The sequence below is a fragment of the Anticarsia gemmatalis genome, chromosome Z, assembly GCF_050436995.1.
Source record: "Anticarsia gemmatalis isolate Benzon Research Colony breed Stoneville strain chromosome Z, ilAntGemm2 primary, whole genome shotgun sequence".
NCBI classification, from domain to species: domain Eukaryota; kingdom Metazoa; phylum Arthropoda; class Insecta; order Lepidoptera; family Erebidae; genus Anticarsia; species Anticarsia gemmatalis.
In genome coordinates this window covers 19962947-20035035 of record NC_134776.1, presented here as the reverse complement: position 1 = coordinate 20035035, position 72089 = coordinate 19962947, and the positions used below count along the sequence as shown (strand labels likewise).

Genomic DNA, 72089 nt, shown 5'->3' with positions numbered 1-72089 from the left:
TCAATTTTGAAAATTAGCAAGATCTTTCTATATCTTTCTGGATTTTTGTATAAAATAGACTTAAAAATGACTGCCTTTGTGGCGCAGTTAGTAGCAGTAGTCCGAGTGCTGTGCTGACCATGAGGTCTCGGATTCGATATTCCCAAATTGGTTTGGGTAATTTTAGCCGGAAAGTTGGTGTATTACATATATTTTTTTAACATTGGGGTATAACAAGCGTATTATTACGTATGTATGTATGAATTCTACCTGACGCCACCTTAATCATCTGCAATAGATGTATTCAGGCAATGATGATGATGTGTGATGTATGAACAATGACGTCATAATAATATGATAGTTCAAGTCCATGATGTAACTAGTAACTTTTATCCGAGGGATAATCCTTATAGTCGTCACTTAGGTAATGAGAAAGGGTCTTCCTCCGTAGCTAGAGTGATGTTAGGCCAAATGCGAGTTAGAGACTGTGATTTTTAACAATTTTAATTATCTCTAACGCATTAAAAGTCTCATCACTGTTTTAGTTCGCAAAGCAAATAAAATATATCTACTATATCGAATTGTGACAAACAAACAATAAAAATGTCTTTGAGCTTTGTCTCACATAGAAAGCATCACTTATACCACGCTATTTCTAAGAATAAATACGATTCAAATATTTTTAGTAATCCTATCAGACGAACAAATATAAAAATAGTCATCACTCCAATTTGATAAAGCAACAATGAGAAACACTCCCGGCGAGACGTCTGGGCGTATTGATTAGATCTATAAATAACTTGAATGAGGGTGAGGTGAGGGCGAAAATTTCCACATCTCCCCTTCGAAAGATGTACTTACTATCTATTCATAACGGGTTATGATTGAACTAGTGACCTAATTTGCAAGAAATTTTTATGGTGTCTATAAAATCTAAAAGGACAGCATTATGTTGCTTAAAACCTCATCCTCTGTACACTTTTTTTTGTATCTAGCCTATTTCTGTGTCCCACTGCTGAGCAAAGGCCTCTCCCCTAGACTTCCAGTCCCCTAGGTCGCTAGCTTCCTCTGTACACTAGTATTTTAAAATGTAGGGCTTGTAAGATTAACAAGAAGATGCTTTATGATGTACGGTCAGAAGTTATTTGGTTACTTTTCTAGTGCCCGGTATTGGCAATGCAATGAGCCTCTATAAGTATATAATTATGGGATAAAAGTACTATGCAAAAACAGGGCTAGTTTTGTTAGACGATGGACTTTCTGATACAATAGGAGTGTTATTATGAACTAGCTGACCCGCGCAACTTCGCTTGCGTCACATAAGAGAGTATGGGTCATAATTTTCCCCGTTTTCGTAACATTTTTTACTGGTACTCTGCTCCTATTGATCGTAGCGTGATGATTTAAAGACTTTCTTGATAAATGGGCTATCTAACACTGAAATAATTTTTCAAATCGGTTTAGTAGTTCCTGAGATTAGCGCGTTCAAACAAACAAACTCTTCAGCTTTATAATATTAGTTGTTTGTTGTTTATCGTATGGTTAGTGGTCAACCTAGTGTCAAAGTTGTTCAAGCCGCCCGAGAGGCCTTTGACGCGGCTTAACGACTGTTATCTTAGTAGACAACAACCGGGACCGACTTTTAACGTGCCCTCCGAAGCACGGAGACGCCGACGATAATATTAGTATAGATTAGAATAAACTTAATGCAAGACAGTTTCCCGCGCGGAGCTAGCATTGCCTTTCTAAAGTGGCGCATGCGTGGTTCGTTCTGTAGTGGACGGCGCTGCAGTCGCGTCGTGCTTGTCGTGGTTTCATATCATCTGCGCATGTCCGCTGGCGGCCTCGCTCCTCGCCGCCTATATAAGTCGCTGCATCTGGCGACAGACTCAGTGGCGAGAGTCACGCGTTCCAGAGCGGTAACGCGTGACTCTAGCTACTAAACAAAACAAATTTATGCATGTGTATGTGAATAAATACACATTTGCATTAATTCACGCCTTTTGCCCATAGTAGCAGCCACAAGCCTTTAGTAAAAGAAATGAGACATTCTTAAAGAAATGGAAACTCTTATTAATAATAATATAGTGCGAATTTTCGCAATTTATTCTTTCAAGTAGACATTGACATATTTAATAACTTGAAAACTGTCCCTCATGATTGTAGTGGCTTATTAGTGGTGTTCTATGTCGGAAGATTGCTAGACGGTGCCTGTTATATTCTACGTATTGTTTCCCTTATTAGCCGCTTCGGAAATGAGGGGTGCGCAATACTCGTCACCCGCGATTATGTATGAGAGGATGTATGAATGGAAATGGAGTAAAACAAGTTAGTAGGGATCCTAGCAAGTGGGGTTCTTTGCTCTCTGCCTTGAGGCAGAGACCGAAGAAGGCCACTTGATACGACCCCTGCTAAATTGTTTTGCTCCATTAACATTCATTCATCTTGTGATATATAACCGCCGGTGACTAGTACTGCGCGCCTGACGTTTTTGAAGCCGCTACTGAAGGAAACAAGACGCGAAATATGACAGGCGGTGGCTTACCATCTGTCGAACTAGTCCACTGTAAGCCAGCCGCTTAAGTTATAAGATGGCAGAAATGAGAATAAAACCTCTCTCTTGCGTGTATATAATGAGTTGATAACTTGCCCTTTTCCATATTTGTACTTCTTATTCCTATTAATATAACTTAATATGCAGGGGAAAATGAATGAATGTAGATGCTTAGTGATATAATAATAGACATACATTAATAGCTTATAGTGTGTGTCTAGCGAGTGCACAGTGATAGTTGATTGTCTCCCTTGAATATAGCTTCGGGTGAATGTAAATACTTATAAATATATTAATATTACAGTGATGTATGAATGAAGATGACGCACGATCGTTTCTTCAAAATCGTCAAGTATGTTGTACTCGTCATCCGTTTATATGTAAGACAAGATATACATATGAATGCGAATAGAGCAATTGATGTTAATAAGTGTTTGTTCTTCTCGATATAATTATAGAGCAAGCTTATTGTTATATATACCAGCCACGTTACCAAATACCGGGCTGCTATTGAGAATATTATTAGGTAAATAAGGAAACCCAATAGCGTTTCGTGCAACCTGTGAGTTATACCGTTCAAGTCCTTGTTTCTATTGCTCTCTGCCTTCACTCTTTGGGACAGCAAGCGTGCTGAACGAGCAGACTAGGGTGATGTAAAGTAGCGCATGCGTGGTTCGTTCTGCGTTGGCCGGCGCTGCAATCGCCTCGTGCTTGTCGTGGTTTCATATCATCTGCGCATGTCCGCTGGCGCCCTCGCTCCTCGCCGCCTATATAAGTCGCTGCATCTGGCGACAGACTCAGTGACTAGAGTCACGCGCTCCGGAGCGGTAGCGCGAGACTCTAGTCATTCCCAAAACACACTAAACATGACTGTGCATGCACACACAGACAACAGTTTATGGTTTGTAGGATAATTATAAGGTAAAGAATTTAACTGTCCTATGAAAGTTGGAGGCTTAGCGCGAGACTAGTCATTCCCAAAAACACACTATACATGACTATGGATTGAAAACTCCATTGACACAGTTTTGGTATGATAACAGGGGCATGATAAAAATAGCTTAGAGTTGTAATATGTTAGAGGAATAACAAAAAACCTGGGACATCTGGGTCTCATGAAAAAACGCCATTGCGATTTCAGAAATTGCTGGAAAGAAATGTGAAAATTTGTTGATATCGGAGAAAAGAAGCGGATTTTTAGTCCGTTATGATTGGAAATATAATATGTCACTTTTTTCATGTGTCCTGAACAATCGGCTGGATTACCTGAAATTGGCCGTCGCAGCTAAATATCGGCTAGGAGAACATTATTATTATTATGTTTGTCAAGACCTATTAATTAATTTCTTCAGTATTTCGGAAAACGCGAGGAATTATTCGATTCGGCTTGTTAATATACTTAGCTCGTCGTTGTAGGCTTAATTATTCGAGCTGAACTTTACTGAAGCATGTTCAGAAAATTCATAATTTTTATAAACATTTCTGGAAATCATACTGAAGTTTAAAATAACAAAATATTTTTGTGTCCGTTCCAATAATCTTACCATTATTATTTGTGTTATAAAATAACAAAATAGGATTTTTATTAGTTCGGGTTTTATTAGTTTTTAACTGAGGGCGTTGGCATCGCGCATGCGCAACTGTAGAGCAATAAATCACCATAAATGGTAATGCATGGGGGGCGGTGAGGAGGGGTTTTTGAGGCACGCCTTTATTTGATACCGCTATTCGCCGCTGGAGGCGCTAGCGTCGCGTAAAAAGTCGCATAATAATCTGTTATTGTTTCACGTTTAAGATCTTATTTAAATCATTGAATTGAATATAGAAACAACATATTAATCATTCATTTAATATTGACAAAAATCATTTACTAGTGACATCATCACATAAGCATTTTTGCATTTAAATTCGCTTTTACGTTTCATAAGTGGCTGATTTGATTGATTTTGATGGCTTGATTTTGATTTGTTTTCGTACCATACCGTTTTCCATATTGCGCATAAGTTCAATTAGTTACTTCATTTTTGTATTATATTAAATTTTCACTTCACTTGATTATATAAAATTGTTCATACAATTCTATCGGGCCAACACCTAAAAGGGGATAGAAAACACTGCAAAAGCAGGACAAAGAACCTCCATGTCAAATAGAGGGTTGAAAACTCGCAACCAAAAATGAGGGTAAGGAAACCCTGCAACATTATTAGGGAGGGGTAATTGCGACCAAGTAGGAGGACGAAGAAACTCCGCGGTTAAAGGAGGGTTGCGACCCGGTGAACCTTTAAAGAAAGGTAAACCCCTCGCTAACAAAAGTTTAGGGAAACGGCCACCCTAAGATAATAGGGGGGGTGAAAGTAAGGAATAGCAATAGGGATAAGAATGTGTAGTTTAGAATAATCATAGATATAGTAGGTTTAACTTTTAGGTAACGAGCTGGAACAGGGCTCCGGTCTAAAGAGAGTGTCCAGTAGTAATTCGATTGAAACTTCGGGCAAACAAATAAGGAATCCTAACCTTTATTTTCAATCGCGTTTGAGACCCGTTGCATGATAATATTAAGCGCAATTCTAGTACAGAGATTCTAGTATCAGGAGTACGACATTTAAAAAGTACTGCCAAAATACTTCTTACGGAGCCCGGTAGAGGCGCTGATCAGATTTTCGTGCAAAATTTCTCGATAGCTAGCTGGTTGTCGGTAGTCGATAGTAGTAGAGAATCGAGCTACAGCAAAAACTTTTAATTTATAGTTGACTAGCTATTGTCCGCGACTTTATCCGTGAAAGCATGTCCCGTAACTTAAAGTCACAAGACATCATAAATACAAACATCAGTACCAATTATTTTCTTCTACGTTTCAAAATGGTGTATCATTTGAATCGAGAGTCGAAATCAAAAGAGAAGAAGATTGGTATGAGGTTTTGAAATAACATAACCTCGTAAAATGAAACTATCTACACTAAGGGCTAAGCCACAAATCTGCGTTCCGTCGACGCTTCGCTAATATTTGCGACGTTCGACAATTAATCTTGTATTTTATCTATGTATTGTATGATTAGTGGTCAACCTAGTGACAAAGTTGGTCAAGCCGCCCTAAAGGCCTTTGACAAGGCTTAACGACTGTTATCTTAATTGACAACAACCGGGACCGACGTTTTACGTACCCTCCGAGACTGCACGGAGACGCCCAATTCAAATACCACTATGCGGTTACCCATCTATAGAATGATCGCGCCAATGGTTACTTCACCCATAGATCGTTTACCGACCGGTGAGCACAACTGGCTATGAGCGCCTCAATGAATATTGTACTGACAAGTGACGTTGTCTTTGCGTTGTGACGTCGCAACGCATTTTTGTCGCTTCGCCCTTACTATCTTATAAAATTAAACCTAATCCTTAAATACGTACAGACTAACCTAGTTAAGTTTTAAAACGCTATTCATTTATTTCTCTACATACACGTTCACCCAATGCAATATATGACACATCTACTTGTCGCATTATTGTCTGACAAGTTAATAGAGATGACAATGTACTGAATAGTGTACATCAATTTGACATACACTAGTTGTACTGTAACTGTGACTGTAACTGAGATACGTGATACGCTTACAGGTTTAGTTTTGCAAAAACGATAAATTTTGGCTTAAAGATAGAATAGGTACCTAATTTAAGTTAAAATTCAATGACATTAAATATTGGGTTGGTTCATGTATATGTTGGACCAATTTATTAACCGACTTCAAAAAAAGGAGGAGGTTCTCAATTCGACCTTTTTTTTATGCTTTAAGTACATAAATTGTGTGATAACAAGGCTCTTTATTCACTTATCAGACAATAACCTTCATTTCCTCCTGTGCTAAATCGGTGGTGTACGTCTGTCGAACACAATGTCGCGTTGATGTATTAATAGTAGAAAATTTGCCGCGAATTTTTTGCTATGCAGTGACTTTTAGAACCGAGCGTACATTCGACCGCCGTGCGCCACCGACTATGATTATTAATTGATTATTTTAAATATTATGTGATTGCCCCAAATATAAAGGAGAGTGCCCAAAATTTATGAGAAAAAATCTGCGATGGTGCAAACAAATTGTCGCAAATAAAAGTTATGAATGAGTACATAAATACTGCGTAAGAAACATTGTAGAAATTGTTTGTCAAATAATTCAATGTGGAACAATTTCAATCGATATAGCTCTTTTTGATCTAGTCCAGACATTAGGCCTACTATGTTTTTTTATCAAAATTTTCAACTCAATTTCGATTAGTTCAATAACTATCATGTGTCTAAATAGAATTTTTGTTATGTATTTGCGAATCATAATAGGTACCTAGATTTAGAATATTCAAATTTCCTTCAAAAGGAGCCTAGAAAATAATGAAATCTTAGTAAGAATCCACAGAAGTTTGTTGCGAAGGTTATTTTTCGTAGAATTATTGCAGGCGTCTCGCTGTTTAAACCAACATCATTAAGCCATTCAAACGATTGTTCTTAGCGGTAAAAATCTACTCATTTATAGTAAACAGTTTGTGTATAATTTTGTTTGCTCCAAGCCTTAATACTTTTGGGCACTCTCCTTTATTTACTTTGTATATAATATATTTTTTTTGTTCCACAGTCGTCTGTACAGTTTTGTTGGGTGGTTACGACACAATGGCGACAGTAGGTGATGAGCCTTCCCAGAGTAAAAGGAGGAGGTTTGGTTCACCCGAAAAGAAGCCAGTGGCTTACATAGACCTGACGGCTTCTGATCAGGAGATGGAGGCAGATTCTGATGTAGAGGCTGTGCCCAACGCTGAAAATAAATCTTCAGTAAGTTACAACATAAGGTTATTTCAGACGTACCACAACCACGCGGCTAATACAACAGCACTACAACGACAACAAGTGGTCGGGTGCATAGTTTCCTATTGAAATTAAAGCAATTACCTACCTAAGCAAGTACCTCATTTTGCCGCCGTTATGGACCACGTATTTCATACTATCAAATAACCACGTCGCAACTATATTTTGTCCCTGCGTCGTGGTGTGGTTGAGGTACGTGTAAAGCAAGCCTTAAAGTAAAAGTAATAATTTATAATTTTGCGGTGGTAACATACCAACAGCTGAGAGGTTTAAACTTGCGCCTCCCACGGAAGTGAACCCGAGGTAACACACGAATGACTTATCGAAGTTATGTATTAACAATAATTTATACAATTATGTGAAGAAAAACATCGTTATGGAAATATTCCTAAAGGTTAAAAAAAACACATTTCATTTCACTTATGAAGTTCCTATTTTTTTTAAATAATTATATATTGCACGGACGACGTGTAATTAAAATTATTTATAATCTTTATCTATACTAATATTATAACCCTGAAGAGTTTGTTTGTTTGTTTGAACGCGCTAATCTCTGGAACTACTGGTTCAAATAGAAAAAATATTTTTGTTTTGAATAGCCCATTTATCGACAAAGGCTGTAAGGCTATATAATATCATTACGCTACGGCCAATAGGAGCAGAGTACCAATAAGAAATGTCGCAAAAACGGGGAACATTTTGACCCATTCTCTCTTATGCGACGGAAGAATTTCGCTACTTATATGTATATAGATGAGCTTAATATTAGCCACACAAAATCGTATATACACTATGCAGATATTTAATAACTTATTTGTTGTAGGACTCAGACGAGGGTCACGGTTCATCGTGTTCTGATTCCTCAACTGGTCCCAAGAGCACAGAGGATTCTTGTAGCGACAGTTCTTCTTCGTCATCAGAAGAATCAAGCGAGGAGCAGGAGGCTGAACCTGAGGAAGAGAGGGAGAGAGAACCTCTCGACCCTGATGTTTGCATCATGATATTTCTGGTGAATGATGAACGAGACCGAGACCGCAATGGTCGAAACGGCAGGCGTCATAATTAGACGTTTGAAAGATTGATGGAGATTGAGAAACGAAGCTTAGAATTATTTAGATAATAAGACATTATATTTACTTGTAGACTGTAAAAGCATAAAATATGTGAACTATTAAATTAAATATATAAGAAGGAAACAATCTCTGTGCAGTATCTTAAAGTAAGCATACGTTTTATTATTATACGTATATTATTAAAAGTATAGGTTTGCTTAAGATATAGAATTTGATAGTTATGCATTTTGTTGTCTCTATATCTTTTAGATACGCTATCAGACACTTATCCGAAAGTCGTGACTGGCTTGAACATATTATTGTAAAAATGATTTACCTTAAATTATATTTGCCTGACATAAGTATTTTAGTAAAAGAAAAAAAAGTATTTACAATCGACAAATCAACTTCCTGTTCGGGACAAGTACAAGTCTTAAGATTTTTTAAAGTATTTCTCTATATTATTCCGGAGTTTAAAGCTTTATGAATGTAAGTAGAAAAATAAATGTTTTAACGTTTTCAGGGAAGAAGGTAGCAAACAAATCACACAGGATGTGAAGCTCGAAGTTAGGAAGGACCTTCCTATGACGTCACACAAGCCCAGTCAACATCAAGAACGACTTATCAACGATAGGTAAAATTTCTATGCACTTGCCATTTGACTGTGCGCAAACAATTCGCTGGCGACTAATTCTGCGCTAATTATCTGCTGCGAGCAAAGCATGCTGTGCGTGCGAGCGCGAGGGGGCATTTATCCTAGTTTAGTAATTTATTTTTGCGTCTGAATATAACAAAAAGTTGTATAGTTTAAAGTGAAACATAACAAGAGACGTAAGAACAGGGGCAAGGGATGAAACGTAAGGACGTCGTAGATGCCCGTACTCATACACGTACAAAGAACGGCTCTTTGAAGCTACATATATTCAAAGTCACATAAATGTGGCTATATAAAGATATATTGTTGCTTGCGATAGAAGTCCTAAAGAATGTTTAACGCGATTTTATTACTATTAGCTAGCATGTTAGTTAAATAGTGTGTATTATAAATATGCATCATAAGTTTAATGTGTTTGTTCTCAGGTTCTGTACCGACGGGTGACGTGAGGCTGTTTCAGTAAAAGCTGGTGCCTTCGAGCTCACATCCGCCTGAAAAATAAGATATTACAGGTAAATATCACTGTGCTGTTCTTACAAACATACATAATATCTCTTGTTCCCATAGGATTGGTCAGAAATAAAATGAATAAGAAGTTAATATCTTTGGAGAACTCACGGATAGTCTGCGATTTTGGTTCAGAATGAACTCTCCGTTTTTAACAGCTTTTTGTACAGGAAGGTGTAGGCAGAGGTGTATAAATTGTAAGCCACCTCATAGGACTATGGGCGGCTTGAACAACTTTGACACTAGGTTGACCACTAACCATACGATAAGAAGGAGAAGAAGAATTGCATCCCTCTTTCACTTTTACCATTGCGTACCTTATTACATAGGACCAACAATAATACGACAATTTACAAATAGTTGGCACGTAACCAGACTTGTAAATATTTTTGGGAACTACGTAACAGAAATTGGAGATCTAAATAATGGAACCCGAGACTTTGTCAGCAGAAGTCATATACACCTACACATACACAACTACACAGATTGTGATAGTATAGCGCCTCGACTTATAAATTTCTAAATGGTTGCTTATTTTTAAACTATTTTACAATACATCATATTAAGATATACATACATATATGTATAATAATAGTTGCAATCTTATAAACATATATTATTATTCTCATTTCAGGACATGCTGCCTCTTCCGGGAATACTGTCGACGAAGCGAAGCTGTCGACTGCTGATCTTCATTTGATAATAAAAAACACACGCTCTTTTAGACCTTGTCCAGAAGGGGCGAATTTGCCGTGAATCGATTAGCGCGATTTCGTGTAACTGAGATATTAGGTGCCCACACATCGCATCCATAGGCTTGCGCGAGTTTAAATTATGCGCGAAGTTCACGCTTCCCGTGGACCGATCGTTTACGTGAAATACGCGCGAAAGAGTCGCGGTGAATTTGCCCTTTCTGGTAAAGTCTTAGTCTTAGACCTTGTTCAGAAGGGGCCAATTCGCTGCGAATCGAATCATGCGGGTTCGTTTGCGCGTTACCAATATACTAGGCGGTCAAAAATCGCGTCCTCACGATCCTTTGTGGACGCAACCTTCGCGTGAAACAATTGCGGCGAATTCGCCTCTTCTGGACAAGTCTAAGTTTATTGCTGTCCCCTTAAGATTTTCTTAATTTATATTGAACTAGCGGACGCAGGCGGCTCCGCTCGCGTTATTTGCAAAGAAACGCTAAAATACTTACTTATTTATTTCCAATCAAAGAATTGAACGGACAGATTTACGATGCTATCTTCAAAAATGACGTTCTAACATAGAAACTTTCATTCCCTATTTTACCCCATAATAGAGAGTATAGAAATAAAATAATAAATTTAACCCATTACTGTCCCACTGCTGGGCAAGGGTCTCCTCCCGTAATGAGGGAGGGGTTAGGCCTTGAGTCCACCACGCTGGCCAAGTGCGGGTTGGGGACTTTGCATAATAGAGAATTAATTTCCAAAAATAATTCCTTAGTGCTTTTAACACTATAAGTGGAAGCACGACGCAAAATTTAAAATTTCTAATACCAGTAGTTTGGGATTAGAAACTTGGAAATATACACCACACTTCCGTTAATAGGCTGGGCGCTGATAATGTCAGTCAGTCATTCAGTATTCATTACCAGTCGGTCAGTCATTTAATCATCAAATCAGTATTCATCGGCATGTCAGTCAGTTAGTCATTAGGTCATTAAATCAGCATTCATAAGTTTGTCAGTCAGTCATTAAGTCATTAAATCAGCATTCATAAGTTTGTCAGTCAGTCATTAAGTCATCAAATCAGTGTACAATGTACATCAATATGTCAGTCAATCAGTCATTGAATCAGCATTCATAAGTTCGTCAGTCAGTCATTAAGTAATCAAATCAGTGTACATCAATATGTCAGTCAGTTAGTCATTCAGTCATTAAATCAGCATTCATAAGTTCGTCAGTTAGTCATTAAGTAATCAAATCAGTGTACATCAATATGTCAGTCAGTTAGTCATTCAGTCATTAAATCAGCATTCATAAGTTTGTCAGTCAGTCATTAAGTCATCAAATCAGTGTACATCAATATGTCAGTCAGTTAGTCATTCAGTCATTAAATCAGCATTCATAAGTTTGTCAGTCAGTCATTAAGTCATCAAATCAGTGTACATCAATATGTCAGTCAGTTAGTCATTCAGTCATTAAATCAGCATTCATAAGTTTGTCAGTCAGTCATTAAGTCATCAAATCAGTGTACATCAATATGTCAGTCAGTTAGTCATTCAGTCATTAAATCAGCATTCATAAGTTTGTCAGTCAGTCATTAAGTAATCAAATCAGTGTACATCAATATGTCAGTCAGTTAGTCATTCAGTCATTAAATCAGCATTCATAAGTTTGTCAGTCAGTCATTAAGTCATCAAATCAGTGTACATCAATATGTCAGTCAGTTAGTCATTCAGTCATTAAATCAGCATTCATAAGTTTGTCAGTCAGTCATTAAGTCATCAAATCAATGTACATCAATATGTCAGTCAGTTAGTCATTCAGTCATTAAATCAGCATTCATAAGTTTGTCAGTCAGTCATTAAGTCATCAAATCAGTGTACATCAATATGTCAGTCAGTTAGTCATTCAGTCATTAAATCAGCATTCATAAGTTTGTCAGTCAGTCATTAAGTCATCAAATCAGTGTTCATTAATATGTCAGTCAGTTAGTCATTCAGTCATTAAATCAGCATTCGTAAGTTTGTCAGTCATTCATTAAGTCATTAAATGAGTATTCATTAATATGTCAGTCAGTTAGTCATTCAGTCATTAAATCAGCATTCATAAGTTTGTCAGTCATTCATTAAGTCATTAAATGAGTATTCATTAATATGTCAGTCAGTTAGTCATTCAGTCATTAAATCAGCATTCATAATTTGTCAGTCAGTCATTAAGGCATCAAATCAGTGTTTAACAATATGTCAGTCAGTTAGACATTCAGTCATTCAGTCATTAAATCAGAAGTCATCAGTATGTCAGTCAATCAATTAGCCTAGCCTTCCTTCCAACTATGTTGGAGTCGGCTTCCAATCTCACCGGATGCAGATAAATACCTATAGAATTTTATAATACCTATCGGACCTCCACAACCCGGCTACCCGAGTTATAACACGATACCCCTCGGTGAGACTGGTATCAGACTTTCTAGCTTCTGACTACTGGTAAAGACTGTCACAGATGTTTGAAAATGAAAGCCGCGACCTACAATTTTATGTGTCTTCCGAAAAACGGAGGAACTCGGCAAGCGTAGCTTAACCTCAGAGATTGATCTGCGCGGCTGTTGTTACTATGCGACGAGCTCAGTATGACAGTCAGTCATTTAGTCATCAACTCAGTATTCTTCAGTATGTCAGTCAATCAATCATTCAGTCATTAAATCAGTATTCAGCAGTACGTTAGTCATTTAGTCATCAGTATTCCCTTTTCTATAAGAGATATAATTATACTCTTTATATTATAAGATCTGCACAGAGATATTTAGTTGGTTAAAAATAGGCTTCAAAAACATATTGTGATATTGAAACTATAAAAATTGTCACCACATTCAAAACCATTAATAAGTACAGTCAATCTTTAATAAATTTCAATACTGCAAATATTCAGTCATTTTCAGTCAGTCGTTGAAGTAAAAACTATTTTTCATACCTACATACATACAAGCATAATAATATCACGCCTATTATTACCCGAAAACAGATATATAAAACATACTAGCTTTTACCCGCAACTTCGTCCGCCACCTGAATTTACCCATGAGAATGCGTCATTTTCCCGGGGTAAAAAGTAGCCTATGTCCTTTCTCGGGTATCAAAATATCTCCATACCAAATTTCATGGAAATTGGTTCAGTACTTTAGGCGTGATTGAGTAGCAGATAGAGTTACTTTCGCATTTATAATATTAGTATGGATTGAATGTCAATATCATGATAATGTTTTTGAATGCTAAGTGTTAAATTGTATTCTTAATGTAGTATAAGCTCATAGTTTCTTAACCTCTTTCAGTCCGCGGACCCGTAAAAACCAAGTTGTTGATGATATAAGGCTTTGATCACCAGGCACGATTTTAATAAAAATACCTAGCAATAAATTGATTAGTTTCAGAACCGAAAAAAATAATCTTCAAAATATTTTGGATACAATCATTTGTTGTTAAATTACAAGATATACTGGCATTAATTTATAATGTATAATAGAATATGGGAATTAACGCATATTCTATTATACATTAAACATGCAATGCGAGAGTTTAAGAGTTATGATTAATCTATAAATTAAAATGTCCACGGTTAAGACGATAGAAACTCCATACTATAAAAAACCTACTTTTCCATCGTCAACCTAGGTTATTACTTAAATTTATTTATTTAGCTTTGTGTCAAATTAATTCAAGCCACCAAAAGGCCTTTGACGACAACCGGGACCGACTTTTAACATACTCTTCGAAGCACGGAGACGTTAAGTTCATATGCCACTTTGTGGTCACCCATCTACGGAATGACCGAGCCAAGAGTTGCTTAACATACTAACAATGACGGTCACATTACTACATAGTAGTCGCGGATTTCTTAGGGCCCACGGACATGGGCTAAGAAACAATGATATCATAATTAAATATTTCATAAAAATAGGATAGAACAATCTCACAGGATGGTCTCTAAAGCAATTTCCGAATTATTTAAATTAATAATATCAGTGTACTTAATAACTTATGTTTTAGCAATAAATAAAGTAATCATTAAATCTATAGCCTAAGAACTTACCAAAGGCTTATTGTAATCAACGAAACAAAATATTTATTGAAATTTAGTTGCTTTCTGATCAAAATTCTATTCGTTATAAAATATCCAGTCAACTTTGGTACAAGAATATAAAGTCTTTCTAGCCGATAACCGGCAACAGCGACCAGTAGCGCAATTCTGTTTAATCTGTACTGTCGAGTATTGAGAGATACATTTAGAATGTACTGCCAAAATAGTTCCTACAACGCCCGTCAGAGGCGCTGATCAGAGTTTCATACAAAATTCCTCGATGACAAGACAACCGCTTGCCGGTAGTCGATAGTAGAAGAGAATCTAGCTACAGTTTAATTGATAAAGCATGTTTATCCAGAATTGCCTAATTTGTGTCAAATTAGAATAAAGAAAGGTCATCAACGAACATCTTCTATTAAACAAAATTCATATTTTACGAATTGTAGGAACCTGTGGTTAGTTCTATCCGACGGATGTTTCGATAAAAACTCGAAACTTAGATTATATTCCAAAACAAATCTTTATGTGCCATATAATACATACTTAGTCTAAGGAATTTAATATATAAGAATATGTGTTTAAACTGGGTGTGTAGTGTCCCAAGTGCTTCCCATTAAAATCTGCACCCAGTCTTACGAAAGTCAATTGTTTTAAACAAAAACTATGATCGTACATTTAGTTACAGGCACGTGACGTCACACGTTTATACTGAGTTCTGACGTCATTAGCTCCTTCGATCTTTAAAGTTATTTTACTGAGCCATCTTTTATTGATTTTAAAAAGTGAGTAAAGTGTAGTTATTGTCTGTATGACGAACGCAAACATTTTTTCTAAAGGACATTTTACAAAAGTTTACATTGTTTTTTGAAACGGTTAGGACTGATTTTTTTATACATTTTTTATCTTTGTAACAACCACAAACATAGTTTTAGGATTCCTACTACTCCTACTACTAGGATTCCTACTATTCCTAGGACTACTTTTATCGTGAGCATAGAATTATGCTTTAAATGTTAGATATAAGATACTACTAACCTAACCTAACCTAACTGTGATGACGTGTATCCTCTAAAATATTCCCTATACACTACAAATCCTCTATTCTTTTGACTTCTACAAATCTCGAGCTTACTCCCAAATATTTCGGACTATAAGGCCTGGTTTAACCTCTTCTAAATAAGTAGCAGATAGCTTAGCAGAAGAAAATTTGACAGTAGTTTCCATACTGTTAAAATTATTTATCGGTTAACTGTTACTTATTTATACAGTATGACTGGTGAGATACCTTCAATATTTGAGGACGTGATAGTATGCGAACATATATCATGAAATAAAATAACATTAAAACTAAATATTAAATAACTTCTTAGTAAACTTCGTACACAGTACACCGAGAGTCCAGTATTTAACTGCGGAATAATTGGACTATCACAGCGCATTGCGCTATCAACACAGAATACATAGGCGAGCCCATTTTTGACAGCTTGTCGCTTAGTAACAAAACTAGTAAAGCGTGTCGTGAGTATAATATCCAAATTTCACTTATTTTTAGAGAAATTTCGATAAAAAATTAAGCTTCTATTTTTTTCATATCAAGTTAACGAGAATCGAGTACCAAGTACTCTCCATAAGTATTGAAGGTATCTCACTAGTCATACTGTATATTGGCCCTAAATACTACACGTTGTCACGTTAAATTTTTGATACGTACTTTATGTACGATTGTTGTATTAAATAATATACTTAATCAATTAATTCGGAAGTATTAGTAAGAAAATTAACTTCCAGTTGAATGTAAGGAATGTGATAATAACATAGTATGCGGGTTGAGGGTTCAAAATCCATTTTTGTTTTCGTACTTGCGAAAGTTTAAATTTTGTTTCGTTATTTTTTTTATTAATTTATTTTGTTATGTTATGATCTGAAAGATTATTTTCATTTTATAAAGTTTTCAATAAATTTATTTATTTAAGCGTAGTTATAATAATTTTGTTATCGATGTGGGTTGTGATTTTTTTTAGTTATGGTTATCAAATAACTTTGACTTTGAAAAAGAAGATTTTTTTTTCATATAATTTAAGCCATTAGTGAGTTTTATTTTCTTAAAAGAAAATTACCTTTAAATATTATTAATATAATTATTTAGCCATCTCGTTTAGATTTGATTGCTATTTTATAAACGAGGTTTGTTTGGTACAGCAGCAGTTATCTACAAAAACGATCGTTTATGTTTTAAATCATTTACACGGTTGCCACTGCGGCTTTGGAGTGTCTGACACCAATATAGTAGAAAGGCAGTTAGGCTCAACCATTAGTGAAAATCCGGTACCCTATATCACAAGTATTTTTATTTCCAAAATCCAGATATTCCAAATTCAAGTTTTTAAATTGTCAATGTCATAAATCATTTACCGTAAAAATAATATTTATTTAATGTGTTTTTATTATTTATCACCCATTTCATAAAAGTGAAAAAAAAACGACAAGGAACTTATGGCTCGCCATTTTTGATTTCCAATATTATAAGAGTTTTAAAACTGCTGGTACCAATCAGCCTCATTGTAAAAGAAAGGGTAATGATAAGCAGAGAGTGGAAGACTGTAGTTAGCAGCTCCTCGGAGCAGGGTCAGGGTACATTCTATTTGTAATCAGTATTACCAATACTGATGTATTTGTGCAGAGCGATTTCCTACAAATGATAGAGATTTTCTACATTACTATCATATGCATTTTAAAAAGTCAAACTTGAAGTCAAATAATTGAAAATTGATCAAAAAATTTAAAATATTGATCAAAAATATCAAACATTTGGATCAAAATTGTATCGAATATCTAGTATTAATGTAAATCAAAATTTGATATAAATTTTAAAAAGAAATTGGATAAATATACATGAACCAAATTGGAACATAACTACAAAAATTGGATTAAATATAAAAATAAATGTAGTATCTAGATTCTCGATAGTCGATAGTAGTAGGAAAGAGTCTTTGTGATATCGTAATGCCTTAGTATCGAGTATTTGACAATAAAAACTACTTTTGAAAAAAATGTTTTTTCAATGCTCTGACTTTAAAGGCTCGATAATTGTAGGAAATCGCCCTTTTAAGATTAAGAATTTTCTACTTAATATTTGATGGTATTATATACGTATTTCGAATCAAGTGTTTGACTTGATTAGTTTGTAAGCTCATATCTGGTGAAAAAACCATTTTTACAGTAGGGACTCTACATAGAGTCAATGTATACGATTTGTCCGTCTATATGTATTCCCAAAGCGGAATTTATTTGTCATGTAGAACTGAATTAAATAAGTTTCAATGTGTCATGTTTTATTTTGTGTATCCCGTGTTCCATACGTTCACGCTTTTATTCCCAGGCGAGGTATGCAGAGATCCAAGAACATCATTTGCTACGACCGCGGTACCTTACAATGTTCCTTTGCTTCATTCACATCCATACATCTTGTCTATCACATCTGTCATGTCTATTCACATCCATACATATAGGACCGCCGGTTACGAGTATAACATCAACTTATTAGAATATTATAAAAACCCATTAATGGCCCACTGCTTTGCAAGGGTGTCCTATATTAAATATCAGAGCAAATTATAACCGAATTGTAAATATATAGAATCGAGCCACATTAATTATAATGTCCTCTAAGCTGATATTAGGCTACGGCGGCCAGTTTAATTGAGACTTGCCACCGGTACAGGACTTTGTTTATAATGTGTAAGTGTATGCATATTACACAGGTAGACTCTCTATTCATTCCTTCACTCTCATAGCGCGGCGGGACGAATAACCGACAGGACGAGTGCATCTGGTGACAGGCGCAAAGCCGACGGCTTCACTTACTCTTCGAGGCATCGAGGCTTACAAACATCAACTTCCTAAATCTGGCAAATCTCTAATCCCCGGTTTCTGAATACTTTTTTATATATGACTTAAAACGCTATTGAATAGATAAACTACCGTTAAATGTAACTCAGAAACCGGGGGTAAGTATAACATACATACATAAAATCACTCATTTTTCACATAGGGGTAGGCAGAGATCAGATTTGATTGTTGTTACCCCTGCAAGGGGTGATATATGCCAGGGATGTTTGTAAGGGAAGCTTGTGAGGGAGGCCACTATGATGTTTGACAGAAAAACTCAGGTTATATATTAAAAAAATATAGCTATTTCTTGGGATTCAGGCCTCGCATAACTATCGTAAGTATAAGTAGGTAGGAGCTGACTTACTCCCGGTTCCTGAGGTACATTTAACGGTAGTTTATCTATTCAATAGCGTTTTTTTATATGAGATTAATCGCTGTTGAATAGATAAACTACTGTTAAATGTATTCAGAAACCGAGAGTTAGAGAGTTGACTCAGAGTATCAATCAATGCAATTGGTAATTAGTAGCTAATACATAAACTACTTTGTTGTATCCCATGTTAAGAGGGGGCGGAACAGCATGTTTTTTTTTCTCAAAAATATTTTGTCATGAGTTTTTCCTCAAACTTTTCACAAATTAAATAGCATTGTATGTCAAACTTCATAAAGAGTTTGTAAGTAAAAGTTCATGAAGTATCAAAAATGGCAAAATCGGTGTCTAAATGAATAAAAATCCAATAACCATTCAATAAGAATGAAATATATAAATAATTATAAAAGGAAAAATATGAAAGGAAAAAATATTTTTATAATATTATCTACAAAAGTACATCGCCCACACATTATTACCCTTATCACCTACCCCTCAAATGTTAAAAAACCCAAAACCAAACTATCAAATTAACAACCTCCTCATTTCCAAAGTCGGCTAAATCCCAGACGCCCTATGTACCAAAATAAAACTATAGGGTAGCAGGGAAGGGGTCGCTATCGATCATACCGGCGAGGTTAATACGCATGCGCGGGACCGGCGCCCGGCGTCCCGAATGCTGGGTACAAAGCAGTCTCCCGCCGTTCGCCCGGGCAAGCGAACGTCGCGTCCGCGTCTTTCGCGTAAATTCTTTGAGCATCCATAGCTGTATCCAGGAGATAACCAGGTGAATATTAAATATATATTATTTAAATTTGTATGCTTGTGAGATTTTTGCTAGTGTGTGCTGTGCGTTTTGCGTCTCCAACTACTTTTGTTTCTTTGTGTTTGTGTTAGACGCCGTCTTCAAGACGCGTGGTTGCTTTGTTCAACAAGTATTCGTTTGTCCACTTCTTTAAGTCGTGAGACGTTTTTCGTTTGTTTTTTACCGAAATTTGTGATACTTTGTTATAAATCGATATGGAGTCCATCTTGGTTCGATGGGAGGGATGCATCATGGGTGCATTGACACAAAATGGCGGACATAAATAAATATATAAACTTGCCTTTGAATATGGAGTTGATAATAGTGCTAATAGTTTCTTATTGGATTGCAATAGTTTATAATAATAGTATTATAAACAGTGGCTAGATTGAAAAAGTTTTTTTTTCTTTTCTTTAATTTTTGCGCCCATGACTTATAATTGATATTTTTCTTTCTTATTAAAATATTAATATTTAAATAATTATGACGAAATGAAATGTTTTTAAAATGTTATTGTTAAATAACAAAAAAAATACTAGTAATTGTTTTATTTTGGATAAAAAATTATAGTGTTTTAAATAAATATTTTGTGAGTTGGCTTATCAATGCTGGTTGGATACGCAAAACAGGGTTTGGTTGTTATCACCCTTGCGAGGGGTGAAATGTGCAAGGGATGTTTGTAAGGGAAGCTTGCGAGGGGAGCGCGAGATGCTGTGCAATGGGGATCTGCACTTGGTTATTTCGTAGAAGTATTTTTTTCTTAAAATATTGCCGTTGGAGAACAATCCTTTAAATATTTGTGGGTAAATTCTGTTTGTATCATATTGTAATTTATTTATTATTCATGGGTGTTGATAAAACAAAATGGAGGAATAACCAATGGAGTGACGCCATGACAGTATGGTGGCGCATGGGAAGATGGAAGCTGATTGTAAAATGTATTTTCAATAATTTAATATTTTAAATTTGTTTGTTATTTATTGGTAGTAAAAGAGTTAGTTGAAAGGATAACATCCATCTTTTGTATTTCTCGATTTGAAATTTATTTAAAAACAAATTGCTTTTTTTGTAATAGTAAAAGGGTTAACAAAAGAGATAGCTTTTCTTATATACTAGGGCCATACTTGCCTTTTCTCCTTTTGCGAAAATTTTAAATACATAAAAAAAAAAGTTTTACATACTTTGAGTTCATTATTATGTTAAATAATAATATCATTTAAAAGCTAGCTTATACAAAATCATTTCTTTGTATTTAAAAAATACTTAAATTAAATGATTTTAATAATAATTAAATTAAATCATCATCACATAAATTGGATGATAAAGTAGATAAATATTTTGAAGATTTAAAACTTTATTTCAATCAAATTTATCAATTTAGGCCGGGATACGACAGTACAATCAGCTTCCTCTTTCTTTAGCGTCTTGTATGCTATTGATAAACCTAGTGTCAAAGCTGTTTAGAGCCTATTACTTACACCTTATAGTAATACTCCAAACAAAAAAGTACCTCCAGTTTATTATAATTTCAATCGTGATAGCGCTCTTACATCTTTGACGCAAGGATATTTTTCAGAGTACCAATTGGTCTCTGTATAAAATTGTGTAAGATCCAATTATCGTCATTATAATAATTTCTAAAAAGGTTATATTTTTACTTGATTTATTTCATAAAGATTAAGCAGACTAAACGATCTTCACAAAATTTATTTGAAACGCGCGTTTAAAAATACAATTTCATTAAATAGGTAATTTTTAATACCTTAAGTCTAAGCTGTAGGCGGCTTCAAAAACTAAAACATCTATATGATTTTTCAAAAAATAGTCTCGTCGACGACAATAATATTTTCCGTTTTATATTCTTGTATTAATTTATTAGTAACATATCATTCTAAACAATATTATTAACTTCAAAGCTCGGCGCTTGTTTGGAAAACGGGGTTCGCATAGCACGTGGCAATGGGCGTTAGTGGCGCGCATGCGAAGTACGAAGCGCAATCAATTACCATATATGGTAATGCGGCAGAAGGGGGCGGCGCCATGGGGTTCGCATGGCACGCCTTCGTTTAATACCGCTACCCGCCGCTTGGGGCGTTGGCGCTGCGTCTACAGCGCGCGCAGCGTTTTGTTGCATCGACATATTGGCTTTGCCCGGGGCTTCACCCGCGTTATCGATTTCCTGGGGTAATAGATGTACTTATGTGTTCATTCTGGTTATTTACTAGCGAATTGCATCGAAGTCGTTTTGGTACGATTAAGTAATAAACATTCTTATTCGTGATAATAGTAAGAGGAGTAAATTAAGCTTTCGATGTTTTACAATATATCTTGGGAATTAATGCCTTTAAAACTTTACATCCATATTAATTCCCAAAAAGTTTTTAAAACCTGTATCTAGATGAAAATCCAAATTTTGTAGTCATTCATGGTTACCCTAATCAAATGAGTAGCTTTGAAAAAAGTAACAAAAAGTACCACTCATTAAAAATAGCAGAAGCTGCCATATGTCTATGGTTTTAAAAAATAAAATTGGTAGTCTTAATAAAAAGCTTAAGCTTAAGTGGGAATATGAAACCGCATATTGGTATCTGATATGAGCGTCTCAGTTTCGGAGGGCACGTTAAAAGTCGATTTTGGTTGCAATTTATTAAGATAACAGTCGTAAAGCCAACGTCCTTTCAAGCGGCTTTAACAATTTTGACACTAGATAGACTTGACTTACCATACGATAAAATAAGAAATCCAAATATTATGGTATGGTTTTTTATATACAAAAGCAAACGAAAGAAATAACGTTCCTGTCAAAGTTGCCTACTCGAAGAATTAGTACCCAGATTTACTGCACGACCATTGACTAAAATTAAAAAACTTTAATCGTCATGTTACAACATTTAAAGATGTAATACAGAAAAAAATTAAAAGTATTGGATAGACCTCGTTTCATCGAACCTGAAACCCATTAAATGCGCCTCTTTAATTCAATAAAAACTAAACTATGCGCAAAATTTCAGATGATTTTTACTACTACTTTCCAAACTTTATTTGAGTAAAACTCAAATCTTCTAAACGTACTATAATTCACGATACAAAAAATATCTCTTTAAACAGATGACGATATTTAACGCCGATGCGGAGATATTTTATGTTGTATTTAAATTATATTTATATTGAAATATTTTTTGTTTGAGCATTATATGTAGAATTATTCATAAACACACAATAAACCTATTTTAGGAAAAAAACTACGAAAATATGTTTTCTCTTTTTCCTTTCGCTAAGGAGTGAAAGAAACAAAATATCTTATCAGCCTTTCATAACTTCATATATTTTTATGAATATAGCGGTTAGATTTTAAACGTAAATTTTAAAAATGTTAAATTTTAAACACAAAAATTATTAACAGAAAAGATAATAAAAGAAACGCATGATAATTTATCAAATAGTAAAAACTATATTATTGTAATTAAGCTGAAACCAGCATAGTATATTGACACTTGGATCTGACGCAGTTTTAAGATATTTTATATGTTTTACAGGTTTCATATTGATATTTCCCTAGGTTTTTTGGAAAATATATTTTGAAAGTTTTTAAACTATTGCGGCTTGTTCACATAATACTAAGATCCACAATGAGTGCTATGCGGAAAAGACAATGCCCATGAAAGCATGGAGCGCCGTTTACAGTTACGTCAAATTAAAACTTGATTTTAACGATATAGGGTTCATTAATATCAAATAAGCCTGTAGACGTCCACTGTTGGGCATAGGCTTCCACTAACTATGTCCACAACGTCCGGTCTAGCGCTGCCCGCTTCCATCGGCTTCCCGCGACTTTTACTAAATCATCGGTATTTGCGACTTTTACTAAATCATCGATATTTGATTACCCCAATATTATTTTTTGAGTGAAACTCCCATTTATTGACTTCCGCTTCTGTAACATCTCATTATCACAGAATTTACATTTATAAGAACCAAGAATAATTGGTTTTATTTAGTCTTAAATTCAATCCCCCGTTCTAAAACGTACATTCTGTTTGTCAGACTACGCCGACAAAAATTTTGAAAATAATCATAATATTACGTACAGGATGCCAATTTAAAAAAAAAAATTTGAAAAGTTTACGATATCTTTTTTATTACACATTATTGTTTATCTTTTGAATTACACGTGTGACATAAATGTGTCCATTCACTTAAAAGACTTTATTTATTAAAAAATAACCACTCTATCTAAACCTCCAGTTAATGTTCACATTGATTGTTATCTACTCGTAACTGAATATCCTTAACTACCGTAGCTTTCTTGTTATTGGTTTATCGAAAATGAGGCAAAAAATATTATTCTGAGAGATTTACGTACATATCTAATTGATAACAGGCTTAATATTAAGCCACTCCTTTTGCACATGGGTAGAGACCAATGACCAGTAACTCGATTCTCTATCACTATCATCTTTGGACAATCGGCTAGCTATAGATAAATTTTGTATGAAAATCTGATCAGCGCCTCTAACGGGCACTGTAGGAACAATTTTGGCAGAACATTTTGAATGCCAAACTCTCGATACTCGACAGTGCCGACTGTAGAGAATTGCGTTAGAGTTCAGAGTAGAGTCGCAGTGTCTGCTCCCTGACGCAGATAGGCACGTTGACTTGACCGGTGGTTTTAGTCGGTAGATCCAGCTCATCCGCTGGGAGTCCGACATACGTCCCCGTTCAGAACGAATGGGGATTCGATGCATCAAGCATTTCCACCAAGAACAAAAAAAAACAATAAAGCAGCGTAATTCTCAAAACTAGAAGCGCAAAACTTTCTGCTTATGTCTTTGATAAAAAAGTTGCACTCATAGGTCGGTAAACGATTAAGATTCGTATCGGAATGATGGCTCCCTGTAACCTCTTTCATGTCCCTCGGTTACCGTGGAAACCATTTGTCAACAAGCGGTTAGCGCAGTGTCGCGTAGCTGTAGCCGCTTCCGATCCGCTTACGTTACGTGGACGACTGTTTGACGGCAAGAAGAAAGACAAAACTATGACGATCTCTTTCCGATACGTCTGCTGTGACTTTAAAGCTACCCTAGGCGCGGTCGGTCCATAGACGGGTGGCCGCATAGTGGTATTTGAACTGAACATCTCCGTGCTTCAGAGTACACGCTAATAGTCGGTCCGGTTGTTGTAAATTAAGATAACAGTCGTTAAGCCATGCCAAAGCCTTTCTTTGCTTTGCTTTGAACAACTATAACTCTAGGTTGACCACTAACCATACGATAAAATAAAATGAAAATAGAAACAACTAAGTTTAGAGTTTTTGATAAACTAATCCCCATAGAAGATGAAATAGGGGTTCAAAATATATATGAGATGAGATCAGCGAGTTCATTTGTTTTTGGAGCTAGAAGCCTGTAACTTTGGGTTTAGGACATTGAGTAATAAAAAATAAGGTGTCCTTTCATATTCACGCCCTGAGGTATTAAGGTAGGACACAAAAATGTATAAGGGAGCACTTTCATTCTTGGATTGTGAACATTTGGCTTGTTCTTTGAGGGGAAATAAATAATCAGGACATTTGCGCATTTTTTTAGAAGATTAAGCTGTCATTTTAAGCCCATTGGATCTCCCAACCACTTAAAATAACAATTTTACTGTTAGGGAAGTTGAAGAAACGAGATAATTTTTTGACCAGATCATCACTTACGTATATATCAGCCCCTCTTTAGGAGAATTATAACATGTCTTATGATATATCACTGACTAAATTCTTACGCTAACTTTAAATAAATATTTGGTTACTCTTTGTTACCGTTTATTTTAATGTATAAGTATGTATCATCATCATCATATCAAGACAACTGCTAGTAGGTTCGTGTCTCGGAAGAAGTAAAGCTTGTTCATAGTCGTTTTGCTTTTCCGTGTCTCGAATCTATTAGTGCTATAACCATCAACACCTGAGGAAGAACGAAGACAAATTATGTACTTAGTATTAAAGATTGTATCAACTTTGTGTGTATCGATTTTTTTGTGTTGAAATAAAAGTATTTTTTGCATTAGTGGTAACATATTACTCGCCAAGCTTTTAAGCTCGTGGCTTAGTAAACAACAGCCCCACGGATCGATCTCTGAGGTTAAGCTACGCTTGCTGAGGTTGTTCTGTGGATGGGTGACCATCTTATACATATCGAGTTCCTCCGTGTTTCGGAAGGCACGTTAAATTGTGGGTCCCGGCTGTCATTTTCGATGATCTTTGACAGTCGTTAACAGTAGTCAGAAGCTTGAAAGTCTGACAACCAGTCAAGTTAGTCTTACCGAAAGGTATCGTGTTATGACCCAAGTAACTGGGTTGTGGAGGTCAGATAGGCAGTCGCTCTATCTAAAACACTGGTATCCAGCTGCATCCGGTGAGACTGGAAGCAGACGGCAACATAGTTTGGAACAAAGGCTAAGCTAATATATATTAAGCTTTTAAGCTTGTTGGCGAGAATTGACGATCATATGTAGCAGTCGATGTATCTGCTGCTGGGTATTCTGCCGGGGACCAGAACTGACCATATATCTCTGTTCCCGGGCAGTATATCCAGGAGCAGTTTACACTACCAACATTAGTCGAAGAACGAAGAAATACGATGTAATGCGGCTTCAATGAAAATGAATGTGTATTTTAGATTTTGTGTGTATGCAGGTGATGCTGTATCGATGTATCTGCTACTGTACACAGACGAGAACTGGATCTGTATATGACTATCATCTAGGACTCGTCTGTTTAACCAGAAGCAGTTTACACTACCAACATTTGCAGAAGAACGAAGAAACACAATGTAATGCGGCCTTAATGAAAATTTTGTGTGTGTATTTTAGATTAGCTGACCCGCGCAACTTCGCTTGCGTCACATGAGAGAGAATGGGTTATAATTTTCCCCGTTTTTGTAAAATTTTTCGTTGCTACTCTGCCCCTAATGGTCATAGCGTAATGTTATAGGCTATCCAAAAGTTAAAAAAAAATTCAATTCAAACGAGTAGTTCCTGAGATTAGCGCGTTCAAACAAACAAACTTTTCAGCTTTATAATCTAATATATAAAATCCTTGCGTCACAGTTTTCGTTGCCATACTCCTCCGAAACGGCTTGACCGATTTTGATGAAATTTCGTGAGCATATTGAGTAGGTCTGAGAATCGGCCAACATCTATTTTTCATACCCCTAAATGACACCTTTTTTATTTATATGGCAAAAAAACGTTTGCCGGGTCAGCTAGTATTAGTATAGATTTTGTATGTATGCAGGTGATGCTGTATCGATGTATCTGCTACTGTACACAGACGAGAACTAGATCTGTATTTGACTATCATCTAGGACTCGTCTGTTTAACCAGAAGCAGTTTACACTACCAACATTTGCAGAAGAACGAAGAAACATTATGTAATGCGGCTTCAATGAAAATGAATGTGTATATTAGATTTTGTATGTACGTAGGTGATGCTGTATCGATGTATCTGCTACGGGGACCTTAGCTGAGAAAAAGATGTGTCTATCATCTCGATCTCAGCCAAGCTCCCGAAGTGGTTTACACTACCAACACTAGTAGAAGACGAAGAAACACGAAGTACTGTGGCTTCAAAGAAAATTATGTACTTATGTGTATTTTTGATATTGTATCGTAGGTAATGCCGTCGTATTGACACATCTGCTGACTGGGTCAAACGCTTGAGTTAGTACTGATATCGCAACTGAAGTGTTTGAGTCAGTTTCAGTAGTAGTCGTCACCCGCATCTGAACGAGAACGAAGAAACCTCACGACCTGCAAATTCATTTAAGAAGTTTACAAGATATACCATTAATTAGTTTACATGTTACTAGAATGTTTCAGTCATACTATACAATAGCCAGCTTTACACACACACTCTATCGCACGTTCTTAGGAGCGTACAGGATTACCCGCGGAAAAGCAGCGCGGTCTTCGCTCGCGATTTTCTTCGCGGGCTTGAATGATGAGCGCGGCGCGTGGTCTTTCCTTTGCACACCCTTTATACGCGCTCTGTCACGCGCGATTGTTGTTTCATGCGCGATAGAGTGTGTGTGTAAAGGTGGCTATTGCCTAGATATTGTATAACCGGATAACATTCTTACTGTTCTCATATACAATAATTTTATTTGTCATTTTAATTACTGATACAGGCAATGCGTAGTGTGGCACTATCAGTAATTAGTTTCTACCTTTTGCTATTAACATAAAAACATCTTAATAATTTAGTGTCTAGATTCTCTCTCTCTCTCTTCCATGATATGAATCCCATATGGTAGTGTGGTCAACCTTCCTGTAGCTCGATTCTCACTATCGACTACCGACAACCGGCTAGCTAGTATAATATTAAGAAGCCCGCAGGGCACCTCGAGGCGAGGTGACGGGGAGTAGCGACCCCGCGGTACCTGAGTGCTCCAGGGGGAAGTCACCCTTCCTCATCTCCGGCTTGCCTTAGTTGGCTGGTCGGAGTAAAAACTGACGAGGAAGCGGTCCCCCGCCTCTGGCCTGCCTTTATTGGCCGTCCAGAGTGGAGTCGCAAGAGCAGAGCTCCCACTCTGTTCGGAGGACAGATGTTAAGCTTAAGGTGGCCAGTGATGCCTGACCCTCAGACCGCATCAACTGAGCTTGACTTGAAGCGAGGCATCTTCGTCCTTCAGCCGCACACGTCCCTGATACCCCTTGTTGCATTTCGAGCGACTATTTTAGGGTCTACAGTTCGTGAGTTGGCAAGTCTCCACCTGCAATTTTAAAGTCATTATATTGTCAAAAGCAGGTGTCATTGGCCCCGTACATCCCAGATAGAGAGACAGCTTTTCCCGTTAGTGTGGTCACAGTTCTAAGCAAACCCGTGATTGTCTTTGTCAGGAATCATCCCTGGATTGTGTCACCATACATTTTTGAAATATTATCACCGCACACCCGAAGTATTAGACAGAGTTGAATGAATACACCGATGTTTCACCATTAACTATGTCCGTTATATACGACGAGCCTTTTACCATTTATCAGGCTTGTTACCTAGCTACTATTAAGACAAATACTTACTGTCCTACAATAATAACATAAACTCTGATTAGTAATACAGTGTTTTGTCTGTTTCATTTATATACAGTTTCAAATCTGATAGAAAGTGACTCACAACCGAACTAATCAGTATATTATCGTGTTAACTTGGATTAGTATAGTGTTTTGTCTCTTTTCCACACGGGTAGTTTATGTCTTGACTGATAGTGCTTTTAATTTAAATTAATCGGTGCTTTAATTACGTTAATTTCGAAATTAACATATTCGTAAACGTAATATTTGAGTGTTTATCAAATATACCATACGAAGTAACAGTATAGATAATATTTGTACACAACACCATTAAATGTTAATGGCATTTGGTAGGAGGGTACAGCGAGCTTCTGCGTCACGCCTTTTTTAGTCTCGCTATCCACCGCCAGGGGCGCTGTTATCGCTTTGTAAATGGGGTATCATGAGAAATTAACGTTATAATTTTTTCTATGAAATAACTTCATCATACATTTTCACGGTGAATTAAATATAATAATATTTTATTGCTTGTAATCTTTAAAATCGACAACGATCGTGGCGTAGTGGGTTGTGACGCTCGAATAAACAAAAATATTTAAACATTGCTGGTCTTCGATTTATCTTTTTAAAGCAGCATGGGGAAACTAATGTTAAAAGTAGCCTTTTTGTTTTTTAAGAAAATATATTTTTTTAATTAAATGGGCTTATTTCTTTCGGACAAATCTTCGGAAAATATCATTCCGATTGTAACTAAGTATAAATACCTAACTACGAGGTGAAAGCGACGATTAATTTATAAAATTTATGTTTTTAAAGATAACTTACTTCAACCGACTTCATTCGCGAGAAAGGGTTTCGTGGGGAAAAGTATTTTACGTATTAAATCAGGCTATGAACTATGTGGGTATCTAATATTATCAAAATCTATAATGCAGTTAATGATTACGCAATGAACATCCATCCAAACGTCAAACTTTTTGTATTTAAAATATAATAGGGTCCGCTTCGTCCGCGTGGAAACTGTTATTGTGCAAATCTCGATCCCTCGGGAAGTCCGGGATAAAAAGTAGCCTATGTGTTATCTTCAGTCAGTCTTCAGTCAAATTACATACGTCTTACATCGTAATCCAGCTACCTATATACCAAATTTCATCGTTATCGGTTCAGTGGTATTTGCGTGAAAGAGTAACAAACATCCATACATACATACCGACATATTCACAAACTTTCGCATTTATAATATCAGTAGGAAGTATCACAAGTACGATTTTCGGAGCCGCGGACTGCAAGCAAGGGGTAAGAAAGGGATAGTAGTAATAAAATACTGTGATACGATAAAGGATTCCAAACTTGTTCTGAGAAAGAGACAAGGCTATGAAGTATGTATAGCGCTATCCTTTTCTAACGGTCAACTTAACAATGTTTAAAAAGGTTCATATTATTAAATACAGGGCTAAATTTCTATATTCACATTGGAAATTAGTTTGACCTAAGTGTAATCTCAAAGTAAAGCAAATTTAAATAAATATTGTTGCAAATTCATGTTTTTTCGTAATTCTAAGCACGTTTCGTTTTAGGGGTGGGCAAGTTAAGTTAAATAGGAAGGGCCGGAGGGAGGAGTTAGAGAAAAAACAAAATGGCGCCAATTACGGTTGGCTTTTGTTCATATTCTTTATTTTGTGCTACACCTAATTATGCTGGTTAATTGTTGAAAAGACTGGCCGTATAGAGTTTTATTGTCTCTGCCTACTTCTTTAAGAAAAAGAGTGAGATTATTAATAAGTGAATATGAAAAAAGTGACCGTGTAATTAAGCTGGATTTCATTTAATATAATAATAGTAATGACTGTTTAAAATTTGCCAATTTTTGACAACTAAGAAAAAAATTAGACATTTTGATTTATCGTAGAGGTATCTAAACTTTTTAGGGTTCCCTACCTAAAAGGTAAAAACGGGTAACTATTATATAATAAAGCTACTAAGCCTTCACTGTCTGTCCGTTTGTCACTAGGCTCTATCTCATAAACCGTAAGCTGAAATTTACTAAATAATTGCGCATCTTAGTATAATTATGTGTCCAAGTCGTAGTTTAAGAACGTTCCATATTTTTTTAACTAGATATTAATTCTTCTTAAAGAATGTCACTAATATACGTTTTTTTAACAATATATTGTTACAGACAACATGTCTAAAGCAAAGACGGAAAGTAGAATAGGAACTACTGCTTCACCAGAAGCATGCTACGACCTGACTGCCAGCGAAGACGAAGACGCCGGCGGTAACGCAGAGGGAGTGGCACCACAGAATAATGTGCCCGCAAATAATCAGCCCGGTAATAATGTGCCGGTTAATAATCAACCGGAAAATAATCAACCGGAAAATAATCAACCGTTAAATAACGGAACGGCTAATAATCAGCCGGCTAATAATCAGCCGGCTAATAATCAGCCGGATAATAATCAGCCGGCTAATAATCAACCGGCCAATAACGAACCGGTTAATAACCAACCGGCTAATAATGATGCTGCAGCCCCCCAAAATAAGCCTGCAGCAGGAGCACAAGAAGGAGGAGCAAGTAATAGTAAGCCGAGGCGGCGAAGACCGAAGATATTTGGAGAATGTGGCATAGAAATGCGTGACTATAACTCTGATGATAGTGCGGGAGAATTGGTCAGCGGGGAGGACATGAAATTGGTGAGCACAAATTGCTTTTTTTTGTTTTCTTTTAGTGGCGATCCTGGCCTAATTACGACAATTATAGTGTTTTATGGGGGAAATTCCCCCGTGCTCATAATCATATTATTCTCAATTGAAACTGATACGATAATTTTGTAATATTGTCTACTTATTGACAAAAAGTAAGCTAATGTTTGTCTCTGGGCCTTCTTATTGATGTATTTGCTTTCAATGAATAACGGTTTGCTGGTTTCGATATTGAAGCGTAACAGACAGACTATTGCTTTAATAATATTTTGCATGGACTGATCTCTATTCATAGTAATATTTTTTTTTGCTTCAATACAATTGCTTTTTAAAATTGTATGCGTAGCGTTTTGGTGTCCACTGACTTCAAGTACCAAAATAATACGCAAAAAAATTACATTACTTGTACTGCATGTTATGGACAGCAGAAAACTTCCCCTAAATAACCTGGTGGTGGGTTTGAATTTAACATCCTACACAGGTCAAATATTTGCGTGATGAACACGAGTATCCGTTTCGAGTTTTATGTTATTTTTTTATCAGCAGGCTTATCACGTATCTCAGTTGACAACTAGTGTACGATTATGGTCACTATTCAGTACATCGCTGCTTTGACGTAACGTGTTTATCACTGTAATAGAAAGGAGAAAAAAATGTACAACATAGTGTATTTCAAATAGGTGTCAACTGAGATACGTGATAGGCCCCCTGTATATATTTCGAAGTGTATATTATGTTATGTTTATCGATTGTATATATACAGGTATATATGTATGTATATATATGGTACAAGCTCAGCTTAGGGAATTAGCTGGCTTACTAAACGGCGTTTTTAAGTGAAGCTTTAGATTTTTATTTATATTGTTTATTACAAATCGGCGTATGATCACGCCAATTGAAATTTAAAGGCTTGATTTTGAAATCATTTTGATGAAACTAAATCGTCGGTAGTAAGCCAGCAGATGACCGTGCGCGTATTGTACAAAGGTAACTTATTTAATAATAAATGGTGCATAAGAGTCTTGGGTACGACTTTAAGACTTTGCCGTATCCAGGCCATTGTACCTAGAGTAAATTGGCACAGCACAACAATGGGTTGGATAGTTTGAAAACTTCGTTGTTTGCCGTCGCCACAAGCACAGCGGCAAACATATATTATTTACTAACTATAAAATTATAATATAAAGAATATAACTATAAATATTTTGATGTATCAGTTTCATTGCATTCATGCTGTTTCTATAGAGACACTGTCAACGTTGATTGTAATCAGTAGCGCGTATTTTGCACTACTATCGATAAAATGTTGTATCAGGCGTTGATCATTCATCAACGCCTCTAGCGGGCGCCCTTGGAACTATTTTTACAGTACATTTTAAATGTCAAAATAACTTTTTGATACTACCGTCTGTATAGAAGCGTAGCTCTGTGCCTAAAGTGAATACAAAATGCAAAATTTTGTACGAAACTCTGATCACCGCCTCTAGCGGGCTGCGTAAGAACTATTTTGTCAGTACATTTTAAATGTTAAACTCTCGATATTCGACACTACCAACTGTAGAGGATTGCGCTACTGATCAACGACGTTTATTAATAAAACAGTTATATTACTTGAACTAATATTGTTTGTACATTACAGTCCAAGGATACCTATTTCGAGCTAACTGATCTCGAAATCATTGGTGTGGGACGGCTTGTAGTGCGCCGTAATAGGAAGAGGCCCACTACAGGAATATCTAAAAATGATATGATTTACGTCATCGCAGAACGGTCCAAGACCAAGTAAGTGTAAAAGTCGTCGTGATCGATTTCCAAGGCAGGCAAAGTGTTATTGGTTTTTTAAACTTCTGTTAGCGTATATTTGAATATCAATAGCCTGATTTTTTTATAACTTGCCCGTTAAAAAACACCCTATTGCATTGCAAACGTGGGTGTATTTCACACACTTTTGCCTGTACCTTCGAGTGTATGACCTGATATTATATTATTATGTACATATTGTATACTATTTATTTTAAAAACATTACGCACCTTTACACACACACTCTATCGCGCGTTCTTAGGAGCGTACAGGATAACGCACAGGAAAGATGGCGCGCTCTTCACTCGCAATTTTCTTCGCGGGCTTGACCGATGCGGCGCGCGGTTTGTCCTTTCTCCTTGCACACCATTTCAACGCGCGCTCTTTCACGCGCGATTTTTGTATTGTGCGCGATAGAATATGTGTGTAAAGGGGGCCAATGGTGCATTATACTAAAGGAGGCGACATACTCGTCGTGTCCAGTGACTGTACCTAGAGTATATTTGGCACGGTCTGTTTTGGATTTGATCGTATTTTCAAGTCCTTAGACACCCGTGCCACAAGCAAATTTTAATAATAATTGGGTATTTGACTCAATACTACTCTTCATGAAATATCAGACACTTTAGTTACAGAAATACAGTGTAGTGACGTCACAGTTTAGTATTTTCGTTGGTATCAAAAGCCTAATAAAATGATTTAGTCTGTCATTAGTAATGATTATAATTTCAACATTATTTATGAAAAAAATGCCTAAGCATTTTAAATGAACCCTTTACAAGTAGGTACAAGTTTAATATTTTTTTGTTTAACCAGTCAACTACCCAATTAATTGCAGAAAATCGTAACCTATTCTTGAAAGAATCGTTGTTATACTACAACAGCCGCTTTTCTTCAATAATAATTGATAATGTTTGGGTGCTCACAGCCTTTTGCGCTCACCGGTCGGTTAACGATTTGTGAGTTAAGCAACCATTGGCGAGCGTATTCAAAAGATGGGTGACCGCCTAGTGGTATTTTTCGGTGAACGGTCGGTCCCGGCCGTTGTCGAAATAGATAACAGTCGTTCATGGCCAAGGCCTTTCGGGTACAACAACTTTGACACTAGCCATACGAAAAAAGTACCTATTAATTTAAACTGTTTTCTGTTTTAGGCGCAGTCATCCACGCGCAGCGAATCAGCGCATCGACGACTCTGATTCAGATTAAAATTAATTATAAAAATATTTATCAAAGCCACAGCCAGTCAACGTTATTATATTAATAATTAATCATAATCCTTTATTCTTAAGGCGCTAATAGCTACCTGCGCTCACCGGTCGGCAAACGATCTGTGGGCAACAATAGGTCATTCTTTAAATAGGTGACCGCTTAGTCGTAAGCTGAGCGTCTCCGTGCTTCGGAGGGCACGTGAAGTTGTCAATTAACCATGTCAATGGCCCTTAGGGCGGTTTGAGCGACTTTGACGCAAGGTTGACGACAAACCATAGGCTAAAATAAAATATGATATCCTTTTTCTATCTGTGTAGTACGCTTGTATCCATCCATTTTTGAGTATAGGCCTCTCTCTCGCCTTAGTATGGTGCTGCGCTTGTATCATCTATAGCGGTCCTACACAGAACTTATCTTTAGAATGTAGAAAATGAGGCCAATTACAATTAATGATGTGCTAATATTCGATGAAGACTTATAATTATAATAACATAATAATCACTTAATAAAATATATCGTCTCCGTGCAAACTGGTAAGGATAACTTTTCATCTTTTTATTTTTAACCTGACTGCTGTATACATTAAAAATCTTTTTATATTTTAGGGCAATAAAATATCTACTGGTCTCTAAAGTTTAAGGCTTAAGACCCTGCAGAAGCTTGAAATGATACAGCGGCAAATTTCATTGAAACCAGCCAACTGTGTGGGACTTTTGCTTACAGTGTCTATCATTGCACAGGTACGCTTTTTATTCCATTACTCACATAACCTAGTGGGACCTACACGACCAGTGATACTTAAACTGCTTTAATAATGATCATAATAATAATATAATACGTTATGGTTTTTTTATCGATACTAACATAAATGAAAGATATTAATAGGTTTTGATTTTACAGGATCAAAGCCCTAAGGACTGACACTCGCATTGTATTGAATAGAAGATTACAAAAGTTAACCCGAAGTGACGTCACACTTATCCGAGTTGGGTTATTGAAACGCCAACTTAAACGTCATAGGTAAGCAACATATTATTGCTTGCGATTAGTAATATAATTTTCCACTTTAATACCGATACTATTTGAAATTTCATAAACTATCATTTGTAAGGCTGTAGGAACTGTAAAGATAACAAATACTATATATTTTATTTTATGTAAATGAGTAAGGAACATACTACTTTAGTATTACTACTAAATTCTAATTTTATAATGCCACGGGTCTCAAACGCGATTGAATATTAAAGGTTAGGATACCTTATTTGTTCACCGAGTTTGAAAACTATTTGTTCGCGAGAGTTTAAAAACGTTAAAAAATTCTAATTTATCTGTATTTGTCCTCAGACCGCTCCAAAGACTACTTAAGGGCAAGGGCCGCTACTGCAAAAGACCCACAAGCCTGAAGTCTACCCACCGTCTAAGGATGTAGTATGCGCTCATCCACTTCTTACCCCCGGTTTCTGACTACATTTAGCGGTAGTTTATCTATTCAATAGCGTTTAACACTAAACGCTTTTGAACAGATAAATACTTAATGTACTAATTGTACCTTACAAACCGGGGGTAAGTCCTCAACATCATGTAGGGGTTGACGGGACGTCACAGTGCAACGACTGAAGTCATAGTAAGTAGATGTCATTTTACTACCTTGATTGCAATATACATGCTTCCTATTATGACTTATATTGTTGACATATACAACGTGTCCCAAAACTCAACGTCAAAACGAAAACCTGAGCTAGGCCGAGTTGTGTTGGCTCTCAAAAAATAATTAAAAAAAATCTATCTCGTGTAGTTTAAAAATGACAACCATTTTTGTAAAATTGCCACCCTCTGATGAGTTTAGTCTACTGTGGCAACAAATGACTTCTTTTCTAGTTCTTTTTTTATGTGGAGTATTCTTAAGTAACGCTCCAACAAAATTCAATTCATTATTTGCACCCAACTTCATTGGAATATCAGAAAATATCCCTTTTATGGCGAATTATGCCGTGAAAATAATTTCATCACTCAACTTTGACAGTCTGTCCTGAAAAATAATTGTACTACGCTTTTTCGGCATGTACCTTAAAAAGTTGGCGCATTTAATGAGCTTTTGAAAATGGTATAACACTTACTAAATTATTTCATAGACGATGAGAGAATAAAAAAAATCTTAAGATAGTCGGTATTTAACGTATTATTAGTTCGTCATAAAACTTTCTCAAAATTATTCTAATGTCATCTAAGCGTTCTGTGAGGTGTAATTAAAGAGAAGTAATGTTTAATTATTGACGATTGAGAAAAGGTTCATTTAAATAATCATTAGATTTTTAATAATAATTGATCTTTATTTAAACAATCCCAAATACAATAAATGTCACTAACACCATGAATGTAGCGTCACTATCCGTCCCACTCTTAAATTTCTTCGTCGCTTTATGTGACTGCCGCCCAAGAGGTCTCGGGTTCGAATCCTGGGTCGAGCCAAAAAGTAATTTTAGAGATTTTATGTTAAAAAATTCTCAGAGATTGCCCGCAGGTAGGAAGTTGAGGTAAGGGACCTCCGTGCCTCGGAGAGCACGTAAAGCCGTCGGTCCTGCGCCTGACCTCTCTCTGGTCGTGACGGTTTAGCCGTCCCACCAGACTATGAGAGTGTACCTGTGCACACACTTGGCCACTATAAACAAAAATCTGAACTGTTGGCTGGTTTCAATGAAACTGACCACCGTATCCAAAATCTACCAGGACAACATCATCACAGAACACTTAGATGACATTAGAATAATTTTGAGAAAGTTTTATGACGAACTAATAATACGTTAAATACCGACTATCTTAAGATTTTTTTTTTATTTTCTCATCGTCTATGAAATAATTTAGTAAGTGTTATACCATTTTCAAAAGCTCATTAAATGCGCCAACTTTTTAAGGTACATGCCGAAAAAGCGTAGTACAATTATTTTTCAGGACAGACTGTCAAAGTTGAGTGATGAAATTATTTTCACGGCATAATTCGCCATAAAAGGGATATTTTCTGATATTCCAATGAAGTTGGGTGCAAATAATGAATTGAATTTTGTTGGAGCGTTACTTAAGAATACTCCACATAAAAAAAGAACTAGAAAAGAAGTCATTTGTTGCCACAGTAGACTAAACTCATCAGAGGGTGGCAATTTTACAAAAATGGTTGTCATTTTTAAACTACACGAGATAGATTTTTTTTAATTATTTTTTGAGAGCCAACACAACTCGGCCTAGCTCAGGTTTTCGTTTTGACGTTGAGTTTTGGGACACGTTGTATGTGTACAAGCTTTTACCCGCGACTTCGTCCGCCACCTGAATTTTCCCATGGAAATGCATCACTTTCCGGGGTAATAAATACCCTATGTCCTTTCTCGGGTATCAAAATATCTCCATACTAAATTTCATCCAAATTGGTTCAGTAGTTTAGGCGTGATTGAGTAGCAGACAGACAGACAGACAGAGTTACTTTTGCATTTATAATATTAGTATGGATTATATAACTGCCTATATTTAGGTTATAATATGCGTGATATTATATATATGCGTGATATTAGATAACAATGGTGCATTGAAAGGGTGCGACTAACAATTTAGTCGTGATCAACTTCGTGTACCTAGAGCAAATGGGCACGGTGAATTTGTGGAATGGATACTTTTGTCCATTACATATTAAACCGTAGCCACAAGCAAACAAACAAACGTAATGTTGTGCATGTTGTTGTGTGTTAATTTATTTATTTAGAAGTATGTTAATCAGTTATTTGGTTAGTACAAGCTCTACTTAGTTTGAAATCAAATGACTGTGTGTAAGTTGTCCAATAATTTTATTATTAAACTAGAGCTTGTACTATGGTAACCAAATAACTGATAAACATATTTATATGTATACTTCTAAATACACACTTATATAGGTAAATTGATGACCAATATTATCACAATAAGTAACATTGTATTAAAATATTATTTTAATTTAATTTCAGGAAAGGCTGCCTCTACCGACGATTCTTTGGAGCTGTCAACTACGGGTGATCTTCAAGACAATACTTAAAGCGATGTCAGCACGGAGATCATATATATTTCAAATATGTTAGGTTAGCGAAACGAAATACATATGTGTACGGTAAATTTAAAGCCAAGTACACAAGGCTACACTGGTCTTTGATAGTCAAAGATTTTAATCTTACAATTTTAATTTCGTACGAAGCCGAGTCACCGATATACGTCCCACGGCAGCATATAATACAGGAATAAAAATTTCTTTTCACCATTAATTTTGTGTTAATTATGGCAAACCTACATCAAAAATCTTTGTTTATTTGAATTCTATAAATGGCGAAATGTGTCTCGTATCTATTTAAATTTTTTAACCACGTTTTGTTACCACAATTAAGGAAAATAAATATTTATTCTTTTCTTATTCTATTTGAGTATTGAAGACTTGTGAAGCTTTCTAGTTATTCAAGAATTGTCGTTATTATGACATTCAATTTAGAAAATATGACGTAGGTAGGTTGTAAGCTCCATTAGCCATCTTTACACACACACTCTATCGCGCATGTAACAACAATCGAGCGTGAAACAGCGAGCGTTTTAAGGGCGTGCAGGGGGAAAGGAAGACCACGCGCCGCGATCATCTGTCAAGCTCGCGAAGAAAATCGCGAGCGAAGAGCGCGCAGGTTTCCTGCTTGTAATCCTGTACGCTCCTACGAACGTGCGATAGAGTGTATGTGTAAATCTGGCTTATATATTATGTAGTTTGACGTAACTGGCTAGGGCTTATATATTGGAACATGGTAGATGGTAGTGGTAGAAATATTTATGATCTAATGCGCTATAATGTTTATATACTTTTTTAAATTTAATATTTTTGTTAACCATTAGAGCGATTCTCTACACACGGTTCTGACGAGCATCGAGAATTTGACGTTTGAAATGTACTACAAAAAAAGTTCCTTCGTAGCCCGCTAGAGGCGCTGCTGAATCGCTTTTCATACAAAATTTCTCGATAGTTAGTCGATAGTCCAGAGTGGTACAGAATTACGCTACTGCTCTAAAAGTTTTTAAATTATATTATTACACTAATTGAAAACTGTTGATTTCTGACAATAAGTTGATAATTTTTAAGTTAATAGCAAAAAGACTTACGAAGTAATTTTGCTTTTTAAGAAAAATATTTTAAAACTTTATTTTAGCTCATCGCTGGTTCTATCTGTGATTAATTTTCTAAGTATTTTTGTATAAGAACTGTTTAGTCACATTTTGTATATGGTGGCCTATATACCATCGTTTATTAAGAATAATACGTGTAATATTTAATCATATTAGGTATACCCAGTATATATAACTGTGGTCTAGAGTAAGAATAGCATTTCAATATAACTAATTCAATTTAAGACTTATTGGTGTCTATTTAAATAATGTTTAATGTAGTTTTACTCCAAAGTTCATATTTGTGGTATCATATACTTTAATTATTTTGAGAAAACCCTTTATATTTCTATCAATTTACAAAACTCGAGCTTCCTATTCTAATTGTTTTATTCTTTGTACTATAAGTTACAAATTAACGTGAATGAGGAAGTATAGGTCCCTCCCCTTTTTGAATTATGTATAAGTAATTACCTCTTAATATTATTATAAGTACTTATTCTTCATATCACATTTACACATTGGGGTGTTTTACTGCCAATCAAAGCATGATACGTTTAAACGGCCTTTTCATATGGAAATTGGAGACATAATGGCGTCACGAGCCTTTGTATTTTTCGTTTAGATTTAATATTATATCTAAAATTCAAATTTTAACACAAGATTTCGTTTACTTTCTGTGCTTAGAACGTTCGTTTTTTTTTAAATGACTGTCTCATTATTCGGCGAGGGTCTTCTCCCAGACGGGATGGGTTATTCCTTACATTATTAATACTAGTTTTATTTAACTAAACCAGTATAATACCCTAACGTATTATTAATATATTTTTAAAAGACGTTGGCCGTCTTGAGCTCCTTTCAAACCAGTTCTTTTAAATAAAATTAAGAGTGAAGAGTAAAGACTGGGGTTTTAAAATTAATCTAGAAAGTACTGTATCGAGCAGGGTGTCTGGCAACAGGGATGTTTAGGAATTCAAAATTGTATAAGTAAATGGATTGTGATTAAAATCGGCTTGTGTAGGTGCTTGGTTTCGAGTGTCTGACATTTGAATGAAATAAAATTAAGCTAGGACACTAGTCAATTGTGGCAACTTTACTTTTTATTTTAAAATTATTTTGTTTACATTATGCAATAAAACGGTTTCGTATAACCTAGGTAACTGGGTTGTGGAGGTCGGCAGTCGCTCCATGTAAAACACTAGTATCCAGCTGCACCCGATGAGACTGGAAGCCGACTCCAACATAGTTTAGAAGAAAAGCTAGGTTGATGATGATATTGTGGAAAACACGAATACACATTTTACGAAGTGCCTGACGACTGCCTTCAGGTTACAGTCACCACTCGCAGGCTGATTGAATCTCCAATCAAATTAAATTTTCTTTACAACAATGTTAAGTTGATTAAAACAATTTGGATTTTGACTTAATTTAATAACCATCCTTTTATTTAAAGACCTTGATGAGGTAAAGATGCCACGATTGACTTGTTTTTCGAGTCGCTTGGGTTTAAGACGCGGTGTAGAATTTAAGAGAGTAGGTATGAATATTTGGTGCAAAATTTAATTATGTCCTAAAATGTTAATCTTTTCTTATTGTTTTATTAGTCCTAAGATGATTTGACATTTATTTATTATCTACTGTTTTATTATATGTATAGATTTTGTTTTCGAACGTCTTAAGTTTATTGATTTGTTATCAAATATTTCAATGTATTAGTAAAATAACCGTGTCATGTAATCTTCGAATTTTTTGGTGAAATAAATGAATGTTTGTGTCAATATGTCTTTATTTTATTAAACCCCCACTACAATATTTAGGAGAAATGTTCTAGTCTTAAAACTTAGAGAGCCTCCGAATGCACGATTTATCTCAATTACAATGAACTAGCTTTTACCCGCGACTTCGTCCGCCACCCGAATTTCCCCATGGAAATGCGTCATTTTCCCGAGGTAAAAAGTAGCCTATATCCTTTCTCGGGTATCAAAATATCTCCATACCAAATTTCATGCAAATTGATTCAGTAGTTTAGGCGTGATTGAGTAACAGACAGACAGTTACTTTCGCATTTATAATATTAGTATGTGTATTTCTGGAAGACAGTTGAGTAGCTGTAATAAACAGGCCATGGTTAGCTGCATATACTTGCGAGTCACTAATGTACAAAATTACAAATCTTGAATAGAATATCAGAACTTTCCATATAAGGCTTGCCACTAAGCTCTTGGACTATATATTAATACTCTCTATGGGGGACACTAAAACCCCTTCCCGAAGGAAGGTCAGAAAATTTTATTAGGTATATTTAATTTCTCAATGATCTTATAAGTAGCCTGGAGTTGGGTACCAATATGATAAAATTAGATTAGGCTTACTTCTTATAAGATAGGACGTATTATGTACCTATTTACACCAATAAGAGGGACACCACAACACAAAATGGCGTCGCCGCACATAGTGCCATCTGTTGTTGAGATAGTCAACTAACAGTAAGTTTTGTATCGATTGACACTAGGTGTCGCTACCAGGTTAAAAAACCTGCAGTAAGAACTGTTTGTGGAGATAGTTTCACGCTTATGGAGTGTCGAATAATCTATTAGATAAATACAGTGGCAAATGTATGAACATAACTGTTAAAACTCCACCTGCAAGGAAAAATAATAGTTATTCAGGAGTGGTGGAGCCGGGGCGAAATATTGTACTAGCATTTAATCTACGACATTATATTTTTTATAAAAGGACATCGAAATTATTTAAATTTTCTTTGTAAAGCCTTCTTGTCAAATGGAGAATTGTGGACAAAAAAATAAGTTAATTTCTTTACAAAATCGTGATGAGCCACGCCAAAATTGATAGTAAAAACCAGTAGATGTCACTACTAGTATTCATATACTTATACTATTATACTTTTATATTTATACTAATATTATAAATGCGAAAGTAACTCTGTCTGTCTGTCTGTCTGCTACTCAATCACGCCTAAACTACTGAATCAATTTGCATGAAATTTGGTATAGAGATATTTTGATACCCGAGAAAGGACATAGGCTATATATCATCACGCCACGACCAAAAGGAGCAGAGTACCAGTAATGAATGTTACAAAAACGGGGAAAAATTTCACCCATTCTCTCTTATTGGACGCAAGCGAAGTTGCGCGGGTCAGCTAGTTTATTATATGTATCTGTACAGTGTGGAAAAAATGTGGACCATTGAGTAAAACAACTTTGAATATCGAAGAAAACATGGAAAAGGAAACAATTTTTTTTTATAAATAAACATTATGTATTATTCTCGAGAATTGTTTAGATATTTTTTTACATTTCCGTCTGCCTTAATATATAAGTATACTTAGGTTACTGTATTTAAAGAAACAATCGAATTAAAATTCTCGTAGTCAAGCCGAAACAGTAGTCTGATAACTTGGAAAAGAATCGGAAAACTGACCTCGTCGCTGGCCTTTTATGCCAGCTTTTTTCTTTAATCAAATTAACCCCAATATTTCCTAAGGCAACCCAATTTTACGGTACGATAAATAATTGTATGACAGCAGACACTAAGCTTAGGAACGCAAGACCGATCTATGCGTTTAAATCGATTTGTACCTACATAAGTGTACTTATTCCTGCAATTACGCCTTTTTCTCACAAAGGCTTCTTACGTAAACTGTAAAAACTGTCAAATCTGTTGTACTACATAGAATTTAAACAGAAATTATACTTTTAGGGGCCTTCACTCAAGTTACAGAGTCCCGCTGTCTGAGATTAAAATACTCACTGCCAGTGATCTACCATCATTTTGATTATTACAAATTACATGTGAGTGGTACCGCGCGGGTTGGCAATTCACTATAAAATAATTATTTTGTCCCCCTCACAAACTGCACCGGAGATTGAGCACAGCGTGATGCAAATTGAAATTGGACGCTGTGATTCAATTATGTTTTTATAATCTTTATTTGAAAGGGGGTCTCTGTAATAACTTGATTATTAAAACCCTGTAAATATTCGCTTTTTGTTCCAGAACGTACCTAACTCCTCTAGGTTGCAACTCACGCTATCTCTATGCAAAATTTTATCATAATTGGTAAACCAATGTAGCCACGAAAGCAGAAGAAGCAGATATGTTCATGATACAACATGACGTATACCACATTAGGTACCTACATGAGACTATTAATGGCGAAACGCGAGTGTAATTGGTACACCTCTACTTACACCTTCAAGTATAATAAGCGAGATAATTTGTACTCATGTATGTATACCACAGAAAAAAAACTGCCTGTCTCAATAACTTTTATTACAACCGCAACAAAAATTTACATAAAAATAGTTTTATTATAAGACTCTAACAAACGACCCTTAACGGAACGAAAGACTTGCTGACAATTTCAACCGGCTACAGACATCATAAAAAATATACAAAACGGCATTTTAATAAACACAAGTACCATTCCAGACAGTAAATTATTTTCTCGTGAGATTTATGTGACCCCTATGCTTTTGATGTACACCTGCGAGGGTTCTGAATCAATAATATAATCGCACACCCTGTGCAACAAAGGTATAAGTACGAATACGTATTTTTATTGCAGTTTTGAATAGCTGAATAAAAGATGCACACGGAATTTAAAATTATTTTTTTCGCTAAATTGTAACGTATAGTGGAAAATTTTATAACCAAAATTATTCGTAACGCCACTTAGGTTCAACATTTTATCAATTAGACTAGTCGGAAGAAGGCTAGACTAGTAGGTAGAAATAGTACAAAAACGTGCCTAAAATACCAATTATATCGCATACAAAATAATTAGAAACTTGGAAAGCTTGTTCATCATTGTTTAATTAGAGCTTTTACTCGTTGAGTTAAGGTCAGCCCCACAGGCACAAAACAAAATTATGTTACATGTTATAGCTATTTTATTAAAACGATGAAACGTAAAAGATTTTATTAGCAGAAAAGGTTCTCGGTTCTCTTCTAAAGTAAGTTTACTTCACATAATAATAATCACACCTTTTCTCCACAGAGGTAGGCAGAGACCAAAAAACGTCAATAATTCTCTTGCCTTCTTGCCGTTGCTACGAGTGCCTACTACGCACTTTACCTTTTTTCATGACATCACTGATATGATCTGTAAATCTTTTTAATTCACTTGATGCGCCAACCGTTGGTGCGGTCATTCTATAGATGGGTGAACACAAAGTGGTATTAGAACTTGGCGTCTCCATGCTTCGGAGGTCACGTAAAAAAAGTCTGTCTCGGTTGTTGTCTACTAAGATAACAGTCGTTAAGCCATGTTAAAGGCCTTTTGGGCGGCGTGAACAACTTTGACACTAAGTTGACCTATAACCATACGATAAGAAAAAGACTTACGCCATTATTTCCACGTGTGTGTGAATTCTCGCAAGTTCTATTCGCATGGGGTGAGGGATCAACCTGGTTGCCCTTGTCAATCACACGTTGAATGGAATCTTTCTAGAAAGGTCTCTATTTATGCCGTTACTTTGTTGCAGTTGTAAGGGTATGACCACATTGTAGTGCTTAGTTTATACTGGTTTATAACAATACGAGCAAAACTTTTGTCGTTGAGTTTTTAAATGATATGTGCAAGGAAAAATGCTAACTAATTTTTCTTGTGAAAGTTTGTTTAGACACATGGTTTGATGTATGAATGTCTGAAACTCTTTCAAAAGATAAGTACTGAATGGATTTTGATGAAATTTGGCGAACAGTATTTAGTTGTATGATCAGTAATGCTAATCCAAATTATTACTTTTCAATTACAGTGACGGGAAAGTCCTAGATGGCGGGATTAAGATGACTTGAATGCGTTTAGTAGTAACTAGATAGTAAGAAACGACCAAGGAGACTTTGGCTCGGCCAGGGGACAAAAATAGGCTAATTCAAATATATAAATAAATGCGAAAGTTATTACTTAAAATGATATTTGTGACCGCCGAAACTGAAATATGATGAATCTTGGGAGTGTTGTAGCTAACTTATGAACTAGAATATCACATAGTGTATAGAAATACTAACTGTTACCAATGGTTTTGTCCGAGATATAGCATAAGGAAATTGTAAGCAAGAACTTGTTTCTATAAAGCAACCTTGCAAGTATGCATATTCCTTTATTAGTGAAAGAAATCTGATACTCAACTCCTTTCTCTTTTATATTATCAACGCAATAAGTTGTCAGGATTGAATCAGAAAGAAAGTGCTCTCCCCTTTGTTACAAAATGTGGTTTATTAGACCCCTAGTTAATATCAAAATATCAACAAAACACTCTTCAATAGAATAATATCTTAAAAAAAAGCAAATAAAAGAACACCTTTACTTTTCAGGAAATAATACAATGTAATCCAGTTACATCTTTGATTTACACGACAATGAAATATTCATGAACATCCGTTCCGTTGACAATGTTGTCATGAAAACACAAAAGGACAACAGAATGTCTCGAGATTATGCTCTTATTTATATTCATCTTCGCAGTTCCCATAAACACGGTTGACCCTGTAAATCCTGTACCTTGTAAACAGGATAAAATTGCCTTTGAATCCGACAATAATGTGGCTTAAAACTGGATACAGAACAATGTTAAGGGTGAATTTTAAACCCTTTTCTTTTCATCTTCACAAGAATACAGAATGAGAAATAATTGACCATAAATGGACTCTACTTTAAAGTAATTAAAATATCTTTGGACAACTCACACAAAGAAATGATTCCAAACTATGCAGAGCTTGATCTAGGGTAATCAGACAACTAATAAGCACATTTTTGACATTTTATATACTTATACTAAGCTGACCCGGCAAACGTTGTTTTGCCATGTAAATTAAAAAAAAAATATTGTCACTTAGGGGTATGAAAAATAGATGTTAGCCGATTCTCAGACCTACTCAATATGCTCACAAAATTTCATGAGAATCGGTTAAGCCGTTTTGGAGGAGTATGGCAACGAAAACTGTGTGAGAAGTTCAGTGACATACACACTTACAGAAGAATTATATATATAAAGATATCCATGTACTGTACAATACGGAAAAGATACTCCTGCTCAATATTTGAAATAGGTACTTTAATTATCAGAAAGAAATAATGATTTTATTTTTTTACTTACAAAATTTCAGACACATAAGTATTAAACGGGAGCTTTACAGTATATTCATTACTACAATATGAAGGGCCAGTTTAACAGCATAAAGATAAGTTTTGGATAATTTTTTCGGTAATCTCTCTACAAACAATCAAAAATACATGTAAATTCCAATTGATAAGCTAAGCAGTACTTATATTCGAGTGAAGCTGCGGCATTATACTAGTTTTCCTTCACCAATATTATTTTCTACACTGAATCAACATTTCAATAACATTTGTGCCTTTTGTCTCTTTTCGCTATTATAAGGGTCACTTGACCTCAATATTATGAATAGGGTAGTATTTCACAAGGGCGATTTTGAATTGCGATTCAGTCTATTTTAGTTTAAAGTGGTTATAACCAGTACTGACCGGTAAAAGATGAATGGGATAAGTAACCCTTATACTATTCATGGAACCCCATGGGTGACTGCTATTATTTCAATACTTATGTTAATTGGGTTTAAACCTACTCGTTGAGGAGCTTCATGGCTTAGTAACAACAGCAATACAATCTCCGAGTTTAAGGTTTAGCTACACTGGCCGAGGTTGTTTTATGGATGGGTGACCATTTTATATATTTCGATTTTCTGCGCGTTTGGGAAAGCATTCTAAACTGTGAGTTCCAGTTGTTGTTTTTAAAGATCGCTGACAGTCTTTACCAGTAGTCAGAAACTAGAAAGTCTGACAACCAGTCTTACTAGGTTGTGGAGGTCCGATAGGCAGTCCGGTGAGACTGGAAGCTTACTCCAATATAGTTGGAACAAAGGCTAAGCTGGTTGATTTATTAACTAGGTTTGGATCCTGATTGGTCAGAAGCTGCTAATATTTCAGCTGAATATCTATTTACATATGTATGAGCGATAATGTATTCGGCTGCTTGGTTAACGCTAAAATTAGGTTTATCCAGTTTTCATTGGAGGATCCCAAAAGTAGACCGGAGCTTGGCAGCGTGCTCGGTACATGTGAATGGCTCGCCACCTTTTACATGGGACCAATATTATGAACGGCTAAACGTGGATATATAGCGTTTTTTAGTAGGTACTCTGTAAATATATGCAGTACATTTAGTAAACGGTCGTGAGTTAAGTAATCTAAGATAATCTTAATTTTTGATGGATGGCCGTTATGTTGTATCTAAGCTGGGCATCTCCTTATCAGTACCTCGATTCTCTACTACTATCGACCACCGACAACCGACCTGTCATTGAAAAAAAATAAAAATCTGATCAGCGCCTCTGACGGGTGTCGTATGAAATATTTTGGCAGTACATTCTAAATGTCAAAATTTCGATAGCTAGCCGGTTGTCGGTAGTCGATAGTGGTAGAGAATCGAGGTACTGGGAAGGCCGTTTAACAGTCGGGCCCGGTTGTCTATTAAGACAGTAGTTTGACACTAAGTTGACTACTAACCATATTATATTATGATAAAATGTATAGTTAGTGGACTCTTACGCTTGTAAGGTTTTGTTAATATATATTACCATTTAAGTAAAATGACTTGTAAAACATTACTTGATACTTATTTATAACAGATTTTTTCTACTCAGGGCTGATTCAACGGTAGGGTAGGTATTCTACTGTTATTTAATATAATGTCTCCCAGAACAGCTATGATGACCAACCTAACAAGTTTAATAGATTAGCATACTCGATTTTTCTGTTTAGGTATAAGATAATCTTAGTAGCCAATGGTAAGTATGAGCACCGATTAAAGAAACAAAAGTATTTACTTATAATGTACAAGCTGACCCGCGCAACTTCGCTTGCGTCACATTAGAAAAGAAAACCCGTCTTTGTAACATTTGTTACTGGTACTGTGCTCCTATTGGTGGTAGCGTGATGATATATAGCCTATAGCCTTCCTCAATAAATGGGCTATCTAACACTGAAATAATTTTTCAAATCGGACCAGTAGTTCCTGAGATTAGCGCGCTACAAACAAACTCTTCAGCTTTATAATATTAGTATAGATTTGCTCTTGCAAATGCATAACAATTACACAATCTTCTTAGATCTTATTCAATTTTGAATTTATTTCTACTTTTTTTTGTAGTAAGATAATATTTCTGAAATAGTGCCCACGAGTTAGTTCGCATAGTAAGTCACAAATTAAGAAGCCTTAAACTATACATATTTTATGTCAATATTCACCGATATCGGGTGCATTCTTATAATTATTTTGTAAATTTTTATACATAAATAAATTTATTTTATCCAATATATTATGATTGTAAATATAATTATCATTGTTGCTGAGATAAGGCCAGAAATTGTATGTTTTTTTAGTTTATTTCCTTTTCTTTATGTATGTATATTTTTTATATCAAATTGGTTACAATTAAAAAATATTAACAAAAAACAAATTAATTTCATTTTTATCATCCTAAAACAGAATTAAATCTTTATTAAAGGACTAATTTTTTAATATGAAGAAAAAAGTATATTACAAGTAGGTACATTACTCAATAACAATGGAACAAATTTATTTATACCCTATCCATGTGTGCACTCACACACTCAAAAAGCGCCGTGTAGCTACGAACGTGTTGCCAACATCACACCGCTAACTATGGAGGAGAAATAACCCTCTGCGGCACTTTCAACTCATGGAAAGAGGGCTTGAAAGACCACTTATTGGAAGTGCTATCAACTTTCAAGAAGTAATTTTGCATATTAACTGTCTTATTGTAAACAGCGTGTTATCTTTGTATCCAAGTGTAAGAGACATTAAAACGATTTTTTTTTTGTTAGCCTGTGCTGTCCTACTGCTGGGCAAATGCCTATTCAGATCTTACGAGATGTTTAGTAATGCCATTTAAAACAAGTTAACGGAGCGGAACCATTTTTATAGAATCCCAGTGCTTTCACAGTTCACCTTATAGACTGATATTCTATCTATTCCCTCATTCTCTTAGTCTGGTGGGCAATCGGCACTAAGTACGTTCAGGCACTGGACCAGCAGTTTTACGAACTCTCTGTTTCAGTAAGGAAGATCTTTTCTTCCTCCTCAACTTCCTAACTGCGGGCAATTCACTGCGGGCACTACATATTCCTAGACAAAAAAAAATGAATAATAATATTATTTTTTTGTCTAACCCGGTATTTAAAGTCAAGACCTTTGCGTGGCAGTCGTATTCTCTACCGACCGGCAATACCCATTACCTAATAGCAGTCTATCGACCGGTTAGCAACAAATTATAAGGGTGTCGGGATAATAACAAAAGCAAATAATAACAATTAGTATAAAGAACCGTCCGTATTTATTATAATTAGGTTACACAAGATGACCACCTATACAGCTGCGAACAAAACGTGATTGATACAAAGAACGCAACAAAAGCCCTACTCGCTCATTATCTTGATACATACATACAATACATACAATACATACAATAGATAATACATACAATACATACATACATACAATAGATATGAGGAGGGTCTGCTTATTATTAAGTGCACTATTCACACAGCACGTGTTCGGTTATGAATGGGACTATTTCATTATGAAATTATAATAGGTCAAGGTGGATTAATTTTTATTTCTATACAAATATTTGATGAGTGAAACCCTGTCTGTAACGCTTTTGGGGGAAGAACTTTGAAATATTGACTGGACTGGCCTGACTTCGTCTGGTATAGTCCATTTATATCCCATTGATTCTATTCCCATGAGATTTGAATCCCGTCGATCCCATACAAACGTTAACCCGCTTTTAAAAACATATTAAAAAGATATCGAATTTAGTTGTTTAGTTATGCGCGTACATAAACTTCAATGATCCATTTTTATTTACATATACATAAATAATATAACAATATCATGGTCAAATTGTCCAATGCGGTCATTACAGGGTTAAAATATGGCCGTCCAATCAAAAGTAAGCGTTTCTACTGCGCACATCCGCTCCTACGCGCATCAATCGATACGGCTGAAAGAAGCCTGTGAAACAAGCCATCGCTGCCCGCCTAACGCCCTGCTTACGCCTTCAGGCTCACTATTATGTTGGTACTACTGTACAGTAGTGATGTACAAAACTTTCAACATTTGAAATTTTCCCGCCCTGTATATAATCACGCTATTTTTAACTATATCGCTGTAAATATCTGAAAAATCATGCAATATTTAGTAGTCCATGAATATATAAGCATAATTTTCGTCTTCATAAACGTGTATAGTGATATTTGGAGAAAATATTTACTGGAAAGTGGAGTCGTAATAATTATTGTCACATCTCTATATACGTCGATCAATAAGATACGTTTGCCGTCTTCCCCGCAGATGTACAGCGGCGCAGCATTCTGCCTAGTGTAATAGTCCTAAAAGCACTTACATTATACTAAATTCTTAATTAAATTGTTGGTGAAGTGTTTCAAGAGCCATGTCAGATAACATAGGTGAGTATAGATTATATTTCCTATATAAAATAGTATCTGATTTGACTGCTAACATTTACTCTCGATACGATGGTGTAACATCGCAGTTGTGTTCTCCCGTTTTATTTTTTGTTCTAAAATGTGTTGTTGGATCCTTGTGTTGTTCAAAATGTCTTTCAATAGGTTCTCTTCTAAACAACCAATGTCGTTGGTAAAACGTTTGGTAGACTTGTGCTGTTTTAAGTGTTCAGCTGAAAAGTATGAAGACCCTGGTGTCCGTTTAGTGTAAAGTCTAATAGTTTAAGTTCAGCAGTTGTTGGGTCAAAATTGGTTGTCCAGGTAAGGAGTTACCGGTTTCAAACTAGTTGTGGTACTATACCCCATTTCTACCATTCGAGTTGCGCATTACATAAAGTTTTTTTTAAATATTTTATTCATCACCATTTCCCTATTTTTGGAATTTTATTGGAATTAGGATCAGGCTTGCTCTCTGGCCCAGTACCATCTAAGGTACTTGCTCTCTTAAATACTGTCTAATTTATGCTTATCATATTATATGCTTGCACTATTTCCGGAAAATGTATGGGAACAAGATCAAACAGCCTATTAAACATTTTTTAAATCTATCATTTAGTCACATTTTACAATAATCAATTTCCCAAAAATCGCCATTTGCATCACAGTTTGTTGGCAACAATGGAGCCCTATTTACCTGATTTTATTCTAGAACATAGGTAACGGAAGGTAACGGTTTCTGCGTGGGAAGCCAGTGATTATTAATAGCACCTTGCTTGGTGATCGATACTCTATGAATAAAGTATACCACGGCGCTTGCCTGTACCGTTGAAATGCTATTTTCAGCCCTTTACCAGTTAATCAATGATATTATCAAGTCACCTCTGCCGTGTCATCGCGTGGTTCTGATACTAATTGAAGGTTTCAAGCTTTGAATAGCAAATGAATATACATACTTTATCCCAATTATTGTTTTATTAGGAGAGGAAAAGCAACCAAAAATGTTACAAAAACGGGGAAAATTATGACCCATTCTCTCTTATGTGACGCAAGCGAAGTTGCCCGGGTCAGGTAGTAATCTTATATAATATCTAAAATTACAGGAATCGATAAAACTATAGAGATGGAGGTGGAGCTCCTCAGTGAGGCCCTGATGGAAACCGTCATCGGTGAGGCTGCGGCAGCAACACCACACGTCGTTATGGAGACCGAAGAGATGACGGTGCCGCAGACAGACGCCGAGATGGATGAAGGAGAAAAAAAAAACCTCTTAGCAGGGGCTGGGGTCAGCCAAATGAATCAGCTCACCGGAATCTGCCAAGAGGAAGAAAATGCAAAGGGCATTGCAGAAGAGGAAGTCGTGGAAGAAATAGAAAGAGACGAGGACAAAGTCATAAGGATACCAGTTCAGCTCATACCAGCCGACCATGAGTCGGTGATGCTGTACTGCCGAATTTTCCTCATCAACGATGCTGATCGGTGCCGCGGAGACCCTGTACGTTCGCCAATTCACATTTTATACACTGCATATAGCAAAATTTCTATCTATAACAATATTATAAAATTGTAGTTTGTTTGTTTGAACGCGCTAATTTCAGAAACTACTGGTGCTAATTGAAGAATTATTTTACTGCTGGGTAGCTTATTTATTGAGAAGGCTATATGCTATAAATCATCACGATACGACTAATAGGAGCAGAGTACCAGTAAAAAACGGGAAAAATTATGAAAATTCTTTTTTATGTGACGCAAGCGAAGTTGCGTGTATCAGCTAGTATATTAAATTCGTTAAACCGTGATTTAAAACTAATTGAAAAATATATTTATTTTCAGAACGCTGTGAGCTTGTTCTTTAAGGACTTGATAGTAAAGAGAAGGTCGCCCCTAAGCATGCCAAGCGACGAGGTAAGTTACTATTAATATTCAATTTATAGACAATTATAATATATCTACGTTGTTCTTCCCAAACCTGAAATCTGGTTTAATGATTGTTTTATATACATATTATATGAATCAGGGACAATCAATGAATAAAAAAATCTAAATCTATCTATTGTATGGTTAGTGTTAAAGCTACCCGAAAGGCCTTTGACATGGCTTAACGACTGTTATCTTAATTGACAACAAACGGTACCAGCTTTTTACGTGCCCTCTGAACCACAGAGACGCCCAGTTCAAATACAACTAGACGGTCACCCATCTATAGAATTACGGTTGCTTAACCCACAGATCGTACCGACGAGTGAGCAAACCTGGCGATATTCAAAAAGCCAAGACGAAATTGAAAAAAATAGCGTTAAAATAAGGTTTGTTGTTTATACATTTTCTATTCGTGTTCTTCGTCTACTTGCAGGAAATGATTAAATATGGATTTGCCTTTGCCGGGCGTAATATCTATGTGCATGATTACGAAGTGGCAAGGCAACATCTTAGACTGCTAATTACTTTGTGGACGATGGATAACTTCAATCTGGAGGCGAATGGCTCGGAGTAAGTATGAACATATTTTTAACAGTTCTCTTCTCTAACTAGACAGACCAAAAGATAGGGATCTAGCCCTATTTTCTCCTATCCTAAAAAAAATATTCGCAGCGGTTTTGAATCTGAATGAATGAAACGAGTTGGAATTGAATCATATACTAATTTAAAGTTACTGAAATTAAAAATCAACATACATCGCAAGATCGTATTTAGTTTGTAAATACTTTTTTACAGAAATGTTTCTTACTACTTATATATTATACTTCAACATCAAGCATAGAATTTGTTGCTCATTCATTCACCATATTTAAATAAATAAGTATTTCCGTCTTATCTTTGCAGGTCGCCTGAGGTCCACATAATAGTATGCATTAACCGGTTCTAAATCCCATCTAATTTGTGTTGTAACGACAAGAAGACTCAGTCGTGTCTAAAAACATCAGAAAATTCAAAATTCTTAAAGCTTCTACTTAATATTTTACTTAAATCAAATCTGTAAGCAAGAAATTTTTCATAATCCTGTCACACAAGAAATAGATTTGCAAACATAACACAGCTTATGCGCAACTAATATTACTTTAACCAACGGAATCTTATATTGTTGAGTTTAAAAATAAGGGATATATAATTCAAGACTTAGAGTGAAAGCCCGCAAGATCAAGGGAGAACAAGACAAACATTCTCACTCATTGAAAAAATATCCTTTATATCTAGTCAATAAGTTTCAAATTACTTTAAAAACTGTGCTTTACTTAAAGTTCTTTACCTGACTTTTTTGCTACACTCAATATAAAAAATAAAATCCAAAAAAATAGAAACTAAATTTGTACGTTCGTGAGATATTCAACGTGTTCTTTTGAAGAACACTCAAATAAAATGTTACCTTATTTAGGCAACAGTGAAGGAATTCCGATCATAATTTTGCCAAAATAAGCTAAGTACCTTCAAATGGTTGTCTACTTTCAAATTCTTCTTGACATTGTTATCAATCGGCAATAATCCTACTATAACTATAAAGGTTAAACCGTCCTTGTTTTCAAACGCATCTATCAAAATTTTCTATCCAAATTTTAATGTAAAAAATTGTGCCAAAAAGACAACCGGTTCGGAATCTCTCAAAATTTATACGCGTTTTTAATATCTCACTGTTCTGATTGGCAATCGTACTACAACTGATTACAAACTACTGTAATCAAATCAAGTAACAAAAGATGATCACCTTCGATTATCAAGTAAACATATGAAACTACATTTATGTGTCAATGTTTAGTAGTAGTGAGTAGGTAATAAATGTTTTAGTAGTAGACAACAAACTAAAATGTCTTTATTAAATGTATTTTTGTGCTAAATTTAAATACTAGGCCAATTGAGAAAGCATAAAATTTACGAACAAGAAATCGATTTGCAAACATCACAATGCAATTTTTATTCGAAATCTCTTTTCCGAATTTGAACCTACTAGTAACACAGGCTTTTGAGCTTAGTAGGTTGACACTACTAACAGTCTATGCTAGGATATTTTTAGAAAGAGAAGGAATAGGCTTCTTAAGGATAGTGTGAAAGAGAGCTAAGTACCGTCTTCTACGTATAAGATGGTACTACGACTGATTTTGAGAACTTTGTGTCGATAGACTAACATAATACAGGTATTTTAGCCATCTAGGTATATAAACTATCCGTATTTCTAAGGAGTTAGATATCAAAATTTTACTGTTTGGCCCAATTAATACGTAATTTATCGACAATAGGATTTAACCAGTAACACTATTTTAATAAGTCCATTAGTATTCAAAAGTAAAATAAAATTTTCAATTAGTTTGGAAAGGCCATTAAATATTTTAAACATTTTTTTTACACAAAACATATCAAATCTTTTGGCATAAGCCGTTCAAGCCCCTCTTCTTTTCAATGAAAGTCTCATAAAAACAAGTTTTCCGAGATCAGCCGGTGAGACGGGACTCAACAAAGGAGTTGTTTTGTCACCTGGTTACCATCAATACGGGCTACTTAGATTTCACAAAGAGACATTTGAGATTTGTTATTTCAATGTGTAGATTTAAATATTCGGCTTTTGATCCCTTTCATGTCTGCAGTTGTGACAATCTGGTCGTGAGACTCATATTAGATGAGTCGGCTTTACACTGTATGTTCCCTCGGTCCTATTTTGCTACGAATTGAAGTAAAACTTATTTGTCGAGAAATATGAGCATCGGGAAGCCGCGCGGCTTTATTTAAGATTGATATTTTGACATGGTATAGTCGCGACGCAATGCAGTTACTACGCGCAACTTAGTCGTGAAACAGACGAGTTCTAAGACCTGTAAACTCAATTTGTTGAAAGCCGATGCTCTGTCTAACATAATTATATTTAATCCTACTCGATAAGTGAATGTTGCTCACAGCCGTAAAGTTAATTGATGTGAAGGCGTGAGCTTATAAGTTAAGCTGGCAGGATTATTACCCTATTATTATGTATGCTATTGTACGACCCTCGTCTAACAATTCTACAATGCAATGCAATTATGTTGGAGAATTTTTCGTTTAAAGAAATTGTTGTATTCAATAGTCCATTATGTTATTGCATTCGGGCGGCCATTTTAGTGTAAAATGTCGTTTACACACCCCTAATTAAATTTTATTGTAGCGTAAAAATTGTATTCATACTTTCTAATTATATCCTCAAAATTGTCCACAATGTATTATTAAAGTTCCTATTTCAATTATAATCTAAATTGGTGTAACGTTTCAACAAACATTTTGTTGTTTAAAGTTGTAGCCATTCTCCAACAGATGGCGTTAGCTGTATTAAATTTTAAGAGATTTCACTTTTAGTACTTTTCAGTTGGATGAACGAAATCCTTATTCTTATTTATTATCTTTTCTCTATCATTAATAAATATATTTATGTAGTAATCCTGCCTAATAAAATAATCATAAATGTAAGAAATATGTATGAAATTTTCAGTAAATTTCATCTTTTTTTTCATACATTTTCATTAGATTAATATTACTTTGATAAGTTGTTAAGCTTAGTATCGTCACAATAGTTTTATTTTAAGAAAATATCGGTCTAATTTGTCCAGGGATGGGAAGTGGTAAAATAAAAAAAAGGCTTTTTTGGACTAAAATAATATCGAAAATATATTAGACTATTAGAATATACAATGTTTGTATATAATTATATTTTAATCAGTGGTATTATGATCAAAAATATTTCTATCTCCATTTTTTACTCTTACTTTCGGCCTGAAAAAAATTGAATTAAGCTGTCAATTTTTTTAAACGAATAAAATAATTTTGCTATATCAAAATCATTGTAAACAGAAATTTATTTATTCTATGCTTTTTTATTTACATTTCATAACACCATTGATTTCAATACCAACATCTTTCAGTATTAAGGGGTTAGGAAAGAAATTTAAATAAAAAAAATCAAATTTTGATAAAATTTTAATAATGTATAAGAGAATTCTTATGAGAATTAGGAAAGAAGGTATTTAAGGAATGTGATTTCACTGTGATGTTGCCATTGGTAAAATATTTACCAGTGGCATTGGCAAGGATGGTAAAAAATAAGATATGTACCGGAATTCAGAGTGGTTAGTAAAATTTGTTAAATTTATTTCGTTTAGTATATATTATATTATTTAAATATATTGTTTAAACTTTAGGATTGTTGTACTTTATGTTTTAATGTTTGTATTTAATAAATGTCTATTGATAATCAACAATTCTTGTTTTATTTTAACACCCTAAGCTGTTGCGTAGATTAAGCATTGGCAATTAAATTTCTTATAACATTTTTGACAATAACTTCCTATAAATGATTGACTTGATAAAGCTGAGCGACACATAACCTTATACATAGATGAGATGTGCCCATAACTTTCTTATTAAAAGATTTTTTGGTGCAAAAAGTATCCAATAAAATACTACCTGTGTTGTAAATTTCATTAAAAATCATTCATGTAACAAACTTCTATCCATCTTACCAAAAGAACTTTCACATTTATAATCTTAGAAAAATAAACTTTACAAGCTGCTGCGTACACAATTTAAGCTGGCGATTTAGTTAACTTATACCAATATGATCTTCAGCTGTCCACGGCTTGACAAAACGAGCCTCACCAATTGTAGGCCGCTGAGCTCAAGTTTTGTCTTTTCCTACTAACCTTAAAAAAAAATGCGAAAGATTGCTTTTGAGTGTACAGCGCTATAGCTTTTAATTAATACTTGCCGCCGCTCGCGACTTGGTCCGGGTGGAAATATGTTTTCCCGTTTTCATAACATTTATTGCAACCCTTTCACCCCTTTCACCCCCTTCGGGGCGGTCTCTCTTAGTGCTCCCCCATATTTTCCAAGAAACTGTAATTTTTTTGCTTCTTACGTTTAGTAGTTTCAGCTGTGCGTTGTCTGTCAGTCAATCACTCAGTGACGAAGAGTTTTTATTTTAAAAGATAAAAAGTTTATTTCCATAAATAGTACATAGTTACATAGGTTTTATATACATAGGTGAAGATAAATAATTCACATTACATTCCACTCAGTTATATTATTTTATTTATATTATACTAGCTGACCCGCGCAACTTCGCTTGCGTCCTATAAGAGAGAATGGGTGAAATTTTTCCCCGTTTTTGTAACATTCATTACTTGTACTCTGCTCCTTTTGGTCGTAGCGTGATGATTTATAGCCTATGTCCTTTCTCGGGTATCAAAATATCTCCATACCAAATTTCATGCAAATTGGTTCAGTAGTTAGGCGTGATTAAGTAGCAAACAGACAGACAGAGTTACTTTCGCATTTATAATATTAGTATGGATTAACTAGTTATATTACTATAATACCCATTGCAGTTCAACGCACACGATACTAGCTCTTCAAGAACATTATACTGTAGCTGGCGGTATATAAGGGGACGCAGTAGAGAAGAGTAAGGACCAAGATTGACAAGAGAAAATTGAGGAAGTATAGTTCATAGAGAGAATAATTTAATGAATTACTTGGCGTAAGTAAATAAATATGCCGAGAGGAAAGTGAATGATTTAAAATTGCTTTTTATCCATAATTTGACCAATTTGAAGACAGCTGGCGAGAAAAAAAAATAGTAGCATCAGTGGCTCGCAGGCTTATGCAGCTGACGGTGGTCTATCTGACACCGCTATAATATTTTAGAAGTATGTACACAGAATTCTTTATTATAATCTAAATAAAACCTACCGCATTTGTGAGGTGACTCTTGCCCAGCAGTGAGATGGCCACGAGTAAAAAAAGGAAATAAATTGACCATGCCTACCATTACGACTCTAGTTATATAGGACTGGCTGTCTGCCTCTGCGGCGCAGTCGGTAGTGTATACGACTGCCGTGCAGAAATCTCGGGTTCGAAACCGGGGCCAAATTTTTTACCTGAGTTTCTTTGTTAGGAAATATCTTCTGTTTAGTAGATTGCCTGGAATTAGGAAGTTGAGGTTTGTAGACCTCCGTGCATGCCCCGCTCTTTATCTCTTACTAGTTGTGGCGGTTTGTAAAAAAAATATTGAAATTTATAGTGTATTGTGTACGTACTAGAACAATATAAAACAAAGTCACTTACTTAAGAGGATATTAGAGGTCTTAGTGAAAATATCTATACTAATCTATACTAATATCTATACTAATATTATAAAGCTGAAGAGTTTGTTTGTTTGTTTATTTGTTTGTTTGAACGCGCTAATCTCAGAAACTACTGGTCCGTTATGAAAAATTATTTCAGTCTTAGATAGTCAATTTATCGAGGAAGGCTATAGGCTATATAACATCACGCTAGAGCCATAAGGAGCGGAGTAGCAAGGAAAAATGTTACAAAAACGGGGAAAATTATGATCCATTCTCTCTTTGGTGACGCAAGCGAAGTTGTGCGGGTCAGCTATCTTTTATAAAACAACTGCGCAGCGATCTTACAGTTTACTCTGCCAAAACATTTTTTGCGCATAATAGTAACGAATGAAGTAAATCGAAATGATTAGAGTTAGGTTGCCTGGCCTGTCATGAACAGGGAAAAGCGGCGTAAGTGAAAAAAGGCTAATGATGACGAATATATATCTAGGGTTGCTTTAGATTCTACCTATTTATTTAGAAAATAAAGTTCTTTATCGATAAGCAGAGTAGTAGTTTTAATTACACCAAAGTACCTCTAAATATTTTCGTTACAATAAACACTGGCAGAAGAGTAGTTTAAGTTTGCGCCTTCAAACTATGTGCTCCAGAAAAATGACTTTATTCTTCTGATTTTTCAAAAAATATTCTACTTATTTAACTTATTTTTCTTGAATAGAGAGTAAGTATCATGGGACAACTCATACACAATCATCTGATTATAAACTAAGCAGAGCTTGTGCTACGGTAACCAGATAACCGAAAAACATACTTATACAATAAATGTAGATAAAACAGCCAGGCTGACACATAAATATTTGTCCAGGGTGGGATTTGAACTCACCGACAGCGCGGCATGCTGCGGCTCTAAAGTTCTTGCGACGAGGTGATCACGTTAACCACTGCGCCAAACGAGCTGTTATGATTAATAAATTGAAGCAGATTTTTATTATATCATTGGTTTATTGTCTGCGAGCCTGTATACGACTACTGATCACAAGGTTTGGCTCGAATCCCTGGCCAAGCAAAGTGGTATTGGGCTGTTCTTAATAACATAATATGAATATTCTTACTAGCGAACATTTTTCCATAGATACATTAAGTATACGGTATTTGGCAATAGACTAGCCCTTTAATACATGCACCATCATTGTAAATTGCGAAACGCGGTCGTCTTAATTACACCTCTGCCTACACCTTCGGGTATAACAGGCGTAAAGCTATAAATAAAATCTAACATCAGACGAAGTTCTACGACATATTTTTTTCCCACATAGACTGGTAAGTATTTCTCATGATCATAAAAACAAGTTTTTAACAAAAAGTCTCGTTTCAGAGTTCCGCACTCAAAGGGTAAAAACAGGACCTTATGACTGAGACTGCGCTATTTGTTTGTCTGTAACCAAACTTTCATAAATCGTGATATTTAGACAGTTGAAATTTTCACAGATAATGTATTTCTGTTAAATATTAAAAAGAGAACTAAATAAATATTTAAGGGGGCACCAATACAATAAACGTAATTTTTCGTAAATAATAGTACGGGACCCTTCCACGAGACCAACTCACACTTGGGCGAAACTTTCTGTTCATGCGACCCTATTAAGTATACACTATAATTTCTTTGTATACTGTAACAAAAGCCTTACACAAAAGAAGGCTTGCAACGGATTAAGATCTCATTCAAAAATTTTGGCGATGACTCATACTCATCTAACCGTGAGTAATATTAGGGAGAGGACAAAGAGATAGGGTGGCTGCAAGGGCGAGGGGTGGGTTTAATTAGGGGCGGCCCCCAGCGGGTGTTAGGAGGGAGGGGGGAGAAACTGGAATGGGTGTGGGGGTACCAAAAGAAGAGGGTGAATAATAAAAATTTGGGGGGTGTTACCGGGGGTTTTTGTGGGGTGGGGTAAGTACCGCTTGGGGTAGGAACCCTTGAGTGAGACAGGGGTGTGAGTGAGTATATATATCCATACCAGGATCCCCTCCCCCAGTTTTCCCGCGACCACCGCACCGAACGGTCGCCCGCTATTCCGCGAATTTCGAAAAGTAGTTCAAGTTCATGGCATTTTTATTCTTGTATAGAGACAGTGTTAATAAATACGTTGCCCTAACAAACAAAGAACTGTGCCGAGAAAAGTGTTATATCAGTGCATAAAAACCCAATTATTAATCAAAATATCGGGGTTAAAAATAAATTTGTAGAATTCGCGTAAAATAACACTTTAAAAATAAAATTTAAAATAAAATAAGTGATGTTTTAGTGTCCAGGATTTTTTAAGGTAATACTTTTTGGTATTATTAATTATAAGGTTAGATTAATATTTAGTTATAAGTTAAATTAGGTTTAGTTATATTTAGGTTAGTTTCGTGTGACGCTGAGTGTAAGGCTATGCGATATCAGGATGAGTGATTTATTTCATAAGTTCTATTAAATATTATAAGTGCGAAAGTTTGTGAGGTCCGATGTTTGTTTGTGTAAAAATTACTCAACGGATTTTGATGAAAATTGGTACAAAGGCAGTTTTTATCCTGGATTAACACAAGGATTATTCTTTATTGGGATTTTTATATGGGGACAAAGTGGGGAGGAGTATATTATGATAAAAATTAGATCTTAAATACTAAATTAAGTATAGTTTATAATTAATTTAAGCTCTAACAATAAGTAGTTGTAAGTATTAATATAAGGAAGAAAAGCTAAGTTCTATTTAAAATAACGGCTCATCTGCTGCTATGCGACTCTTTAAATGACCTAAGACTAAAATCTATGAGATAAGTCTATAAAGGTCCAGTTGGGAATTAAATATTATTTAAATACAAGAACTGTTGAAAGAATATAAGCTTGCGAGATTTTTTTCTGAAAGTTTTCCTTTATTGTAGAATTTTATAATAATTTTAATACAATATTGTCTGCCTCTGTGGCTCGGTCGGTAGTGTATCCATACTTCTGTACCTCGATTCTCTACCTCTATCGACTACCGACAACCGGCTAGCTATCGAAAATTTGACATTTAGAACGTACTGCCCAAACATTTCCTACGATGTCCGTCAGAGGCGCTGATCAGATTTTCATACAAAATTTATCGATGACTGGTCGATTGTCAGGAGTCGATAGTACTAGAGAATCGAGCTACTGATCATGAAGTCCCGGGTTAGATTACCGTGAAGTTTGATAACGTGGACGGTAAATGACAATAGGCCTAAAGATTCTCTCCAGGATTCAAGCTCCTGAACAAAATGGTTATAATGTTCAGCTTTCGATAGTTGTTTAAAGGAAAATTTCTATAGTTAAGTTATAGTATAAGTTAATTTTAACTAGTGATAATTATTGCCCGCGCTGCATTACTATTTAAGTTAGCATGTAGATTAGTAATAATATTATAGTATAAGTTCTTATGCGAAATTATATAGTGTGGGTTCGAATCCCACCAACATTTTATTTTATGCGAATTATTACTTTAGTTTATAAGTATGTATGTATGTTTATTTAAAGTTATATACTTGGGTTCGATTCCTATCTATTGTTTTGAGCAATCTTTTATATTATTATATTAATATAGGTATGTTAATAATAATTCGTTATAATATAAGTATAAATGAGGGTTCAATTCCCTCAAAGAAAAATATGGACATGCGTCCCATTGTGGCATGTTCATTTATAAGTTTAGATATTAAGTCTATGCGTGATCACATTCGCTATAGATAATAACGACAAGAGCGAATTGTAGATATTTAAAAAATAATTTTTTTTTAAATAAAGTCAGCATAAAATACAAAAAAAATATTTTATTGCCGACGGCTTTCAATTATTGCACTTAAGCTGCCTTGATGAAACCGACTTTAACAAAAGAAGAAGGTTTTCAATTCATCTACATTTTTAAATATAAATTGCTACGCGTGTTTCGATTGCATCCTTAGGCTATTAGGCTTTGTCCTCACTGGACTATTATGCAAATACTGCGAGATTTCATAAATATTAGAAGTAACTAACTTAAAATTTATTTAGTTTCATAGCTAAGCCAAAAAAAAATACTTTCATAAGTCATCGGCTTATTTACGACGAACTACACTTTGTACAGCAAAAGTAAAGCTTAATCGCTTTAAGCTTAACTAAGAGTATTAGAAAAAAAGAGGATTATAAAATAGTCCAATACAATAAATTATTACAAATTGTTTAAAATTAAGCTTTTTCATTGAAAATCAAAGCTTAATATTAGTATAAGCTTAATATAGTATTAAGAATAAAATGTACATTATAAAATAATAGTTTAAAATTATAAATTATTAGAAATGGTAAAAAAATAGTCTTAACTCCAAGATTTCCAATAACAAAGCTCAATCGTATTAAGCTTAACCAGAAGAAATGAGTTGAATATAAAATAATTATGTCAATTCATTATTAATTTATAAAACAAAAATGAAACGTTTTAAAGTATATATATAAATATATCTTATATTATTTATACTCGTATATATTGCTTGCGCTATAATATATTACTTCGAATATAAACAAGTTTATAATATTCCAAAACTTCGATTAAAAGCCACTGCTAGTAAAGCCATAGGCTTGCTTTTTTTTACACGGGACTGAGATTCTAATACAATACATCTCTACCAAGACGTCTACCAACACTTTGAATAGAACAAGTGTGGTGTTTGTATTATTGTATGCATATATAAGTGTCATAAAAAATCTTAAAACAATTTAAAACTTTAATTAGAATTATTTAAAACTTTACGTTTAATTTTGATTATAAGAATATAGATTAAGATTAGAATAAAGAACTAGCATAGAACAAAAGGTGATGGAATTATCTAAACACTCGTAATTTCTATTGTCTGGTAGATCCAGTGATTGGAGCTTTCCGCGAAGGCAACTATAGCGAGAGAACGTCGGGGCGATTTAAAAACCAGCCTTTGGAAGGAGCCTGCAGGTTAATACCCTTTAACAACTAGTTTATTACCCCATCATAGTTATAAATTAAAACTAACTCCGGGGTCTACCTCCAGGGTCGTCACAAAATTTTATTGGAACTATGTTGGAGAGTACGACTGCTTATCACGAGGTCCTGGGTTTGACTCCCGGATTAGGCAAAATGATATTGGTCTTTATTCATTTTGATTAGAACGTTTGTTAACACTTCAAATGAATACAAAAAGGCCCCGGTTGTTGTTAATAAATATGCTATTTTTGCTTTCATTGCCTTCGAGCGGCTTCACACTAAGTTGGCCAAACAATAATTAATTAAAAATGTTATGAATATGAATAGACTTTTAATCGCTTTAGTGAACTGTTACTCATATCTTAATATTTTCTCAGGATGAACAAGACCAGCGCTGTGAAGAGTCGAGTCGAAGAATCACCCCCATTTTTTCTTAAGCCGGGTAGGCACGAACGAACACCCTCTCCCTCCCTTTACCACCCGCGTTCACCCTCCGTTGGGTACTCAATGGAGGGTGGAAACGGGTGATGAAGGGGGGTGGCTGTGTGTAGTACGACCCCACCACCCCTTTAGAACCACCACTAGTGTGAGTCACTCATTTTGAAGATTTAATCTGTCTATCAGGGGAATTGAGGAAATTATGTAATTTTTTCCCATTGCTGCCAGTTAACCAGTTTGATCCCCCTTCCTTAAGCACTACTAGACTTGTGTTTTATCATCCAAGAATACTTCACAGTTGATTTCTTGGTCCTTAGATAATTGAAACTATCTCATGAAGCTATTTCACCCACTTCTGTAGAGAGTAAGAAATATAAGCTATGAACTACAAAAATAAAAAAGTTGTGATAATTTTTTTCAACATTAGATGAAGAGGGCAATAGCGGGCAGTGACGTCACAAAATTCTATTGTGACTTAGCTCATACGAAAACCTTTTTTTGAAAGAAAGAGGCAGAAAATATTCTTTAAAATTCTATAAGGTAGGTATATTTTTCATCAATCAAACTTCATTTTGAAACATTTTTTCTCTCTAGTCTGTCTGTACAATTAAGTAAAATCGACACCAGTGTACAGTTCCTGTTAACTGTACTTATTTCACTCCTTCAGCATTTAGACAAAATTTTCTATTTTCAGTTCTTTTTGTTAGCTCTTTTTATGTCCCATTGCGACTCGAAGCCCCCCTCTTTCCTTTCAAATTTAATTATTATAAAATAAACTAGACGAACTGACGGCCAAAAAATATAACAATCATTTCACCCATTTAGCCATAAAAATGTCAGAAACAGACAGACAGACAAGCATTCGTAATAAATATTTTTGTAAAATGTTTAACTGATTAGTTTGTGCGTACCCGGCTTACTTAGGTCCACAAATACTGGTAGTCGGTAGCGGACAACCACGGGGAAAAAAGAAAAATGACGTCATTACTTCAATTTCTCAAGATGGTACGTATAATTCTTTCTTACATCTGTCCTTTTGTATCCAAAGATTAAAGTGTTTGATACATTTCGCCATTTACAATAGTAGTCCCGTGTTATAATGGGCTAGACTATTGCCATATACCAGGTGCCAACATACATACTATAATGCGAAAAGACTTTTTCCCCGACCTAATAATTCAATAAAAAAATCGAAGAACCCGAAATTTTGCTTGTCCTGAAGAACAATGGTTAGGAACTTTTAGGGCTGCAAAGTTTGAACACGATGTTTTCCTTCAGGGGAGCAGAAAGAATTTGAGATATAATTAAGTAAAAATTTACATGAAACAGTTTGGCAGGCGGTTAAAAGTTAACAAAAGGTAAAAAAGAAACTCTGTGTTAACCTCAGTTTCAGTTTATTAGGTTCAATTCCGGATTGCTTTATAATGTTTTCACTTACCTTTGCTAATTCCAAACACCATATAAGTAAGAACCTTTACATGGTATTTCAATTACAATTGAAAATGACAAATTATTTATTTCAAAACCTATATCTACAGAAAAGCCATCGAATTGAAAATAAAATACTCTGTCTGTTGTACAGGAACTACCGTAGCAGCTATGGAACTACTAGAACACAGAGAAAAAAAGAAAAGAAGAAAGAAAAAAAGAAGAAAGTGAAACTAGCAGAAACACACAAGAAAGATATATAGTACAACATGATGTAAATTGGTTGAGGATGTGTCTCACGGCTGTACCAAATAGGTACCCAGATCAGCTTAATGTCAAGCACGATAAGTGCAAGACCTGATCATGACCATCTCTAGCCAAATACACCAGCTTTCTGCCAATCAAAATTGCAGGTAGGATGTACTCTTAGGACCTTTTGGTATTGTAAATGCTGTCTTTAGAGACATCACGCATACAAAATATCGATTTGTAAGGGAGTAGAGAAAAAAAATATATTTAAGATATTATCACGTCTGTTATACCTATAGGTAGGTAATGAATGAGCCGTTATCAATGTAAAAGATGAAATGTCAATAATGCGTGATGACTCTTAAAGTATGCATCAAATATAGACGGCGCACCAGAAGGAGCATTTTCAAGAAAACCATGACAAATATTGTATGACAATCTGTACCGCGATTTTCTACCTCTATCGGCTACCGACCACAAACCTTTGGAATAATTTTGTTTGAAAATCTGATCAGCGCCTCTAGCGGGTGCCACAGGAACAATTTTTAAAGTACATTTTAAATGTCAAAATTTTCATATTCGAAAGTACCGATTGTAGAAAATCGCGCTATAGTTTACGGCAATTTTGATGTAACGTGTATAATCGGCTAACGTCAACCAGTCGAATTTGTTATGAATCTTAAAATTGTAATTTAAGTCTGAAATCAGGGTTTACTATGAATAATTTATTCTTCTTCTTCTTCTTCTTCTTCTCGTATGGTTAGTGGTCAACCTAGTGTCAAAGTTGTTCGAGCCGCCCGAAGGCCTTTGATGTGGCTTAACGGCTGTTATCTTAATTGACAACAACCGGGACCGACTTTTTACGTGCCCTCCGAAGCACGGAGACATAATAGAATAATTTTTTAAGACCCATCATCATAGGTTAGACAGTTTTATAACACGCACATATTATAAAATTTCTCTGTGAGGTGAAGATCCTGTGTCAGGTGCTCCGTTAGTTCGAGTATACCGATTTTTGGTACTGACAAGATTTTTGAAACGTCCGTTTTGCAGTCTCAAATGTATATTAAAACTAGCGACCCGCGCAACTTCGCTTGCGTCCAATAAGAGAGAATGGGTGAAATGTTTTCCCGTCTTTGTAACATTTTTTACTGGTACTCTGCTCCTTTTGGTCGTAGCGTGATGATATATAGCCTATGTCCTTTCTCGGGTATCAAAGTATCTCCATAACAAATTTCATGCAAATTGATTCAGTAGTTGAGGCGTGATCGAGTAGCAGACAGACAGAGTTACTGTCGCATTTATATTATTAAAAAGTATGGATTAGTATGGATGAATGAATGGTTGATCACATTTTATTGTTTTTTAAACCTAGTTTTTGGTAGGTGTGACGTCATCACGAAGTCTCTTCAACAGTTCTACTGTACTAAGCCGTTAATTGCCGTTTTGTATGGTGGTCTTTAATTTCTCTGTGAGGAGAAGATTCTTTGTCGGATTCACGATTAGTTGTTGGATATCAATCTTAACAACAAGCAAGTTTTTTGTAACTGGCGTTTTAGCGTTTCAAATGTGTATTAAAATGAATGAATGGTTTATCCTGTTCGTTCATCGATTTGTATTCTGGTCGGAGTTGAGATGTACGTGTGACGTCATCACGGTTTCTCTTCAACATTTCTACTGTATTTTCATATGTTGACACACGCATATATATATGTTGTCTCAAGAACACGTTCTTGGTGTTAATTAATGATATTCTATTTATATTAAAAAGAATGAATGGTACTCCATCGGTATTCTGGTCAGACTTTTAGTTGAAACTATGACAGAGATGTACGCGTGACATCATCACGGTTTCTCTTCAACATCGCTGTTGCATTTGCATCTGTTGAACGTTGTTCAAGAACACGTTCTTGGTGTTGATTAATGATATTCTTGCAACCAAGCGGAGAGAAGTCAAAATCAAAGACAAACTTGCTTCAGTTCGTAAACTTTTAACAAGGATTTGAAATCCGGATTATATTTTATCTTCCACCTTTTTAGAAAAGACGTTGCTTGTGAGGAGAAACGGCAAGAAACTCACGGCTAGGTCTTTTTAACCGTCGAAATCATCACGGTTTCTCTTCAATATTGCTGCATTTTCATCTGTTGATAGTTGTTCAAGAACACTTTCTTGGTGTTGATTAATGATGCACTTGCAACGAAGTGGAGATTTTATCTAATTATTATTCTGATTTCTTAAATATTTCCTCTGAAGAATTCAGGTCAAATGTTGACACTTACGATTGTACAAATTTTTTTTTGGTGAATCGATTGCCACTCTCAACATTTCTAGTGTATTTACAAGTTTATACCTCGTCGTTTTGTATCGTGGTAACGTCTTGAATTTCTGTGTGAGGAGAAGATTCTTTGTCGGATTCCCGATTAGTTCTGGTATGGCAATCTTTACTACGGGCAAGTTTTTTTAAATGAGCTATTTAAAGTTTCAAACGTTTATTAATATGAATGAATGGTTTATCCTGTTCGTTCATCGATTTATATTCTGGTCAGAGTTGAGATGTACGTGTGACGTCATCACGGTTCCTCTTTAACATCGCTGCAGCATTTGTATGTGTTGAACGTTGTTCAAGAACACGTTCTTGGCGTTGATTAATGATATTCTTGCAACGAAGCGGAAAATTTAGCAAATTGTTTTTCTGATTTCTCACAGAATCCTTCGTATTAATTGAGGTCGAATTTTGACACTTAGGATTGTACAAATTGCTTTTCGTGAATCGATTGCAGCTCTGAACATGTCTACTGTATGTTCATATGTTGATAGTTGTTCAAGCACACGTCCCTGGTGATGATTGATCATATTCTTACAACGTTGCGTAGAACTCTATCAATTTGTTGTAAAATTTTCTTGAGATTCAATATCTCAAATATTTATCACATTTTTTAACCATTTCGGTTAAATGCTGACACTTGCGCGTAATTTGTGTGTTGAGCGTGAAACGATTATCAGCTTAAATATAGGAACTATAAGAAGAGCTGTGAAGAAACTCGTGGTCACTCTTATCATTTCTACTTCAAACTTTCTACTTCTACGGTCAGACTTTTAGTTGAAACTATGACGGGACGTACGTGTGACGTCATCACGGTTTCTCTTCAACATCGCTGATGCATTTGTGTGTATTGAACGTTGCTCAAGAACACGTTCTTGGTGTTGATTAATGATATTCTATTTATATTAAAATGAATGAATGGTTGTCATATTTGGTACGCGATCCGTGTTCTGGTCAGACTTTTAGTTGAAACTATGACGGGGATGTACGCGTGAAGTCATCACGGTTTCTGTTCAATATCGCTGCAGCATTTTCATCTGTTGATAGTTGTTCAAGCACATGTTTTTGGTGTTGATTAATGATGTTCTTGCAGCGAAGCGGAGATTTTATCAAATTGTTATTCAGATTTATTAAATATTTCTTCTTATGAATTCAGGTAAAATAATGACACTTATGATTGTACAAATTTCTTTTCGTGAATCGATTGCCACTTTCAACATTCCTGCTGTAATTTTATATGTTGATAGTTGTTCGAGCACACGTTCTTGGTGTTGATTAATGATATTCTTACAACGATGCGTAGAACTCTATCAATTTGTTGTAAAATTTTCTTGAGAATAAATATCTCAAATATTAATCACATTTTTTTAACTATTTCGGTTAAATGCTGACACTTGCGCGTAATTTGTGTGTTGAGCGTGAATCGATTGTCAGCTTAAATATAGGAACTATAAGAAGAGCTGTGAAGAAACTCGTGGCCACTCTTAACATTTCTACTTCAAACTTTCTACTTCTACGGTCAGACTTTTAGTTGAAACTATGACGGGACGTACGTGTGACGTCATCACGGTTTCTGTTCAACATCGCTGATGCATTTGTATGTGTTGAACGTTGCTCAAGAACACGTTCTTGGTGTTGATTAATGATATTCTTGCAACGAAGCGGAGAAGTTATTAACTTGCAGCTCAGCTTCTTGATACTTCAATATCTCCTTTTTCCATCTTTTAATCCCCACGGGAATACGTTTTAATGGTGAATGTGTAAGGATGCTACTTACCTTTATATAATTTCTGGATGAAGATGCAACATTCAAGATGGTGAAAGATGTTCCAACGCCGAGTAGTGGGCGGCGGTCAATGAACCCACTTCAATAACAGCTAGTGGCTACCTAAAGGACTAAATACCTTTAAAAAACCCAACGATTTTCAAGTAATTCCACACTGATTATTGCAATAATGTACGCGCGACGTCATCACGGTTTCTTTTCAACATTTCTAGTGTATTTACAAGTTTATATCTCGTCGTTTTGTATCGTGGTCGTAACGTCTTTTGTTTCTCTGTGAGAATAAGATCCTGTGTCAGGTTCCCGGTTAGTTCTTGGATATCATTTTTTACTACTGACAAGTTTTTTTGAAACTGGCGTTTTAGCGTTTCAAATGTATATTTAGATGAAGGAATTCATTAATCCATTTCTATCCTGGTCAGATCTTTAGTTGAAACTATGACGGGGATGTATGCGTGAAGTCATCACGGTTTCTCTTCAACATTGCTGCATTTTCATACGTTGATAGTTGTTCAAGAACATGTTCTTGGTGTTAATTAATGATGTTCTTGCAACGAAGCGGAGATTTTATCAAATTATTATTATGATTTCTTAAATATTTCTACTTATGAATTCAGGTTAAATGTTGACACTTATGATTGTACAAATTGCTTTTCGTGAATCGATTGCCAGCTAAAATATACGAACAATAAGAAGAGCTGTGAAGAAACTCGGGGCCATTTTTTTTTTTTGTCAGGAAAATGCGTTACTGCATGTCCCGTTCCAGGGAGGTAGCGGGGGTCTGTCCGGCTCTCCCGCCGGCTAGGCGTTCCGGCTTTTAAATTTGGGCATACCGACTAAAAACCTGACGGTGTTCCTTCAACAGTCACCATAAAGTGGCCAGGACGCGGTACCTCCAATTGGATACTCCACGTCCCGACTCTTAACATTCCTACTGTATGTTCATATGTTGATAGTTGTTCAAGCACACGTTCTTGGTGTTGATTAATGATATTCTTGTAACCAAGCGGAGAGAAGTCAAATTCAAAGACAAACTTGCTTCAGTTCGTAAACTTTTAACAAGGATTTGAAATCTGGATAACATATTATCCACCACCGTTTTGAAAAGGCTGACGCTGGAACTGACGGCTTGGTTTTATCGACTGCCGATTTTTTCAAGGAACAATCTCAAATTAATCATTTTAAACCACTACACTATATAAATAATACAGATAAATAATAATTAAAAGAAAACTAATAGCTTCCCAAATAAAAACGACTTACATAAAATTGTTAGTACATTATATTAAAACAGACTTGGTAGAAGCAGCACAGTTTCAAGCGAACAGTGTAAACTCCGGTTAATGAATAACGTTTATTGTTGTTTCGTATCTCGCTCACATCTGTAGTGTGAACTATAACGAAGATGTCCTCGTGACGTCATCACGAAGTCTCTTCAACATTTCTTGTGTATTTACAAGTTTATACCTCGTCGTTTTGTATCGTGGTAACGTCTTTAATTTCTCTGTGAGGAGAAGATCCTGTGTCAGGTTTCCGGCTACTTGAATGTCGATCTTAACAACTGGCAAGTTTCTTTTAAACTGGCATTTTAGCGTTTCAAATGTTGAATTGAATTTGGATCTGTTTAACGTTGTTCAAGAACACGTTCTTGGTGTTGATTAATGATATTCTTGCAACAAAGCGTAGAGAAGTCAAAATCAAAGACAAACTTGCTTCAGCTCGTAAACTTTTAACAAGGATTTAAAATCCGGATTATATTTTATCTACCACCTTTTTAGAAAAGACGTTGCTCGTGAGAAGATACGCCAAGAAACTCACGGCTAGGTCTTTTTAAGTGTCGATATTTTCTACGGGCAAGATTTTTTAAATGAGCTATTTCAAGCTTCAAATTTTAATGTATATTAATATGAATGAAT

General features: G+C 35.3%; 3 protein-coding genes across 6 annotated transcripts; all 3 read left to right on the top strand.

Annotated features, from left to right (window-relative positions):
• The first annotated feature begins 5392 nt into the window (after positions 1–5392).
• On the top strand, positions 5393–10578 carry LOC142986744 (uncharacterized). Its single transcript, XM_076135359.1, has 6 exons — positions 5393–5441; positions 7156–7349; positions 8206–8601; positions 8958–9068; positions 9515–9601; positions 10231–10578. Exons 1-3 carry the CDS (start codon positions 5393–5395, stop codon positions 8446–8448), a joined length of 486 nt encoding a protein of 161 aa, XP_075991474.1. The 3' UTR covers positions 8449–8601; positions 8958–9068; positions 9515–9601; positions 10231–10578.
• Positions 10579–19331: 8753 nt separating this feature from the next.
• On the top strand, positions 19332–41109 carry LOC142986319 (uncharacterized). 3 transcript variants are annotated; one of them, XR_012960346.1, is made up of 8 exons: positions 19332–19410; positions 30662–31176; positions 32825–32967; positions 34141–34731; positions 34833–34938; positions 35099–35218; positions 35543–35822; positions 38185–41109. XR_012960346.1 is itself a non-coding variant. In XM_076134767.1 (4 exons), the coding sequence occupies exons 2-4, from the start codon at positions 30667–30669 to the stop codon at positions 34193–34195; spliced, it is 708 nt and encodes a 235-aa protein (XP_075990882.1). In that variant the 5' UTR covers positions 19332–19410; positions 30662–30666; the 3' UTR covers positions 34196–34786. The 3 variants fall into 3 exon arrangements, 1 of the variants encoding a protein (XP_075990882.1); XR_012960345.1 differs by having other exon boundaries at positions 34804–34938; XM_076134767.1 differs by lacking the exons at positions 34833–34938; positions 35099–35218; positions 35543–35822; positions 38185–41109 and having other exon boundaries at positions 34141–34786.
• A 9653-nt stretch (positions 41110–50762) lies between these two features.
• LOC142986335 (uncharacterized) lies at positions 50763–57094 on the top strand. 2 transcript variants are annotated; one of them, XM_076134788.1, is made up of 5 exons: positions 50763–50894; positions 51992–52383; positions 52722–52793; positions 53242–53378; positions 53712–57094. In XM_076134788.1, exons 1-5 carry the CDS (start codon positions 50879–50881, stop codon positions 53752–53754), a joined length of 660 nt encoding a protein of 219 aa, XP_075990903.1. In that variant the 5' UTR covers positions 50763–50878; the 3' UTR covers positions 53755–57094. The 2 variants fall into 2 exon arrangements, with proteins under 2 accessions (XP_075990903.1, XP_075990904.1); XM_076134789.1 differs by lacking the exon at positions 50763–50894 and adding an exon at positions 50914–51212.
• The last annotated feature ends 14995 nt before the right edge of the window (positions 57095–72089 follow it).

Excerpts from the sequence above, each read along its gene's own strand:
- LOC142986744 (XM_076135359.1), top strand. The coding sequence starts at position 5,393 with ATGGTGTATCATTTGAATCGAGAGTCGAAATCAAAAGAGAAGAAGATT. Across the intron at positions 5,442-7,155 it reads ATCAAAAGAGAAGAAGATTG|TCGTCTGTACAGTTTTGTTG; the intron begins GTATGAGGTTTT and ends TTTGTTCCACAG. Across the intron at positions 7,350-8,205 it reads ACGCTGAAAATAAATCTTCA|GACTCAGACGAGGGTCACGG; the intron begins GTAAGTTACAAC and ends TATTTGTTGTAG.
- LOC142986319 (XM_076134767.1), top strand. The coding sequence starts at position 30,667 with ATGTCTAAAGCAAAGACGGAAAGTAGAATAGGAACTACTGCTTCACCA. Across the intron at positions 31,177-32,824 it reads GCGGGGAGGACATGAAATTG|TCCAAGGATACCTATTTCGA; the intron begins GTGAGCACAAAT and ends TGTACATTACAG. Across the intron at positions 32,968-34,140 it reads GCAGAACGGTCCAAGACCAA|GCGCAGTCATCCACGCGCAG; the intron begins GTAAGTGTAAAA and ends TTTCTGTTTTAG.
- LOC142986335 (XM_076134788.1), top strand. Across the intron at positions 52,384-52,721 it reads ATCGGTGCCGCGGAGACCCT|AACGCTGTGAGCTTGTTCTT; the intron begins GTACGTTCGCCA and ends ATTTATTTTCAG. Across the intron at positions 52,794-53,241 it reads TAAGCATGCCAAGCGACGAG|GAAATGATTAAATATGGATT; the intron begins GTAAGTTACTAT and ends GTCTACTTGCAG.